General features: G+C 43.2%; 2 protein-coding genes across 3 annotated transcripts; one reads left to right on the forward strand and one right to left on the reverse strand.

Annotated features, from left to right (window-relative positions):
• Positions 1 to 33,480: 33,480 nt before the first annotated feature.
• On the forward strand, positions 33,481 to 34,825 carry LOC100192706 (uncharacterized). 2 transcript variants are annotated; one of them, NM_001137908.1, is made up of 2 exons: positions 33,481 to 33,715; positions 33,792 to 34,821. In NM_001137908.1, the coding sequence occupies exon 2, from the start codon at positions 33,893 to 33,895 to the stop codon at positions 34,697 to 34,699; it is 807 nt and encodes a 268-aa protein (NP_001131380.1). In that variant the 5' UTR covers positions 33,481 to 33,715; positions 33,792 to 33,892; the 3' UTR covers positions 34,700 to 34,821. The 2 variants fall into 2 exon arrangements, with proteins under 2 accessions (NP_001131380.1, NP_001335680.1); NM_001348751.1 differs by having other exon boundaries at positions 33,481 to 34,825.
• A 544-nt stretch (positions 34,826 to 35,369) lies between these two features.
• Positions 35,370 to 39,896, reverse strand: LOC100273617 (Mitochondrial import inner membrane translocase subunit TIM22-2). Its single transcript, NM_001148033.1, has 5 exons — positions 39,614 to 39,896; positions 37,602 to 37,666; positions 37,439 to 37,511; positions 37,275 to 37,328; positions 35,370 to 35,881 (listed from the first exon to the last, which is right to left on the reverse strand). Exons 1-5 carry the CDS (start codon positions 39,876 to 39,878, stop codon positions 35,652 to 35,654), a joined length of 687 nt encoding a protein of 228 aa, NP_001141505.1. The 5' UTR covers positions 39,879 to 39,896; the 3' UTR covers positions 35,370 to 35,651.
• Between the last annotated feature and the right edge of the window lie 32,193 nt (positions 39,897 to 72,089).

A 72,089-nucleotide genomic window follows, 5' to 3' on the forward strand; every position in this document is an offset into this window, starting at 1 on the left:
CAGGGGAATAGTGGCTCAGGGGTAGATTTGAGTGGGTTGATTCAGTTTAAACCCAGGGACCTCGGTGTAAATTGCTTTTCCAGGAAACTCTTAATTAAATCTGTTTTTAAATTGAACAGAGACTTTAAAAATTCATAACTTCTGTTTAACTCATCCAAATTTGGTCAAACCAATTTTGTCAGACCCTAAATAATGTAGCCTACTTAAGAAAAATATAAAACCCCCTATGTACTATAGAAAACTTTAAAGCTCTGATTTAATTATAGTTTTGGCCAAAAGCTCAATAATAGAAAGAAAAATAGTTATATTATTTGACTAGGGTTAGGAAAAATTGGAGAAGTTTGTATCCACCTACTGACCTGTTTAAAAATGTTAAACCCCTCTGTCCACTCCATTAAGTTAGTTTTTACCACTTATTTTACAATATGCTTAAGGTTAAGAAAAATAGAAAATGTAATTTAAATAATGAAACAGAGGGCACCTCTATTTTTATTAGGGTACTTATCCAATGTAGTTCACCAGAAAAATCTATCCTACCCTGGTTTAGTATAAATTAAGTAGGATACCTTTTATTTGAAGAAAATAAGGATAACTTAGAAAAACCCTACAAAAATAACCCCTAGGTGAAAATACCCCAACCCTTGGGATAACTAATGTTTTGTTATTATGAACATAAGAAAAATACAAAATCTGTTGTTTGATATTTTTCAAATGACAAGTTAGTTATAAGCACCTTTTTGACATAAAACTTTAGAAAACCACAACTAAATAATTACCAATTAACTTTCTATGAATTTTGGCACAGAGGTTTATTATTATTGTTAGATCTTAACAAAAATAACCCTTAGGAAGGAACTCATCTCTAATGAGGAGGTGTAGTGTAAAGTGGCCCATTTTACCCCACCCTTGTTATTTTTGTCTAAAGCTTAGCCTTTTTATTTTGGACCTCAATTTCCTAAAATAGGATGACCAATGGCAATCCACTGTAATTTTTACAGAATTTTTGGAAAAGGTTAAACCACTGTAATAATGCAAACCTAAACTAGGAACTATAAGTAGAAAATGAAGAAAAGGGAAAATGAATAGTGGAAAATTAGTGTCATCCTAAAACTCTTTATAACTTGTTCACTGAGATATATAAAGGCAATACCAATTACCTATGCCTACCCCTAGCAAAACCTAGACCTAGAAATGATAAGCATAAACCATTAAAAGCCACATATGACCCGAAAACCCTAAGTTACTCATCAACTTAGTTTTTCTTCGCCTAGCATAATGTTGTTAAATCTTGCATAATCATGACATACATGTTCATTGCATTTCTATAGACTGTAACCTTGCTGACGGAGAGTACGTCCTCGTGCCGGAACAAGGAGCTGCTCAGGAGGTAGCCCCGAATCCACCCCCAGAGTCTGCATCAGAGGATCTGCCTGCCACAGCCTTGGAAGGCAAGCCCCGGTTTTATGCATAACCTGTTATTTATGCTATTTTACTTCACTTAATGATTGTAGGATTGACTGTGCACTTAGGTGTAGGAGTTCATTGAAACCCTAGTTGCATGAACTCAGGATTCCTTTTTGAGATGGATACTAGTATGCTAGGTCGAGTAGCTGCTTTACTAATTAGGGATCTCGGTAGAAGTCGAGTGATTTTTCTAGCACTCGCGCGAGGTTAGGAATTGGCTGTATCCATTTTCTTATCCTATTGATGTTGGTATGTGGGCAACAATCCATGGGGATTGGTTGTCTACGGGAGAAAAATTTGAATAAGGATTAAGGTGTGGTACCGTGAGTCAAGCATTTGAACGTACTAAGCACATGCCGAGAAATATGGTAAATCGGTAAGCCTAGTACCTAAGTGAACCTGGCAGCAGTTTGCACTCCTGACGCGACCTGAGACGTGGTCTCCCATTCCGATTATGGTGGGTACAAGTGCGGTCACTGCACGACGGCCAGTCGGGGTCAGTGGGGCATTGTACGCCAAGGCGGTGAGCCCCTCTCTACTGACGGGGAATCGATGGGGACGGTTGGTGTGTGTGGGGACGGAGTGCCTCGCCACGTCGTGTGTTTAGGTTTGCCTTGCAAGGATAAAACTCGATTCGAATCGTCTGCTTCTCGCAGCTAATGAGACTGCTTGATCCATGCTGCTACATTGAGTAACAAGTGGAAATATGATGAGTTGATATAAGATGTTGATTGCTAATAATGTTTGCTACTATGTATGAGTAGATAGTACACATTTAGCCTTAAGAGAGTCACACTTAAATTTTGACAAAGTTAAAACTTGATTTAGAAGCTCAGCTAGTGCTTTTGGGCAAACTGAACCCCACAGCCAAACAGCTGCATGTCTAGAGGTAGAGGAGTAGACTCCTCACACCGGGTAAGTCTAGCTGAGTATTAGTATACTCAGCCTTGCTTGTGGCATAATTTTGTACAGGTTCTCTGGAGGATATGGTTGCTGGAGTGACTTGGCCGTCCACCTTACCACCGGGTTGGACTGTCGAGTGGGACCCCGCCTCGGCTGAGGAAGAGCATGAGGAGTGATGGGATAGGCTTCCCCATCTCTCTGTTTATTTACCGTTAGTTTATTTCCGCTGCACTTCGAACAATGATGGTTACCTTTGCAAAAACTCCGATGATGATGATGTAATAATCTAATACTCTCACATGCATGGTTTTATGCTTTATTGTATTTGCTCTATGACTCACCATCGAGTGAGATTGTGGTACTTGATCCTGTCAGTGGCCGTGTCGGACTAGATCCGAGGGATTGACGGGTTATTCCCATTTAAGTGTGGTCTAGCCTCTAAGGCAGGGCTTAGGCACTTAAGTTGGAATAATTTGGGCAGTTCCGCCACAGCTGGTATCGGAGCTTGTACCACCACAGAGGAATCAATAAAATATGAATACCATCCCTTTTCAAAATAAAACTTGATAGAAACAATGTTGGATAGATCGTAGGACGAGCAGGATAGACCTAGGACGTGAAGCCTTAGGATGATAGAAGGGTAACTAGGTGGCTAAATAATTAGGCCCTATAGGCCACTTTAAGGGATGGGAGTCCTTCCCTATCCCCTTATGTTGGTGAGGTCGTTCAGGACGAGCATGCATGCATTGCTAAATTAAACAATTGAGTAAAGACTTAAAAACAAGGTAATAACCAACTAAGTCTCCAGTACCTTTTTATTTAACTAAAAGAAAGGTTAAGTTTTGTTTCTCTTGTTCTTTTTATAATTCTTTTTCTTTTACTTACGCTCAACCGTTCACAGATGACTTCCCACGGATCCTCAGAGGACGGAAATGCACTAACCCACACTGACGGGCTTGCACGAGAGGGCTTTCCCCGTATTTTGTGGGAGGTACTCCAGGGAGCCGGGTACCTAACACCCCCTCAGTACACGGTGCACCAGTTCGAGAAGCACCGGGTGCCCCGCTGTAGGGTGAGGATGATCTTGGAGCCTCATCCCCTGCAGCCAGGCTGGCGTTCGCTGGACTCCGAGTCTTTCGGATACCGGGCGGAGGACACGATCGAGGCGATCGCTCTGCACGGGTTGACGACCTTCTGTGGGTTCCATCCCTTGGAGCTCTCTACCCACCCCATTGGTTTGTTCCCCGCGGAAAAGGAGGACGACCCGATGTGGAAGGATCGGGTGGAGCATGCCAAGGACATCTGGGCTCTCTACCCAGGCCACACGGCTCACTTGTCAGTGCGATGCATGAACGCCCTATACCGTCTGCAAGTGATGCGTGGAGAGGCAATGTCTCATCTAATGGCATTATTGGAGGCAACCAAGATCACCCTGGACAATAGGGAGGAGCTCGTGGTTGACTTGTCCCAGGAGCTCGTAGAAAAAGATTTACAAGTGGAGCAGCTGTCTGATGATATCCATGAGTTGGAGGAATTGGTGGGAACGAGGGAGAACACCATCGAGGTTCTCGAAGATCAGCTTCTCAACACCCAGCAGCAGCTCGCAGAGGCTAATGAGCACCTAGATATGCATCATCAGGAGATTCATGATGGGGAGGCTGACGAGGATGTCGACATTGAGGGAGGGGAGGAGCCTGCTTCCAGTGTAGACACTGCTGGCTCAGGGAGACCACCTTCCCCCGAGTCGAGTGTCGCCTCTTTCGCTCACTAGTTGCCAGAGTAGGAATAGAGATCGGTAATGTAGGACTCCTCGCAGCTAGCTTAGCTTTTGCACCTTTGGGGTACTAGGCTAGATAGAGTTGAGTCTTTTTGGGACAAATGATGTAATCGTGTTAAACTCTTTTGGAAGCATGTTGGATGGATGTTGTTATCAGTTTAAATTTGGAAGGAAAAAGTTACTGTTGGGGACTTGTTCTCAACTTCTAGGAATTAAGAACAAGACAACACAAAATGTTAAATGTTAATATCCTTCGCCCTTCGAAGCATTATTTCCCTAAGGATATAATGATTTTTGAACGAAGGTTATAAAGGACATACCTTCATCAGCATGAAATATAATAATGAAGAAGGAGTCATATGAAACATATAAGTTAACATGAACGGTTATGCATTATTGACAACTCATTTCTATTTTATTATGATGGAAGAATAGAAATGATATCAAATTACAAATGTACCTTCAGCTTGTGAGAAGGTAAAAGTACAAGTGTGACGCAAAAGCCAATGCCAAATCCGCGTGACCAGTACAGGAAAACTGTTCACCTATTTATAGGCACGGGTCGCAGCCCATGCAAAATTACATTAATACCCATTACATTTAACAATAACCCTACAGTAATTCTTCGAGGTCTAATTTGGCTTTTCATCTTTAAGTCGGTTTCCCTTTTCTGCCGTTATGCCGAAGCTTTTCTGCACATAGCTTCGTGATCGTCTTATCCTTCGTCGTGATCGCCTTTCGTCCCAGCCAAGCTTCGTTTTTAACCGTGCTTTTGTATACCCGCAATCTAACTTTGAAGGTACTTGTTTACATATTTCTCTTGAAAAACATTGTTAAATCATGTTTTGAGGACCTTCGGAAGCCGAAGGCCCCCAACAGTAGCCCCTCGCAATATTAATTTGTTAGAATAATAAATTCAGATTGCGAAATGGACGAAGGCTATAAGCCGAAGGTCCGAAAAAACACCTTCCTTTTGCTAGAATAGCAACAGTCATTGGCAAATGGGGCCCTCCAGTCTTCGACATAATAGGTTTATAAATACGGGCTCGCCACAATTTATTGGGCACGCTCTCTTGCCATCTGTTTTTCCTGCTCAAACAGTTTTCTGCCTACAAATATTCGGTTGCCTCCCTAGTTTTAAGCTTCGGAAGCGAGAGGCAAGAATTCCGAAGGAATGTCTGAGGAGAAGAAGGTTGCTGCCGAAATGAAGCTGAGCCTTTCTGAAGAGATGCATCTGGGTTTTCTTGAGTCAATGGCGAAGACGAATACGGAGAAGATTACAAGGGAGATTTTAGATGGTTTATCTGAAGATACCGGTGAGAGTGACAGTTACGATGCAGATAGCGGGGGTGAAGATTCCGAAGATCGGCCATGGCGACCAAGCCATTCAGTCTTCGGAAAATCAACTATTGGGCAAAGTCACCTTGAAAACATGAAGGGGAGATACTTTCGGGATATGTCCATTGTGAGAGCAGATGCCGGAGAAAGAACTGTGCCGGGCCCTGAAGATGATGAAGTCGTTATCTTCCGAAGCTTTTTAAAAGCTGGGCTACGATTCCCTTTAAGCAGATTCGTGGTAGAAGTTCTGAAAATATATCAGGTTTACCTTCATCAACTTACCCCTGAAGCAATAATAAGAATGGGAATCTTCGTCTGGGCTGTGAAGAGTCAGGGTCTAGAGCCAAGTGCGAAAAGCTTTTGCAATATACATGAATTGTTATATGAAACGAAACCCTGGGGTAAAGAGCAATATCATAACAACTTTGGTTGCTACAACTTCGGTGCTCGCTCTGGATCAAGCTGTCCCGTGCCCACCTTTCGGAAGAGATGGCCCGGAGAATGGATGAAAGAATGGTTCTATGTAAAAAATGATTTGAAGGTTCGAGAAGATATTAAGGATATCATCATGCGCCCCATCTGGCAGCGCTTCGGACTCCGGAAACCGAAGGTAGAAATGGATGAAGCAGCCGAAGAATGCCAACGGGCCTTCGGCGTAGTCTGCTCTTTTATCAGGACAAGGGATTTGATACAAGAACACAATGCCTTCAGAGTATGGCCTCTTGCAAATAATTGGGAAATGCCGAAAGAGACTGTTAAAGAAACTGACGAAGGTGGGCTAGTCAGGCTGAAGTATACATTCAAGTATGGAGACAAATTCGTTGAACCAGATGACGATTGATTAAAGAGCATTGAAACTGTAAGTGATGAATTGCTTGGGGCATACTCGAAGGCCGAAGATACTACAATGTCAGCAGCCTTCGGAGACCGAAGAAAGAAAAGACTGAACCGAGTTTTTGATGCAATTGGGTTCGTGTACCCCGACTACCATTATCCAGTGCGAGGGCAGAAAAGGAAAGGTACTGCTTCAGCTACTCCTAGCGAGCCAGCACCGAAGAGAAAAAGAGTGAAAGTTCTCACACACCGGCCATGTTACATTGAACTAGCCACAGTGCCTGAATTCGGCGGTGGAACATCTTCAGCCCCCGAAGCTAAGGAACCAACTCCGTTGCCCGGAGCCAAAGAGCTGGCCGAAGTGCCAACAACAAAAGAATTGGAAGAACCAAATACTCTGTTACCAGAAATCGAAGAGCTGGCCGAAGCGCCATCGACAGAAAAGATGGAAGAAGCAAAAGCATCAACTGAGGGAGTGAAAATATCAGAAATTTTGAGTCCTTCAGAAGAAATTAAAGCAGCAAAAATTAAAAAGGGGCCAACAGCAACCCCAAAAAGAAAAAGAATGGTTAATGTGTTAGATGTTTTGGAAACAATCAAACTTCCAAGCACAACCCCAAAGAAGACTGCTGAAACTTCTGAGGCGCTTGCTGAAGTATCCGTTGCTGAGGCTCCGAAGCAACAGACTGAAGTTGGAACTGGGCCTTCAGAACCAACCAAGGTAATACCTTTGGAAGCAGAAGAAGCAAAAATTGCAAGAGCAACTGAAGAAATGAAAATGTCAGAACCTACTTTGGTCGAAGAAATTGATACCGTTGTCCCCGAAGCAACTTCCAAAATATACGATTATATTGTGTGCCATGCTTCGGGGAAAAAGTTATCGGAAGAAGAAGTTTTTGAAGCTAATCACTATGCCAAAGAATTGAAATATCCGAAGGGGGCAGTAGTGTTCAATGGGACTGGCGAAGAGGATTTCCTATACTGCCTCCCAGACAATAAAGAATTATCCGTCTGTCGGGAGATGTCTAGAAGTATGGGGTTTCCGAAGCTTGAGGCTGGATTATGTGCTATGACGAAGGAGGATCTTGCAGATAGTCTTGCGTACAATAGCCTGAAGGTATGGGAATTGGATGTTTACAAATTTTATAATTCGTAACTCATTCTTTTATTCTTATACCAACCTCTCTTTTTTTACATATAGGGTTTAATTTTAAGCAACGCATTGAGAGCACAAAAGAGTGCCGAAGATGAGAGCTATGATATTGCGTTCAACAACCTACGATCAGAAGTTATTAAACTGAGAAATGAAGCTCTGGAAAAGGATAAAATTCTGCTTACATTGGTAGACAAGGTAAAAAAGGACGAAGCTACCTCAAAGGCCCAGGCCGAAGCCCAAAGACGTGAAATTAAAGATCTTCAGAAACAGCTAGCTAGAGCTAAAGAAGAGCGTATACTTGAAGAAACAAAACGCGAACTTAGTGACCAACTGGCCAATCATTTAGAGATGAGTGTTAAAGAGCTTCGTGCGTCCCAGAGGAAATGTTATGTTAAATCCATAGAGTGCGTCAAAAAGATAAAATCTAGCTTCGCCAGCGTTGGCGCATTCTCTAGTGAAGAGAATTTTTCAAGAGGCAATCCTGAAGGTCCAATGGAATGGATTAGTCACGAAGCAGAGGCCTTCGAGGAAATTCTGAGTAGCCGTGGTGACATCTGCGCTTTTTCGGGTGCTAGGGGGATTGCTGCTGTTTTGGAGAGGAAAGGCTGCGAGCATGTAAAATCCTTAGCGCAGACCGAAGCTACCTTGTCCTCTGAAGACATTAAAGACCCCTCACCCGAAGCAAGCATGGTTAGTGGGAAATTCTTCACCGATATCTGGGATAACGGCGGCCAAGAATTGGCGCAAGAAATTATTCAGAGGAGTGAAAAAGGCATCCACGATGCTAGAAAGATAGCGGAAGCTGCCGAAAAAAGTACAGAGCCCGAAGGGCAAATAGGTATTAATTAGTGGTTTTTATCATGCTGTAATTTTTAATTCCAGACTCTGCTCTCGTTTTGTAATAGTAATATAGCCGTATCTTTTCTTCCCTCAGAACCTGCTGAGGCATCTCCGGGCCCCCACCCGAAGGGGGACGACGAAATTAGAAAAATGGCCGAAGCCATTATGGACAAGGTTGTCAACCAACTATTGAACGAAGCTGCGGAGATAGTACTTAAAGAGGATTGAATGCTATTGTAGAAACATTTGAAACGTAAGGATGTGTAATATATTGTAACTTTAAATGCAATATATAATCTATTTATAGTTTAATTCTTTATGATGCATGAAACTTTGCATACATACCGTTTTTTGAGCCTTTGGCGAAAAAAAAACACCTTCCCTTCTTTTCATGCTTCGTGAAGAAAATCCTTTCTATATCACAAGAATTCGCTTACTTCTCCGATGAAAAATGTCCAAGCTTTGTGAAATATTTTTCGAAGCTATAAAAAAGTTTTGTGTTGCGTTCCCGATGTGGCTACACTTCATCTCGATTTGTCTTGTGCCTTAGCACAATTTTCTCTTTTCTAAAATATGTTCCGAAGGTCAACACTGTATCCCTTTCTTGTTCCAGATGCATTATGCTGTATGATGCTTATGTTATGCAGAAATGATGTGATGATGCTATGCAAAATGATATTTGTGCCGCAGATATATATCCCTGTAATAAAGCACACACACTTTTTATATCAGCGTTGACTTTTCGCTGTAAGCCTCCCTTAGGAGCTTCTTCGCCTTTTACTTTCAGCGGAATCAGCGTTTATTTTTCGCTGTAAGCCTCCCTTAGGAGCTTCTTCGCCTTTTACTTTCAGCGGAATCAGCGTTTATTTTTCGCTGTAAGCCTCCCTTAGGATCTTCTTCGCCTTTTACTTTCAGCGGAATCAGCGCTTATTTTTCGCTGTAGGTTTAGAAAACTTACACTGCGCTCCCTTAGGAACGACTTTTTTTACTGTTTCGAACAATTTGTACTGTGTCCGTTAGATCAAATTTTTGATAATTCAAAGGTCCTCCAAATCAGTATAAGTTCGTATGCTTCGGCAACTCAAGCCTATGGAAAAAACATATTTTTATTATGGTAAAAAACGAAAGTATTACAAGGAATTGAAATTCAATAAAAGACACTTAAACTCTTCATAATTGTTTCTTATTGACAAAAGGGTAATAGTGAATGTAGAAAATGCAAAAGAACTGCTGTTGAGGTAGGATATTTGTCAATAAATGTGCTTCGACTCTGGCACAGTGCTGTTGACTGTGCGAGCTTCGGACTCCTCTCTGAAATCCCTCTGAAGATGATTGTGCTGACTCCCTTCTGGTTGTTGTCCTCGCTGGGCCAGCGGTGGCGGTGGAGGTTGCTGCCAAGATGCTTGGGGTTGGCTCGCCGAAGCAACAGAAGCTGCAGGGTGGTTGCCTACATATTCTGGTATATAAGGTGAGTGATACGAAGCAGTATGCATGACCTGCTTCGGCTGACTCTGTTGCGTTGCTGCTTCCGCTATTTCCTTCTGCTTCTGGATGGTAACATGGCACATCCTGGTAGTATGGCCCTTGTCTTCACAACAGAATAGGCAATATATTTTTCTTGGCTGGTCTCCAAACCTTCCCCCGAAGCCCCTGGCGCCTCTGCCCCTTTGCGCTGGCGGCCGAAAAGAACTCTGATGTTGGGCCGAAGCTTGTGAAGAGTGTTGTGGCCTTTGCTGCTGGCTCCCTCGATCATCAGTTTGAGCAGAGTTATGGATTGACCTAACATGCCTCGGGTGAAATCTTCCTCCGAAGCCCCTGGTCATTTCAGAGAACCTGAATGCTTCCTCCCTTCTTTGGCGGAAGTCATTGTCAGCTCGAATGTATTCGTCCATCTTCTGGAGCAGCTTCTCCAACGTTTGTGGTGGCTTCCTGGCAAAGTACTGCGCTGATGGTCCCGGCCGAAGTCCCTTAATCATGGCCTCAATGACAATTTCATTGGGCACTGTTGGCGCCTGTGCCCTCAGGCGCAGAAACCTCCGGACATACGCCTGAAGGTACTCTTCATGGTCCTGGGTACACTGGAAGAGAGCCTGAGCGGTGACTGGCTTCGTCTGAAACCCTTGGAAGCTAGTTATCAGCATATCCTTCAACTTCTGCCAAGAAGTGATTGTCCCTGGCCGAAGAGAAGAGTACCAAGTCTGGGCAACGCTCCTGACGGCCATGACAAAAGATTTTGCCATGACTGCCGTATTGCCACCATACGAAGATATGGTTGCTTCATAGCTCATTAGGAATTGCTTCGGGTCTGTGTGACTGTCATACATGGGGAGCTGGGGTGGCTTGTAAGACTGTGGCCATGGTGTAGCCTGCAATTCTGTTGAGAGAGGAGAAGCATCATCAAAAGCAAAGTTTCCATGATGGAAATCTTCATACCAGTCATCCTCATTGTGGAAGCCTTCCTGATGAAGCTCTCTGCGTGGAAGCCTTCGGCTTTGATCATCTTGAACAAGATGACGAACCTCCTCAGAAGCTTCGTCTATCTGTCTCTGAAGATCAGCTAGACGAGCCATCTTCTCCTTCTTGCGTTGCACCTGTTGCTGAAGGATCTCTAGGTTTTGGATCTCCTGATCCAGGTCATCCTCCGGAGGTGTTGGACTAACAGCCTTCCTCTTTTGGCTTCGGGCCTCTCTGAGAGAAAGGACATCCTGATTGGGATCTAGTGGCTGTAAAGTACCAGCCCCTGTCGCTGAAGCTTTTTTCGGCGGCATGACGAAGGTGATGCTTGCCGAAGTTGTTCAAAACTCAAGAAATGGAAGTGAGTTCACCGGAGGTGGGCGCCAATGTTGGGGACTTGTTCTCAACTTCTAGGAATTAAGAACAAGACAACACAAAATGTTAAATGTTAATATCCTTCGCCCTTCGAAGCATTATTTCCCTAAGGATATAATGATTTTTGAACGAAGGTTATAAAGGACATACCTTCATCAGCATAAAATATAATAATGAAGAAGGAGTCATATGAAATATATAAGTTAACATGAACAGTTATGCATTATTGACAACTCATTTCTATTTTATTATGATGGAAGAATAGAAATGATATCAAATTACAAATGTACCTTCAGCTGTGAGAAGGTAAAAGTACAAGTGTGACGCAAAAGCCAATGCCAAATCCGCGTGACCAGTACAGGAAAACTGTTCACCTATTTATAGGCACGGGTCGCAGCCCATGCAAAATTACATTAATACCCATTACATTTAACAATAACCCTACAGTAATTCTTCGAGGTCTAATTTGGCTTTTCATCTTTAAGTCGGTTTCCCTTTTCTGCCGTTATGCCGAAGCTTTTCTACACATAGCCTCGTGATCGTCTTATCCTTCGTCGTGATCGCCTTTCGTCCCAGCCAAGCTTCGTCTTTAACCGTGCTTTTGTATACCCGCAATCTAACTTCGAAGGTACCTATTTACATATTTCTCTTGAAAAACATTGTTAAATCATGTTTTGAGGACCTTCGGAAGCCGAAGGCCCCCAACAGTTACGCCTTTATAAATCCTTTTGTTGAAGTTGGAGTCTATCATTTTACTGTTGACTCTTTTCGCCGCGATTAAATCTTGAATTGGAGATATGGTGTTAAGTATTTATGTGGTTTTTCAGATGGCCGGGAGGCAGCGTCGTGGCCAGAATGAGCGTGTTCCTCCACCACCATCACCACCCCCCACTCTGCAGGAGCTGATGGCTCAGCAGAACGAGATTCTGAGGCAGCTAGCTCAGCGTCAGCCACCACCTCAGCACTATGGTGGTGGAGACCATCAGCGTCACCCCGTGGCAGCGTCCTACCAGGAGTTCCTCAGTACCCAGCCCCCATTGTTCACAAGGGCAGAGGATCCACTCGATGCAGATGTGTGGTTGCGAGTAGTGGAATCCAAATTCCCGCTACTCCATGGAGCTTGCTCAGAAGTCACTAAGGTCCGGTTCGCTACTCAGCAGCTTCGCGGACCCGCGCGGACATGGTGGGACCACTATATTGCTATGCAACCGGCTGACCATGAAGTGGAATGGAGGGAGTTTAAGGCAGCTTTCAGGGGACATCACATACCCGCAGGCATCATGGACCGAAAGCTCAACGAGTTTCTGGCACTCACTCAGGGCAACAGGACAGTGTTGCAGTATGCCCAAGCTTTTAATGACTTGTGCCAATATGCTGGATACCATGCAGACACGGACGAGAAGAAGAGGGACAGGTTCAGACGGGGGCTCAGCACTAAGCTCCGTGATCGTCTCAACAAGGTCAGGGCCAACAGCTACAATGAGTTGGTCAACATGGCTATCTCCCAAGAGGACTGCATTACAGCTCGACAGGCAGAGAAGAAGAGGAAGACCCCTGTGGCAGGACCCTCAGCTCAGCCACAGCGCTTTAGGATTGTGTCTGACACTCAGAACAGGGGGCCACAGCAGCAGCAGCAAGGGAGATGGGTGATCCGACCACCGCAGCAGCAGCAGCAGGCACCCAACCGCACCCAGTTTCCAGCTCAGAGGAGCAATCAGCAGCAGCAGTACCGCCAGGCAAATGACAACAGGTGTTTCACGTGTGGCAGCACCGGACATTATGCCAAGAATTGCCCCAGGAACCAGTAGAGGCAGGGGCAGAATGTCAATCAAAACAAGGGCAAGAGGCAGAAAGTGCAAGTGAGGCAGGGCAAGCTGAACTTTACCACCATGGCTGATATTCCAGAGGGAGCACCCGTCATGACTGGTATCTTTACCGTTTTGAATTGTCCTGCTATTATTCTTTTTGATTCTGGTGCATCACATAGCTTTATTAGTGCCAAGTTTAGTGCCAAGTGCCAGTTGCCTTTTCACCACACCAACGGGGGTATCACAATTTCAACACCAGGAGGCAGGATTGCCACCAACCAAATCAGCAGGCAAGTGCCTATAAAATTTGGTAGTCTTGTGATTAGAACCACCCTTCTCATCTTAGGATTGGATAGCGTGGATATTATATTGGGAGCTGACTGGTTGACTAGGCATCGAGCAGTGTTGGATATTGCAGCCCGGGCCATTGAAATCCATTCCCCTGCTTATGGCGAGACTGTTTTATATTTGCCCGACCAAGGTTGTACCCGTTCCTGTGCATTCGCTATGATAAAATTCCCAGTGGAAAACATCCCTGTGGTCTGTGACTACCCGGATGTGTTTCCGGATGAGTTGCCAGGGATGCCACCTGACCGAGACATCGAGTTCGCAATCGAGTTGCAACCCGGGACTACTCCTATCTCCAAGAGACCCTATAGGATGCCTCCTGCGGAATTGGCAGAACTAAAGAAGCAACTGCAAGAACTGTTGGACAAGGGGTTTATTCGCCCAAGTACTTCACCTTGGGGATGTCCTGCTTTATTTGTGAAGAAAAAGGATGAGAGTTTGAGAATGTGTGTTGATTACCGCCCTCTCAATGCGGTGACTATCAAGAACAAATACCCACTGCCCCGCATTGATGTATTGTTTGATCAATTGGTAGGAGCCAAGGTATTCTCCAAGATAGATCTTCGCTTAGGTTACCATCAAATCAAGATTCGTGCCAGTGATATTCCAAAGACTGCCTTCTCTACTAGATATGGGCTTTATGAGTTTTTGGTGATGTCTTTTGGGCTGACCAATGCCCCGGCTTATTTCATGTACTTGATGAACTCAGTATTCATGCCAGAGCTAGACAAGTTCGTGGTCGTTTTCATTGATGATATTCTGGTCTATTCCAAGAATGAAGACGAGCATGCTGAGCATCTGCATATCGTGCTTCAGCGACTGCGCGATCATCGTCTTTATGCTAAATTGTCTAAATGTGAATTCTGGCTGAAGGAAATAAAATTCTTGGGTCACACAATTTCTCAGGATGGGATATCAGTTGATCCTGAGAAAGTACAAGAAGTGATGGACTGGAAACCTCCAACTACAGTGAGGCAGATTAGGAGTTTTCTGGGATTGGCAGGGTATTACCGACGATTTATTCCGGATTTCTCCAGAATTGCCAAGCCAATGACTGAGTTATTGAAGAAGGGAGCCAAGTTTACTTGGAGCCAAAAGTGCGAAGATGCTTTTCATACACTGAGGCAACATTTGACAACAGCCCCAGTGCTGGCTCAACCCAATAGCACCAAGCCCTTTGAAGTTTATTGTGATGCCTCTGGTACAGGATTGGGATGTGTCTTGATGCAAGAGAACAGAGTGATTGCTTATGCTTCCCGAGCACTTAGACCTCATGAGCAGAACTACCCTACACATGACCTGGAATTGGCAGTCGTGGTTCATGCTCTTAAGATATGGAGGCACTACTTGATGGGAGCTCACTGTAACATTTACACTGATCACAAGAGTCTCAAGTATATTTTCACTCAGGCAGACCTTAACATGAGGCAGAGGAGATGGTTAGAGCTAATCAAGGACTATGATTTGGAGGTGCATTACCACCCTGGCAAGGCCAATGTCGTGGCAGATGCTTTGAGTAGAAAGGCCCAGTGCAATTGTATGAACATGGATGCAAGAGTCACCACCCTGTGCGATGAGTTGTGTAAGCTGAACCTGGAAGTTGTTCCATCCGGTGAATTAAGTTATATCTCGGTAGAGCCCACATTGCAAGAACAAATAATCCAGGCACAGATTGGGGATAAGGGTGTATAGGTTATCAAAGACATGCTCAAGCAGAAAGCGGAAAAGTACAAGTGTTTCCGTCAGGACAGTAAGGGAATTTTGTGGTTTGGAGATCGACTGGTTGTTCCCAAGGACCCTGAGCTCAGAAAGAAGATACTGGATGAAGCTCACCTTTCCAAATTCTCCATGCACCCTGGTAGCAACAAGATGTACCATGATCTCCGATCTCTATACTGGTGGACCAGGATGAAGAGAGAAATTGCCAAGTACATATCCGAGTGTGACACCTGCCAGAGAATCAAAGCTAGTCATTTGAAGGCAGCAGACCCTTTGCAACCTCTTTCCATACCATCTTGGAAATGGGAGGACATTTGTATGGACTTTATCGTAGGATTGCCCAATACCTCTAGGCACCATGATTCCATTTGGGTTATTGTGGACAGGCTGACCAAGTCAGCTCATTTCTTACCAGTACATACCACCCACAGGACGGATAAGTATGCGGAAATCTACATTGACCAGATAGTTCGTTTGCATGGGGTACCCAGGACTATAGTGTCAGACAGAGGAGCACCGTTTGTGGCACATTTTTTGGAACAATTGCAGGAATCACTTGGGACCCAAGTAATACGAAGCTCAGCATACCATCCTCAAACAGATGGCCAGACAGAAAGGGTGAATCAGATCTTGTAAGACATGTTTCGGGCATGTGCACTACACTACGGGAAGGATTGGTATAAGTGTCTTTCTTTGGCAGAGTTTTCTTACAATAACAGCTATCAGTCCAGTCTGAAGATGGCACCTTTTGAGGCGTTGTATGGGAGAAGGTGTAGGACCCCACTGAATTGGTCTCAAGCAGGAGAAAGGGAAATATTTGGACCAGATTTGGTACTTGATGCAGAAGAAAAGGTTAGAGTCATCAAAAAGAACTTGGAAGCTGCTCAGGCCAGGCAAAAGAGCTATCATGATAAGAGGCGGAAACCTCTACAGTTTGCAGTGGGAGACCATGTTTACCTTAAGGTGTCACCCACCAAGGGTGTCCAGAGATTCGGAATCAAGGGCAAGTTAGCTCCTCGTTACATTGGACCCTACGAGATCAAGGAGACTTGTGGACCTGTAGCATATCAATTGAAGTTGCCACCCAGCATGTCAGCTATTCATGATGTATTCCATGTATCTCAGCTGCGAAAATGTGTCTGTCTACCCACTGAAGTGCTACCGGAACCAGAGGTTGAGATAGAACCAGACTTGTCCTATCAAGAGTACCCCGTCAAGGTACTGGATCAGAAAGAAAGGTCAACACGGGCAAGATCAATTAGAATGTATAAAGTTCAGTGGAGTCACCATTCAGCAGAGGAAGCTACGTGGGAGACTGAGGATTTTCTACGCTCCCGCTTCCCCGACTTTCTGCCCAAAGGAGTCGGTACGTAACCCCGAAAACCCCACCCCACCTGCCCTTTGAAAATAATTTCAAGAAAAACTTAGATAGCAAGGATAGTCTAAGTTGTGGAGTTAACTTAAAAAGGACTTCCTTCTGAAGTTGCAAAGAGAATGACATTCGAAGAGCAGTAATAAGGGAAACTTGAGTATAAAGAGAGAGTAGCACCAGCACACCTTCGAGCACCCCTCCAAGGGACTCTACCGAAAATCTCGGGACGAGATTCCTTTAAGGGGGGAGGGCTGTAACACCCTAGGTGTTACTTAGGGTGTCCACCCAGGGCTACCCCTGTTAACCTATTATCACATGAAGATTGATTTGGGCAAAGTACCTCAAACTTGGAATTCAAGGTCCTAAGCAAGTGCAAACTATCTTGGATATCATGCCCTAGCTTGTCATGTACATCTAAGTGGGGATTTTCCCAAAACCCTAAAGCAAACCCCTCTTGGGCAATAGGAACCCTAATTGAGGCTAGGATCAAAAGGTCATGAAAACCTTATGATCATGGCTTGGGCCAAATATAAAAGTTGTAATATACTTCATAACCTACCATTGATAGTAAGGAAGTACCCCCAAAAAGTTTTCAGAAAAGTCCTAAAAGTTCACCTAAGGTTCAGCACAAGGGAGAATTCAGATTTTGCCTAAGTATAAAAAACTAACCCTTGAACAAAGATTCCACATGTTCACCTTAATCCAAATTTCAAAACCCTTCGACCCAATTGACAAAGTGGCGCCAAATTAACCCTAGAATACCCTGGAAAGAGATGACACTTACCCTAGGACGCTAGACACGACTTGACACCATTTTTGTCTCGGCTTGGACCTAGCTAACACAACCAACTTCTCCCCCCTCTATCTCTCTAACCCGACCACATCAATTCTTGGAACTCACATGAACTAGGTAGCTCTAGGTGCAGGGAAGAGATCTCCCACAGGCGATAGGGTAAGATTCGTAAGTTTTGGCCGCTCAGCAGAGGGAAGAACACGGGCAGAAGCAACGAGCCATGTGTTCGACGCGCTCTGAGCTCGCCAGAGCACGCCCGCGCGCGCCCCCGCGTGCTCCACGTCGCGCCAACGGCCAGCCGACGCCCTGTCCCACGCCCGCGCCTATAAAGCCCACCCAGGCGTCGACTACACTCTTCCGCACACCCTCAAGCCTCCCGGAGCTCAGTTCACCGCCGTTTGCCCGTGCGCGGAGTGTCCGCGGCCACCCGAGCCACTACCGCCGTAGACCGGCCAGTCCAACCTTCCCCAGCCCCATCCAACCCTCGGAGACGAGTGTGCACACCTCAGTGAAGCTCCCCGAGCGAGGAATCGAAGCCTGCCTCGCCGGAAAGGCCCGTCCACGGTCGCCGGAGCTCACAACCTCGCCGGAGTACGTGGACCGGGTAAATCACTGAGCCATTTCTCGATTCACTGCACTGATAGCCTATACGTCACCCCCGGAAGCTCACCGTACCCTTGGATTGAGCCAGATCGTCGTGGTTTGGCCGGTACACTCGCCGCCGACGTGAACACCCGCCTGCGCACGTGGACCGAGCGATTCCGGCCATCCCCGCCGTCGAGCCGCACCTCGCCGTGACCGCCAGAGCCTCCCCGAGCCAACCCTGCCCTTCGCCGGACCTATCTCGCCGCCGGTAAGCCGCGCCACCCTTTTCTTTCCCACGGATACTGTTTACATTAGGGGAAGGACTGCGGGTGAGAGGAAGAGAAAGTCAGGGGGCTTTTTGAACTGTCAGTGACTCAGGGGAATAGTGGCTCAGGGGTAGATTTGAGTGGGTTGATTCAGTTTAAACCCAGGGACCTCGGTGTAAATTGCTTTTCCAGGAAACTCTTAATTAAATCTGTTTTTAAATTGAACAGAGACTTTAAAAATTCATAACTTCTGTTTAACTCATCCAAATTTGGTCAAACCAATTTTGTCAGACCCTAAATAATGTAGCCTACTTAAGAAAAATATAAAACTCCCTATGTACTATAGAAAACTTTAAAGCTCTGATTTAATTATAGTTTTGGCCAAAAGCTCAATAATAGAAAGAAAAATAGTTATATTATTTGACTAGGGTTAGGAAAAATTGGAGAAGTTTGTATCTACCTACTGACCTGTTTAAAAATGTTAAACCCCTCTGTCCACTCCATTAAGTTAGTTTTTACCACTTATTTTACAATATGCTTAAGGTTAAGAAAAATAGAAAATGTAATTTAAATAATGAAACAGAGGGCACCTCTATTTTTATTAGGGTACTTATCCAATGTAGTTCACCAGAAAAATCTATCCTACCCTGGTTTAGTATAAATTAAGTAGGATACCTTTTATTTGAAGAAAATAAGGATAACTTAGAAAAACCCTACAGAAATAACCCCTAGGTGAAAATACCCCAACCCTTGGGATAACTAATGCTTTGTTATTATGAACATAAGAAAAATACAAAATCTGTTGTTTGATATTTTTCAAATGACAAGTTAGTTATAAGCACCTTTTTGACATAAAACTTTAGAAAACCACAACTAAATAATTACCAATTAACTTTCTGTGAATTTTGGCACAGAGGTTTATTATTATTGTTAGATCTTAACAAAAATAACCCTTAGGAAGGAACTCATCTCTAATGAGGAGGTGTAGTGTAAAGTGGCCCATTTTACCCCACCCTTGTTATTTTTGTCTAAAGCTTACCTTTTTATTTTGAACCTCAATTTCCTAAAATAGGCTATAATGACCAATGGCAATCCACTGTAATTTTTACAGAATTTTTGGAAAAGGTTAAACCACTGTAATAATGCAAACCTACACTAGAAACTATAAGTAGAAAATGAAGAAAAGGGAAAAATGAATAGTGGAAAATTAGTGTCATCCTAAAACTCTTTATAACTTGTTCACTGAGATATATAAAGGCAATACCAATTACCTATGCCTACCCCTAGCAAAACCTAGACCTAGAAATGATAAGCATAAACCATTAAAAGCCACATATGACCCGAAAACCCTAAGTTACTCATCAACTTAGTTTTTCTTCGCCTAGCATAATGTTGTTAAATCTTGCATAATCATGACATACATGTTCATTGCATTTCGATAGACTGTAACCTTGCTGACGGAGAGTACGTCCTCGTGCCGGAACAAGGAGCTGCTCAGGAGGTAGCCCCGGATCCAGCCCCAGAGTCTGCATCAGAGGATCTGCCTGCCACAGCCTTGGAAGGCAAGCCCCGGTTTTATGCATAACCTGTTATTTATGCTATTTTACTTCACTTAATGATTGTAGGATTGACTGTGCACTTAGGTGTAGGAGTTGATTGAAACCCTAGTTGCATGAACTCAGGATTCCTTTTTGAGATGGATACTAGTATGCTAGGTCGAGTAGCTGCTTTACTAATTAGGGATCTCGGTAGAAGTCGAGTGATTTTTCTAGCACTCGCGCGAGGTTAGGAATTGGCTGTATCCATTTTCTTATCCTATTGATGTTGGTATGTGGGCAACAATCCATGGGGATTGGTTGTCTACGGGAGAAAATTTTGAATAAGGATTAAGGTGTGGTACCGTGAGTCAAGCGTTTGAACGTACTAAGCACATGCCGAGAAATATGGTAAATCGGTAAGCCTAGTACCTGAGTGAACCTGGCAGTAGTTTGCCCTCCTCACGCGACCTGAGACATGGTCTCCCATTCCGGTTATGGTGGGTACAAGTGCGGTCACTGCACGACGACCAGTCGGGGTGAGTGGGGCATTGTACGCCAAGGCGGTGAGCCCCTCTCTGCTGACGGGGAATCGATGGGGACGGTTGGTGTGTGTGGGGACGGAGTGCCTCGCCACGTCGTGTGTTTAGGTTTGCCTTGCAAGGATAAAACTTGATTCGAATCGTCTGCTTCTCGCAGCTAATGAGACTGCTTGATCCATGCTGCTACATTGAGTAACAAGTGGAAATATGATGAGTTGATATAAGATGTTGATTGCTAATAATGTTTGCTACTATGTATGAGTAGATAGTACACATTTAGCCTTAAGATAGTCACACTTAAATTTTGACAAAGTTAAAACTTGATTTAGAAGCTCAGCTAGTGCTTTTGGGCAAACTGAACCCCACAGCCAAACAGCTGCATGTCTAGAGGTAGAGGAGTAGACTCCTCACACCGGGTAAGTCTAGCTGAGTATTAGTATACTCAGCCTTGCTTGTGGCATAATTTTGTACAGGTTCTCTGGAGGATATGGTTGCTGGAGTGACTTGGCCGTCCACCTTACCACCGGGTTGGACTGTCGAGTGGGACCCCGCCTCGGCTGAGGAAGAGCATGAGGAGTGATGGGATAGGCTTCCCCATCTCTCTGTTTATTTACCGTTAGTTTATTTCCGCTGCACTTCGAACAATGATGGTTACCTTTGCAAAAACTCCGATGATGATGATGTAATAATCTAATACTCTCACATGCATGGTTTTATGCTTTATTGTATTTGCTCTGTGACTCACCATCGAGTGAGATTGTGGTACTTGATCCTGTTAGTGGCCGTGTCGGACTAGATCCGAGGGATTGACGGGTTATTCCCATTTAAGTGTGGTCTAGCCTCTAAGGCAGGGCTTAGGCACTTAAGTTGGAATAATTCGGGCAGTTCCGCCACATGATGCACCTGAAGATCTTTTTCAGTCTATTGTATAATGGGAAACCCCATTCAGAGTACCTGACAGAGCACTTTGCAGAGCTTTGATCTCCGATTTCTATATGGCAACTTGTTAATCCTTCTGTAACAAAGTTGTTGTCCTATACTCCCACCTTAACTTTGTTATAGCATCCACAATCAAATAATCACTAGATCATACTCAAATCTGATCCCAAAATTTAGCTGACTTCACTGTTAGTCAATATTCAGTTCCTGGGTTGTCTGACAGCCAGACTTCAGATCCATTTATCTCCAAATTTTGTATGTCACCAATGCTTAACCCCTTAAACAAAGTTGTACTCCTATCATAGCTCTACAAATTTGATGTGTTGACCTAGGGCAAAATCCTAAAGAATTTAGAGATATAGAGCTCCAAAGTTGACCTCATTCCACTGAAATTCAGACTTAACCATATAGTGTTCATGGGGTACTTTTTGCAAATAAGTCCAAACTTCATCATACAACTTGGAAATTCTCCAATGTGAAAGTTACTTAGTTTGTGGTGTTCTATCACTTGGTTATTTGCACTTTGGTCCAAAAGTACATAGATTTTGCATTTACCCCCTGAGGGTTCCAATTAGGCTTTTCTAGGGTTTGGGCACATTAGGGTTTTGTGCCACTAAAGTTCATCATATTTGATACCTTGTGAACATTTCTCATGGCTTATGAGATTTTTGATCATATTGGCCTCACTTTAATCCATAGGCCCTAATTCCAGGGTTAAGTATCCTACCCTAGGGTTAATCACACATCAAGTCCTATCATCACAACTTGTTTGAAAATTTTACCTAGTGTACGCATTCTAGGTTTAACAACCACATGAAATGTCAATGCACATGATGTTATGCTCAAGTTTTAGTGCCAGTAACACCAGGGGTGTTACATCCTTCCCCCCATAAAAGAATCTTGTCCCGAGATTTAAAATCCTAGGGTAAGTAATGGAAAAGGAAACGCGTCCCTTCTTTATTTCCTTACTTGTCTTACAGAGTAGGGGGTGGTAAGGGGTTTATTCCAACTTTACAAACAAAGGTACATATCTTACAAGTTACATGAAGCTAAAAACCTAGGAAAATTCTTTTCCAAGAAGTCTTGAGTCTCCTAGGTAGCTTCATCTTCAGTATGCTGGTTCCATTGTACCTTATAGAATTTAAGAGTCCCTTTGCGGGTGATCTTGTCCTTCCGATCCAAAACTCGAATGGGATGTTCAGAATAAGTCAAATCTGGTTCTAAAACAACATCCACCACATCGATGGTTCGATCAGGAACCCGAAGGCACTTCTTCATTTGAGATACATGGAACACATTATGCACTGCAGATAATGTTTTTGGCAGTTGGAGTCGGTAGGCCACTGGTCAGTATCGTTCAAGAATAAGAAACATGCCAATATACCGGGGTGCCAGTTTCCCTTTTACTCCGAAACGGTTCACACCCTTCATTGGTGATACCTTCATGTATACATGATCATTAACTTGAAAGACCAAAGGCTGACGCCGCTTATCCGTATAATTCTTTTGCCGAGCTTGTGCCTCTTTCAAGTTGTGTATGATCTGTTGGACTTTTTCTTCCATCTCTTTAACCAAGTTGGGCCAGAAAAACCACCTTTCTCCGGGTTCAGACCAATTTAAAGGTGTCCAGCACCATCGCCCATACAGTGCTTCAAATGGTGCCATCTTAATGCTTTCTTGATAATTATTGTTATATGAAAACACTGCCAATGGCAGACATTCATCCCATTTTTGTGGAAATTCCAGGACACATGCTCGCAACATGTCTTCAAGTATTTGATTTACTCTCTCAGTTTGTCCACTTGTTTGAGGATGATAGGCCGAACTGTGGAGCAATTTAGTACCCAAGGACTTGTGTAGCTCTTCCCAAAACTTAGATACAAATTGTGGTCCACGGTCTGACAATATCGTTTTCGGAATCCCGTGCAAACTGAGAATACGAGCAATATATATCTAGGCATAAGTAATGACCGGGTAATATGTCTTGACTGGTAGAAAATGGGCTATTTTTGTAAGCCGATCAATTATAACCCAGATAGAGTCAAAACCTTTGCTCGTCTTGGGCAATCCCACAATGAAGTCCATACTAATATCCTCACATTTCCAAGTTGGGATGGGCAAGGATTGCAGTAGTCCAGCGGTCTTCATATGTACTGCTTTGACATGTCTGTAGGTGTCACATCTTGCCACATAACGTGCAATCTCAATCTTCATTTTTGTCCACCAATAATATTGCTTTAAGTCTTGATACATCTTAGTACTTCCAGGATGAATGGAATATCGACTAAGATGAGCTTCATCCAAGATCTGTTGGCGGACTTCAGCATCTTAAGGCACACATCTACAATCATTGAACCATAGTATTCCTTGGTTATCTTTTTTGAAGCAGTTAGCTTTGCCGGCTTCTATTTTCTCATGAATGTGTTTCATACCCTGGTAAGTTCTTTGGGCATCAATAATTCTCTGTAGAAGAATTGACTCAAGCTTCAATTGTGTCAAAGTTCTGTGTTGTTTCATACCCAGGTTTAACTTTTCCATTTCTTGACATAGTGTGGTGTCAGGGGTCCTCACTGTAAGACAATGACAGGAAGCTTTGCGACTCAATGCATCTGCCACCACATTAGCTTTTCATGGGTGATAGTGGATTTCTAAATCATAATCTTTAATTAGCTCAAGCCATCTTCTTTGTCTCATGTTCTGTTCTGACTAGGTAAAGATATATTTTAGACTTTTATGATCTGTATATAAATGGCAAGTATTTCCCAGTAGATAATGACGCCATATCTTGAGGGCATGAACAACTGCAGCTAATTCCAAATCATGAGTTGGATAGTGCTCCTCATGCCGGCGTAGTTGTCTTGAAGCATAAGCTATGACTCGACCCTCTTGCATTAGGACACAACCGAGTCCACTACCTGATGTGTCACAATACACATCAAAAGGTTTTTCAAGGTTCGGTTGAGCCAATATCAGAAAAGTGGTTAATAACACCTTCAGTTGCTCGAAGGCTTCATCGCATTTTGAGGACCAGTCAAACTTTGTATCATTCTTTTATAAACCTGTAATAGGTTTAACAATCTTGGAGAAATCCGGAATAAACCTGTGGTAATATCCAGCTAGTCCAAGGAAGCTTCAAACTTGATGTACTGTAGTTGGCGATTTCCATTGTAAAATATCCTTGACTTTGCTGGGATCGACCGCAATTCCTTTTGCAGATAACACATGCCCCAAAAATTGGATTTCCTCCAACCAAAACGCGCATTTGCTGAATTTAGCATACAATTGGTGCTCCCTCAAGTGCGTTAGCACAATCCGTAAGTGCTTGGCATGCTCCTCTTCATTTTTGGAATAGATAAGAATGTCATCAATGAAGACCACCACAAATTTATCTAACTCGGGCATAAACACCGAGTTCATTAAGTATGTGAAGTGGGCTGGAGCATTTGTCAATCCGAAGGATATAACCAAATATTCAAATAATCCATACCGCGTGGCGAATGCGGTCTTGTGTATATCTTCTGGTCGAATACGGATCTGATGATGACCTGACCTGAGGTCAATCTTGGAGAATACCAGAGCTCCAGTAAGTTGATCGAATAAGATATCGATCCGGGGAATAGGGTACTTGTTCTTGATAGTGACCTCATTAAGGGGTCTGTAGTCCACGCACATTCGAAGTGTCTGATCCTTCTTCTTAACGAAAATTGCTAGATATCCCCATGGTGATGAACTAGGCCTAATGAATCCCTTCTCAAGAAAGTCTTGGAGTTGAGTCTTGAGTTCTGCCAATTCATTAGGTGGCATTCGGTACGACCTTCTAGAAATAGGAGCCATACCGGGCTTTAGTTCAATCACAAACTCTACATCCCTTTCTGAAGGCAACCCAGACAAATCTTCAGGAAAGACATCCGGGAATTCACATATCACCGGAATATCTTGAATTCCTTGTATGATAGCTTCATAGACTCGTCCTGATGGTTTGACTGGGACAGCTATAGGGATGGACAATTGAATCTCTTCATGACCATAGCTCAATTTGATGGTCCTTAAGTCTGTATTGATGATGGCTTTATGCTGGGCTAACCAATTCATGCCTAGGATTACATCTATGTCTTGTCCCTTTAAAACAATCATATTGGTAGGAAATTCCCATCCGGCCAACGTTACTGGTATGTGGAAGGCTACTTCCTTAGTAAATATCCATCCCCCAGGTGAATGGATAATAAATCTTTCCCATGATTCAGTGCAAGGAATGCAATGCTTTTCCACAAAATTCTTGCTTATGAAGGTGTGTGATGCACCAGAATCAAAGAGAATAACTGCTGGGTAATTGGCAACAAGGAACGTACCCATCATTACCGGCTCGCCCTCCGGTGTTGTAGCCACTTGGGTATAATAAATTCGTCCAGTTTTCTTAAAGTTCTTGCCCATTGAAGTATTAGCCGTATTCCCCTTTCCTTGGTTGGAGTTCCTAGAGTTCTGTTGGAAATTGTTTTTATTTTGCTTCGGGTATGGGCAGTCATTAATAAAGTGTCCGGACTTCCCATAATTGAAGCAACTAGTGGAAGAACTGGGGAGAGCAGGGAAACGAGTACCAGGGGCACTCGGCTGATTGGTAGGAGCGGGGGCAGTAGTGGGACGAATAAAAACAGGTTGCTTGAATGGATATGAAGGTGGGCGAGGCGAAGAATGATTTTGATTAAAGGGTCGGATCACCAACCTGGTTCTCTTCACAGACCCTTGATTTGACCTTTCACCTCTAAACCCCTTTGATTTTCTATGTCCTGCAGTTTTAACTTCCACTGTCAGTGCTGTACTGACAGCCCTACTGTAGGTAAGGTCCAAGAACGTTGCCATTTTCCGCTAAAGCCTGTCAATGAGTCCCCTCATAAAACAATTCTTTTTCTTCATATCTGTATTCACTTGGTCGATGGCATACTGGGAAAGATGGTTGAATTTATTGAGATAATGCATTATAGTATCTCCCCCTTGCTGTAACCGGATGAACTCTTCTTGTTTCATATGGAGCACTTCATCTGGAACATAATGCTCTTGGAATGCTAGCTTAAATTCCTCCCAGGTGATCTGATGTCTAGCCAATTGAATTGCTACATAATTTGCCCACCAAGTACTGGCAGGTCCTCTTAGCTGTTGTGCAGCAAACAATGGCTTCTGCGTCTCTGTGCAGCGAATCAACCCAAACTTCTGTTCCATAACTCTTACCCACTCATCAGCTTCTAGAGGTTCTTCTGCTTTAATAAAGAGTGGGGTCGAGTCTCAGAAAATTCCGAATATGTGGTATCACGCAGTCCTTGGGGAGGAGCTCTGCCTCCGTGCTGTTGGAACTGATTGCCCGCCATCTCACGCAAGAAACGTGTATTATCCGCAGTGGCATTGACCAGGGCAGTGATAGCCTCGGTCAAAGTCGGTGGTACTGGTGGCGGGTTGGGAGTATCCTCCCGACCGCGGGAAGTCCCCGCACCATCATGTGCGTGAGTCCATGATGGCATCTGAGGCAAAGAAACATTTGGAAAATATAACATGCCAGCATACGCCATCATATTACATTACCAAAATGTAATAATTATACAGACTCCACGGTACAACTCGACTTCATTTCTTATTTTACATAAGTATAACATCTAAACTATACTATTCTAGTCTTCGTCATCCTTGGTTGCTTCATTTCCTGCTGCAGGAGACCGTTTGTCAGCAAGGTTCATGGAAGGAGGGGGCCTAAAATGGTCCAATTCCCCATCAGGTCCTTCATTTGATGTTCCTAATGGTCCGGCTCCCATTGCATCAGCGTCGGAAGGCACGTCCGGGTGCAGTCAAGCATACAGTACATGTACTTCTTCATGTAAAGTATTACAGTACACTTGCAGGCTATCGAGGGCCGCACTAAGCTCTGCCACACGAGCTCGAGCTTTTGCTTCGCGGTCCCAAGCGATCTAACGCGAGTTGACGGCCCAATCCATGGCTGAATCCAGTTCTGAAATGTCATATTGCAAGCGGCTGACGTCAGCTGACAATTTAGCTATACGCTAGCTGTCCTGTGCCCATGCCCTATTCCGGTGACGTAGCTCTGACCGAAGTTGTTCCACCTTGGCTTCCAGGTCTCCAATTGGGTCATTGCTGCCACTACTACTCCCTTCATGTCTGGGGGCTAGCTGATGGCGAGGCACGCCAAAAGGTCCAGTAGATTTGCGTGCTGTTTTCCTTGTACGCGCCATGTCTCCATAAGAGGAGAAGATTTATTAGTATATTTTTAAACATGTTGCATGCATATTCTAATAATTATGGAATCAACCTTCGTTGATCCCCAACTTCCTATATATTGCACACTGTTACCCAATTTTACAAGATAAGGGACTACCAGAAAGTGGTAAGGTTAGAATGAAAGAATATTTCTAGATGAGTATTTGAATTTTTTTGAAGTTCTGCGTAATATCTGAAGAGATGGGCTTCGCTCCGATACCAGCTGTGACGAAACCTCCCAAGGTATTAGGCCCACCTACAGTTGTCCTTGTCCTAAGGACCTTGGACAACCCTGTAGATGCACATAATCACTCGACAAGTTCGGTAACCGTATCCTCATGCAAATATTACATCACATCGGAGAAAGAATATGCGGAAGCAAATTACAATAACTTAATTTACATTCTTCAATATAGAGAGAGTATTATTGTTATTACAATATCAGGGTACTATGAGTGCATAAAGTACTATTATTACAGACCCGGGAGGCAAAACACCCTCCCGCACACAAACTTTATTGTTTTCAAAGTGGGAGGCCAACATCCTCCCGCGACTTCACTGCTGGGGCTCTTCCTTGGGTACCACCTTTGAACAGAAACAACAAAAGTCTGTTGTTTCTTCACCTACAACAACATGGGTTCGAAAACCCTGAGTACGGAGTGTACTTTCGCAAGTCTTACCCGACAAAAGAAAAGACTCTCAAGGATATGCTAGCTTGAAGGAGTCAAGGTAAGGTTATTCAAGAATCAAAGACTCTGTTTGCAGAAATGATTACTGACAGTGGATCCTTAAAAATCCAGTTTTATTATCAAGTTAAGTCATTACCTGCAGCTAGAGTTCTTTCTACCCTAGTTCAAGCACTTGGCCTATACTAGTCGTCTTTTATCAACCCTTTCAGTTCACTCAAATGCTACGTGTAAGTTAGTGACCAAGTCTTCATGTCCAAGAAGTAACGACGATCCGAATCGATTAATACCCAACTGGGGATCTCCATCCACATGACATATGTAGCACTTAATTCTTGCATATGTCAACTCGCCACCGGGTTTCTTAAGACCAGATCGGGTTCACGCCAACCGAGAGCACAGATACACCACCGTCCAGCCTCTTGCCACGGAGGGTACATGCTACTCTCGCCATCTCTCCACTCCTATTGTGTGTTGGCCTTTCTGGTATTAGTCTGCCCGAGGCAAAGCTTACCCATGACGAGGCATGTGGCTAGTTAAAAGGTCCTCGATCATCAAGCCTACATCGGTACGGTCCTTAATCGACTCAGACGGAGACACTACACCAAGACTCTCTTCTCGTGCAAGTCACCCGCCCGGTCTCAGCTTTATTAATTAAGACCCCAAAGTGTGGTACCTGTCAGAGGTACATCTTTCTCAAATGTTGAACCCATCACGGCCATGATGGATCCACCATCAAGTTTTATTTTTGAAAACATCCCATTCCATCTGAAGCATCATCTTTTGTAAAAAACAAAACATTTTTGTTTTCTAAAGCAAGACTAAGCATCAGAAAACCTTTTAATAAAACAGGTAATCAAGGAATGGTAGTCAATTTCAAGGAAGGAAATGCAGCAATTGTTTAGCACTCAACTCCTACCACCTAATGCATCATTTCAAGTGATAAAGAGTTTAAAACAACAAGGAAGTGGTAAATGCACTGGGGCTTGCCTTGTGTTGTAGGGGAGTCGGGATCTGTTCCACAGATATCAAAGTAAAAACAATTCCTGGCAGATGGAGTTTCAGTTGGTGGTGCAGTCTCTTCTTCTTCGTTTTCTATACATAACCATATATAAACATGAGTGCTCATGTGATGCTATGAATATACAGTTATATTAGTGATACATCAAGTTGTATCTTGAATACAACTTTCCTTCATGGTACACCAGGGAAACTAGGGTCTTCTAGGTTAACACCCTAGTAGGGTGAGGTAATTTTATTCTAAGAAACTAGGGTTTTGGGGTTTTTGGGATCAAACAATGTCCAAAACATGTCAAACTTTACCCAAGAGTTCTAATTATCAAATTAGGCTTACCCAAAAAGTTTTATGATTTTTGGAGCTAGTCAGTAATTTCTAAAATTCCAAAAGACTAGGCTTAGGCCTTCTTAAATACAAAATAATTAATGGTTGGGGCTAAAAATCTTGGAACTATTTTTATTAAATACTAGAGGAATTTAGGAGTCTAGTAAAATTGGTCTCATGATTTTATCATTTTTCTATAATTTTCTATAAATTCCCTAAGTTTGGTAGAAAAAGAAAAGGAAAAAGGAGGAACAGTGATGGGCTCAAACCAGCCCGAACTGGCCCACGTCCAGGCGAAACGCGCCCGCGCGCGCCCGATCTGGCATCTTTACACAGAGGACCATGTCTGTTTGAATAACCCGTAAAGAGTCCTTAGCACTATTCTTCTGTGTTTGAAATTCGCACAGAGACCCCTCCCTTTTTGTTTCTTCGCAAGATGAGGTCTCTGACCACCGACGGCGGTGAACACACCCTCTGGCGAGCCTGTACCGGCCAGAATACGCAAAGTCTAAGCTTCTTACTTGGTCGACACCAAATTCTACCTCGGGCGACCTTAATCCCTCAACTAATTGCACTAATCCGGGCCAGAATCTCTCTGTCCACGACGACGATGAAAACCAGAGACAAACCAACATGTTCTAGGCGATTCAAGGTGGTCTAATTCAATCGAACGGGTCTGTGAGCAACAGGGGACATGAGGGAGGCTAGATCATCACATAGAAGAGCATGAACTAACCCGTAGACGTCTCCCCACGGCGAGATGTCTCACGGCGGCGTTATGACCGATTTGGGGGAAGTGAGAAATTGGGAGGCTCCGGTGGACGATCGGAGGCAAGAGCTGGTGCTTTGGATGCGTAATAACCTAGCGGAGCTCACTGGGGTAGCAATTTATAGACTCCATCGGCCGTGGCGTCTAATTTGAAGGAAGTGTGCTGGCGGCCGGAGAGAGGGACTGAGTCACTGCGGCGTTCTACCGTGGCATTCACTGGCTGAGGAGCTACGGCGGTCACTAGTGAACTATTACGACTGGCAACGACGTGGTGAAAGGGTCATGACATGGCATGATCACGGCGAACGACGTACACCTCGACGACGGCCGCTCGGCCACGTCACCGGCAAGTGGATGAGGCGATAGAGCGGCCACAATGTTCCAACTCCATCCACGGCCAGATCTTTTCACCAGGAGTCGTTATCCGTGCGTTACTGGGCACGAATCACAGCACTGGCACGAATCTGAGCGCGCGGGTCACCGGCGGCGAGGGGTGATGCACCTGAAGATCTTTTTCAGTCTACTGTACAATGGGAAACCCCATTCAGAGTACCTGACAGAGCACTTTGCAGAGCTTTGATCTCTGATTTCTATATGGCAACTTATTAATCCTTCTATAACAAAGTTGTTGTCCTATACTCCCACTTTAACTTTTTTATAGCATCCACAATCAAATAATCATTGAATCATACTCAAATCTGATCCCAAAGTTCAGCTGACTTCACTGTTAGTCAATATTCAGTTTCTGGGTTGTCTGACAGCCAGACTTCAGATCCATATCTCCAAATTTTGTATGTCACCAATGCTTAACCCCTTAAACAAAGTTGTACTCCTATCATAGCTCTACAAATTTGATGTGTTGACCTAGGGCAAAATCTTGAAGAATTTAGAGATATAGAGCTCCAAAGTTGACCTCATTCCACTGAAATTTAGACTTCACCATATATTGTTCATGGGGTACTTTTTGCAAATAAGTCCAAACTTCATCATACAACTTGGAAATTCTCCAATGTGAAAGTTACTTAGTTTGTGCTGTTCTATCACTTGGTTATTTGCACTTTGGTCCAAAAGTACATAGATTTTGCATTTACCCCCTGAGGGTTCCAATTAGGCTTTTCTAGGGTTTGTTTTTAGGGTTTGGGCACATTAGGGTTTTGTACCACTAAAGTTCATCATATTTGATACCTTGTGAACATTTCTCATGGCTTATGAGATTTTTGCTCATTTTGGCCTCACTTTAATCCATAGGCCCTAATTCCAGGGTTAAGTATCCTACCCTAGGGTTAATCACACATCAAATCTTATCATCACAACTTGTTTGAAAATTTTACCTAGTGAATGCATTCTAGGTGTAACAACCACATGAAATGTCAATGCACATGATGTTATGCTCAAGTTTTAGTGCCAGTAACACTAGGGGTGTTACAGTAAGGCACCTTTTTCCACCATACAGTTGCAAAAAAAGTTTGAAAATTAATAATTTAAAATAATATATCACCTTTTAAATCATAATTGATGTTTCTCTGATGTCGAGGGCATTCTATTCGCACGAGAAGGTATTTTAATACTGGTGGAGGATGAAAATTTACAGTGTATGCTAGAAAAATTGTGATGTCAAGTCCCAAATAATCACCTATATTGAAGGTATACATATACAATATTTGTGTCAAGTCGTATAGAACAGCGCACAACATTAGGCTATTCCTTGCGAAAAAATGAAGTCCTTGGAAAATTTAGCGAAAATATATGGAAGCGCTCTCCAATGTTTGTTAGAGATCGTAAGGCACATGTTTGTTATGATATATTCGGAAAAAAGTTGTACAACAAAGAATTTAAAACAATAGATCACTTTAAAACTAAAAATAGTGTTTTTATGATATTGAGGGCATTGTATTGGCACAAGAGGATATTAGAGTACAACTAGTGGATGGAAACATTATTGGACAAGCAAATGACCTTTTGTGGTACCAAATTTCCAATAATTCTCACTATTCAAGGCATACCTAGACGATGTTTATGTCCTCTAAAGTAAAATGCCACACATCATTATGTCACATCGTTTCTTAAAAATAAAGACCATGGAAAATTTAACCAAATTATGTGAGAGAACTATCAAAGCATAAGGTAAGGTTGTAATTTATCTTTTTGCCACCATACGATTGCAAAACAAAGTTCGAATATACAGAATTCCAAACAATATATCACCTTTTAAACCACAAATGACGTTTCTCCGATGTCGAGTGCATGTTATTCGTACGAGAGGGTGTTATTACTGGTGGAGGATGAAAAAGTTACAGGGTATGCTAAAGATTTTTTGTGATATCAAGTCACAAATAATCCTATGCTGAAGGTATACATATACAATGTTTATGTCAAGTCGGGTAGAACAGTGCACAATGTTTTGTCATCCCTTGCAAAAAAAATGAATCCCTTGCAAAATTTATCATAAATGTATGGATGAACTCTGCAATGTTTGTTAAAGATCGTAAGGCAAATGTTTATCATGATATATTTGGAAAAAAAAATTGTACAACAAAGAATCTAAAACTAAAAATAGTATTTCTTTGACATTGAGGGCATTGTATTCGCACGAGAGAAATTATAGTATAACTATTTGATGGATACATTATTGGGCGAGCTAATGACCTTTTGTGATAAGTTTTTAATAATTCTCTCAATTCAAGACGTATCTAGACTATGTTTGTATCTATTCAAGTAAAACAACAAAAATCATTATGCCACATTGTTTAAAAAAATAAAGACAATAAAAATTTTAGTCAAATTGCATGAGAGAACTATCCAAAGATATATTAAATTTGTAAGATACCTTTTTGCAACCGTACAGTTAAAAAGTTAAAATGTAAAATAATAATAATAATAAATTATTTAAATGATAAATGATGCTTATCTAATGTTAAGAGTATTTTATTCGTATGAGAGAGTAATGCACGTCACCTGTTATGCCTCCTACGCTGGACCCGGCTTAGGCCCTGTTTGGTTTGGTATGACTAAAGTTTAGTGACTAAAGTTTGGTTATTTTTAGTCCATAAAGAATCAAACATGATGACTAAAATTAATGACTAAACTTTAGTTCTTTAGTCACCAAGGGATAACTAAAAGGGACTAAAGTAGTATTTTTACCTTATTTGCCCTCTTTACTTTCTTCTTATAGCAAACATTCATTAATTAATAATGGTAAAACAGTCATTATTCACAGCAATTAATGCTCTTTAGTCCGGTTTAGTCATTGAAAACAAACGGAACACTTTAGCGACTAAACTTTAGTCACTAAAATTTATAGTCTAATGACTAAAGGAACCAAACAGAACAGGTCATTAGTCCGAGGCTCCAAGCTGTGCCGACAAAGTGATGAATCACCCAAACAACCACACTGACATCTCATCTTGATCCATCCAGCTTTGCCTCGATCGCCGGCCGGTAGCCATGTCCCCCACGGAAGAAGCCGCTGGTGGTGGTGGCGACGACTATGACCGCTTGAGCGAGCTGAAGGCGTTCGACGACAGCAAGGCCGGCGTCAAGGGCCTCGTGGACGCTGGCGTCACGACCATCCCTGCCATCTTCCGCGGCCATCTCCTTCAGGAAGGGCCGAAGGTATCGTCCTCTAGCAGTAGCAGCAGTACTAGTCTTAGCATTATCCCGGTCATCGACCTCTCGGCGGCGGACGCAGTCGCACGGGAGGAGGTGGTCGCCCAGTTGAAGGCTGCAGCCGAGACGGTGGGGTTCTTCCAGCTGGTGAACCACGGCGTTCCCAGCGAGCTCCTGTGCGAGATGCTGCCGTCGGTGAGGCGGTTCAACGAGGAGCCCCACGAGGTGAAGCGGCCCTACTACACGCGGGACGCACGTCGCAAGGTGCGGTTCAACTCCAACTTCGATCTGTTCCAGTCGCCGGCGGCCAACTGGCGCGACACGCTCTTCTGCGAGGCAGCGCCGGAGCCGCCGCGGGCGGAGGAGCTGCCGGTCGCCGTCAGGCACGTGATGCTGGAGTACGGCGGCGCGGTGCGGGAGGTGGCGGCGCGCGTGCTGGGGCTGCTCTCGGAGGCCCTGGGGCTGAGCCCCGGGCACCTCGCAGGGATGGGGTGCGCGGAGGGCCTCAGCCTGGTGTGCAACTACTACCCGCCGTGCCCGGAACCGGACCTCACCCTGGGCTGCAGCAGGCACTCGGACCCCAGCTTCCTGACCGTGCTGCTGCAGGACTCGCATGCGCAGGGCGGCCTGCAGGCGCTCCTCGCATCCAGGTGGCTGGACGTGCCTCCGGTGGCCGGCGCGCTCCTGGTGAACGTCGGAGACCTTCTCCAGCTGGTCAGCAACGGGCGGTTCAAGAGCGTGGAGCACCGGGTGGTGGCTAACCGGAGCAGGGACACGGCGAGAGTGTCAGTGGCGTGCTTCTGCAACGCGGACATCGCGAGATCCACGAGGCTGTATGGACCCATCGCGGAGCTCATCGCCGCGGACGACAGCGACGGCGCGGGAAGGGCGCTGTACAGGAACGTGACGGTCCCGGAGTTCCTAGCGCACTACGACAAGAAAGGCCTCGACGGTCGCCCGGCGCTCCACCGCTTCCAGCTGCTTCAATAATTTTACATCACATCAGTCCTGACTCTGGTGATATCATGTCAGTATGTCACTGTGGGCTACTCCGGTACTCTAATACAGTTATGGATGGATCAGATCAATACTAATCTCTGGTAATTTTTTTTAAGGATCTAGAGGAGTCGAAGCCCCTATAGCTTAAATTAAGAACTTAAAGAAAGAGTTAAGGTCTTAAGGATATACAGATTCAAGAAACAAAAAAAAAAGCTCCAGGCAGTAAACTAGAACAGATTGTTTTTAGTCATAAATCAAAAGAGGTTGAAAGCCTTGGCTTCATAGTCCACCCGGTGGATTGAGAGAGATTAAATCTCTTTCTATTTAATTTTAAATAGAAAGGGATTTAATCCTCTTAATCCCCTCTAACCAAACAAACAAGCACGGAGCAGCAGTATCTCTTTGAAGAGCGATTTACAGTCCCAGTTCAGCTGCCTCCTTTGAAGATTGAATCATTTCTTGTTGTCTAGATCGCTCAACACATAAGAACTAGTGTATTCAGACTGAAACTGGTCCCTCAGAGCTGCAGTGACCAATGCGAAAGTAACTTGCACTGAGGCGTCTAAGTTCAACAAACTCCAGCAAGATCTTGCAAAAGAGCAGTTAAGAAACAGATGTTCTGAAGATTCCCCTATGGCAAGATGACAAAGGACACACTCGTAAGAATCAAGGTGCATGTTCTTCCTTCTTACGGGGCACGGTCTGTGGGTAAAACTCCGAAGATCCAATCAGTTGAACAAAGGACAAGCTGCTCGCCTTATTTACAAATTGTGTTCGATATGTCAAGGTAGAATCATCAACACTACCAAAACACTACCTTGGAATTTGGAAACATACATTGGCGAAGAATAAACAAGGGGAAAAAAAACTCAGATTGACCATTGACGCATTTACAAGGACACGTTCCAGAGTAGATAACTAGGCGTCACTCCACCAGGATAACTCAGTTTCCCCGAAATTTGGATGACAAAAAGTTTTGGAACTTAGAAAATTCGTCCATGGTATCCAGAGGAGGAAGTGTGAAGGAAGGAAGAACGCTTTGTCCAGCCTTCGGATCCATCACACCTGTCGCAGGCAGGAGCGCCAGCGCAGGTTGCTGCTTGTTTAGCTTCTCAATGATGTAAGAGAAAGTCCCAAAGGTCAAGCAGCTCTGAATCAGAGTTTGTGGTGCACCTGAAACCCAGTACAAAAATGTGATATTGATTTCAACAATTACTGCACCAGGGCATCATTCTAATAAATAAAAACAAGTCAGCATAACAAATTAACTTGAACAGAATGCAAACAGTCAACGTATGACATGGACATCAACAGAATACGAGTAATTGGAATCTAAACATTGATACTCCATAATGCATAAGAAACAAACCACAATCGATTATGGAGGCATCCTAAGGACATCAAAATGCAGAATTGTTAAGCATAATAACCATACAACTTTCTACCCGTGACAGTCAGTCAGGCACTAAGGACATCACATAAGTATGCATGTTTCTCATAAAAGGAACAAGTCTATAAAACCTCCTAACATTGGGTGGTATACTTTACCTCACCTTTAAAACCAGTTGTTTAGCCACTCAACTTTACAAAACCATACAAATAACCCTAGACAGTTTTAGTTGGCGGTTTTCATGACGTGACACTAATTTAAGTGGCATCGGTTTTGTCTTTTTTAATTGTCTTTTATTAGTGTCCAAATTTTATATAATTTTACACAAAAATCAATAATTAGCTATTATATTTTCCGTAATTTTCCTGTAATTTTAGAAGTGTCAGCTTACTAAATAACAAAAACTACATAAAAAGAGTTTAATATTTTTGTCACTGATTCATTTCTTATTTTCTGAGACAATTTTACTAGAGCTAAATAATACTATTGTAAACTACTAAATTTTTTGTTAATTTATTAAACAAGTTAAGTGTTTTTTCTTCTAATTGCAAACTAAATTATTTTTATATTTGTTTTTAAGAACAGTTAGCAAACAGTAATAAACTAATCCCAATTTTTACACAGAACTTTTTTAGCTAAACTGCCAGGGGATTATTTGTCTAGTTTTGTAAAGCTGAAGGGGTTAAACAACCGATTTTGAAGATGAGGGGGTGAAATAGATCACCCTCTAAAGGTCATGGGGGTTATGTTGAGTTGTTGACTTATTCCTTTCTCAAAACCATTCAACCTAAAGAAATTGGGAATTTGGGATGCCATCAACTAACAAGTTTACAACCAGCTTCCTCTAGTCCCTAGCATATGAAGGTTTCTATGTTTTGCTCTAGAGGTCAACCAGATCAAGGGTTGCAAGCAAAGGTACAGTCCAAGAACCACACTTATGAGCAAGTTATCATCAAGTATAAACACAAACATCGTGTTTTCAATTTCCAACATTGTCAGAATTGCAAAGAGCAAATATATAAAAAAAGAGTAATTGCCTCAGGGCCAAATAAATAATATGGCTATTATTTATGTAATCTTAGTCCTCACCAGAGCATTAAGGAACAGACTGTTCAGCAATTGTAAAATAAAACAGTTCAAGGCTATTGATTGATTGCACATTTTCTGAAACTTTACCTGGAAAGCTCAGAGCAAGGCCAGTGCAACAGCCTGCGACTCCTGCATTGATTCCTAGAAATAAAATAACTGACATGTTAATGCATCCATGCAATTTTCTTAGCAATTTATTAATTAAGAGGAATAGAAAAAAAGAAATGAACAGAACACAGACAAATACACACCATCATCTTTTCCACGTAGTTTTCTCAAAGAGCAGGCTACTAAACTTTGAACACCAGCAAGAACAGCAAATATCTAGATCAGGAAGGCAAGATTTGCACCATGAGATATTGTTAAACAATTGGCACAAAGTGGTATCCACATTTGGAAAGCATATTGTTATACCTTAGCAGATGACGCAGCATCAGCAAATGATCCTTTAATCCCCTTCATCATAACCAAACCTTTACCTGAAACATTAAAGAAAATAGAAAAGTGGAGCTATCCGATTATACATGTAGGCTTCACAGCAAAAGACCAAAAAAGGATAACAGAAACACAATCTGGTGGTAGACAGCACCAGGAGCCCACTTAGCCCTTTTTTAGAACACTGTGTCAGTTAAAATATAGGATCTTGTGCTCCCTAATCCAGGAAGTGATACAGGGGATCCCTACCGACTAGGCGATTGAATAGTTGTTAACCCTCTATGAAAGAGCATTAAATACAGCTACAGCAAAGAATATATGGTTCTGATCCACTACAAGTGCCAACATAAATAAAAGCAAAATCATTTTCTAGAAAGCGCTTCATGGTGGCAATTTCATTCAATATGGTGATGCCTGTAATATCAGAGAAAAAGGATTAAGATCTTCATATCTCAGTCTTGGTTTTTTTTTCTTCTTCACAAATCAATGTAGAAGTTGTTTGGCAGTGTGCTCCCGGCCTGCAAGTCCCATGACAAATCTTTTTCTTTTATATGTGAGGACTCAGATTAGGTGTGCAATGCTCATGTTGAACCATATATGCATTTGAAGGGCTAGATCAGGTTTTGGGATATAACTTCATGGATAATTTATGTATTACTCAAGTGAATTGTAACTTCGGTAATATCAGTAGTATTTCCTATTTGGTACAAGCACCTCTGGTTTCCTATCCTGTTCTTCTATATAAAATAGCTATCTTTCAATTTCTACTTGTAGCAGTGACTCCAGTAAAATACAGCCTCAACCCAAACTGGTTTGAACAAGAGAAGATACAAGTCAGTGTTCTGTTTGGTCAGCTGTGTGTGATGCAGGAATGCAGGATGAACTAAGAATACAAGATGCCGTCTGGTTTCCATGATGTGTGCTTTACAAGGTTATGACATTAGAATTTAACCTGCATTAATCCACCTACTTAACCTTAATTTCACTTTTGCAGCTCACCTTTGTCCAATTTAATCACTAATGTAGACCCCCACTTGCATAGGGTTGTAAGAGACCCAATTTTGCGAATCAAACTAATCCTCACCCATGAAAGGCAGGTAATTGTCCCAAACACACCACCATACCTTCTCTTTCATTAAAAAAACAGATATGCTACAAGCCAAATACTCCAGAACCATCCAAATCACCAACTAACTAATCAACTATGGGCATACATAAATTTGAAAACAGATTAAAGATATATTAGCTATAAAGATAACACAAATACCCATGCAAGTGAAGCTTTTTCAGGCTTAGAGTCTCAGCCCAATACAGCAGATTAGCAGTCTGACTGTAGGAATCAAGGTTTAGTCATGTTTAGTACTAAACCTCTGTGTGGTTACATGGTCAGAAATCAGGAGTCAGGAGCCAGTGCCAAAATAAAGTGAATATATCAGAGAAATTTTCACCCCCACATTTCAAATCCAGACATTTATTGAAACCAAATAGTCCCGTTCCCATGGTTAAAATAGAGCTGAAAACACACATGCATGTAACTTAAAATATCCCACCCGAATCAGATCTTCTGCACAATCTGTAGAAACTTAGATAACATAGCATTAATCTAACAAAAGAAAGCTCTAAATGGTGCAATTATAGACCAAAAAATGTAAGCAGTTCCTAAGAGTAGACCCAGAACTGTACAATAAAGATTAAAGACTACAAATTAGACCAGGCACAAATAATTGGCTACCCCCAGGGTGAACAACAGAACAATGTCCATAGCAAAACAATACTTATCAAACAAATTGTGACGCTAGAATCGGGGGAACATAACCTAAGCCGCACGGAGTCCAGCCCCATCATCCCAAGTCCGCACCTGAGGTCCTCGAAATGGCGCCACAGCCACACGTTGCCTCGCCATCGGTGAGCCATAAACCCTAGCACGAGGTTGAGGTTCCATTCGAACGGAGAGGCAAGGGATAGCGGAAACACGGGCGGCGTGGGTTTACCGTAGCCAACGACGGCGCCGACGAGGGAGCCCGCGGCGGACTCCCAGGCGAAGCGGAGGAGGCAGACCCCTGGGGCCGCGGTGGCCGCGGCCAGCGGGCTCGAGTTCCGCGACACCGCGAGGCGTGTCAGGATCGGGTTGGAGGTGGAGCCGGGACCGCGGGCCCCCACCCCACGCGGAGAGGACTCGTCCGAGTCGGTTTCGGTGGTGCCGCCGTCGGAGAAGGGATCATCCTCCCGACTCCGATCGCCGCCGCCTCTCGCCATGGCCGCCGCGGCCTCGTGTCCCTGTTCGTGTTCGCGCGCGTGTGTGTCTAGCGCGCTGCTTGTCACGGGACCAGAAGGAATGGGTGCACCGCCACGCGCAGACTGCAGTGCGCTGCGGACTGACCGTGTCGTGTGCACAGCCTGCGCCTGCCGGTGGCGCCACACGCGACGCGAGTAGGATCCTCCCGTCTTTTTTACATTTTATTCTTTTTTGGTTTTATTTTCACGAATACGTACTTTTTAGTTTATTTTAAAAAATAGACCCTCAGCTCGGCGCTATCACTATTGGCGCCGAGCTACAACTTATCGGTGCCAATTAGTTTGGCGTGTACATATAAGAGTCGACGTCTACGTGGATCTAACGTGGCAGTACCTCGGCGCCGACCTCCGTGTATATAAATATCCCACTCTGTCCGTCGATTTTTTGATTTTTGGATGATAGCAGTCATTTTATCAATGATTCTTCTTCATACTTAGTTTATTTGGTGCCTATCTCACTAGACCACAAATTCAGCTGGACTAGTCCTGCAAGGATGTGTAAATAACTCAGCTCAAATGTGCAATTCATTATCCATTGATCCCAAAACTTCCTTTTATAATATACAAGGGAATCATGCACCAATTAAGTAATGGACTGCAATAGCCCTACAACTAAAAGTTAACACAGAAACAGAAATAGTTTAACTAAGCTCATAATTCCTTGCAAACCTTGGTTTGTAATAGACAGTGAACATACTACCAGTGTTCACTGCATGCCTTGTACAAGACGCTTGACGCTCACAAAAACACTCCAACCACTTTGTAGGAGATGTCTCCGTGGCTGACCTATCAAATGCTAAGTTGTAAATTTAAACAGGTATAAGATCATCAACTATCCAAGTTACAGTTTAGGTCACAACAACAGAACACAAATTCATAAACCAAATAAACTAAGTATGAAAAAGAATCATTGATAAAATGACTGCTATCATTCAAAAATCAAAAAACTGACGGCCGGAGTGGGATATTTATATACACGGAGGTCGGCACCGAGATCCATGGCGCCGAGGTCAGCGCCGAGATCCATGGCACCGACCTCGGCGCCGAGATCCACGGCGCCAAGGTACTGCCACGTCAGATCCACGTAGACGTTGACTCTTATATGTACACGCCAAACTAATTGGCGTCGACACGTAGCTCGACGCCAATAGTGATGGCGCCGAGCTGAGGGTCCATTTTTTAAATGAAACTTAAAAGGACGTATTTGTGAAAATAAAACCTAAAAAGGGCTAAAATGCAAAAAAGACGGTAGGATCCTCTACGTGGGCCGCTGTTCGGTTAGGTATGGATTGGAGAGGTAGACTGCGGCTACAGATGTTTGGCTCTTTTTTACTGTAGCATTGAGTACAAGCAGCCGGTCGTAGCCCGCTGCAGCGAACGAGAAAAGCTGTTGTGGGGTGTGAGTTGTGGAAAAAAACTAATATGGGTTGTGAGCTGTTAAGAAGCTAAAAACCGTTTGGTGAAAACCACTAAAAGCCGTTAAAAATTACTCGATATATGTTTTCACAGTTCCATCCAAAAGCTACTAAAAGCAGGTCCAAGGGTGCGTTGAGTTTTGCATTGCGAGAAAGTCAGTTTTTAGAAAAAGATGCTTCCTGGATCCAGCCCTTGGTTTGGTTTTTGGCTTTTAGGGAGTAAAAGTCAAAGCCAAAAGCCAAACCAAACACACCCTAAATTTTCGTCTAAGGGCTAGTTTAGCAACTCGATTTTTGCAAAAAAAAATCTAATTTTTCCAATAAAAATTGAACTAATTTTCTCAAAGAAAATTGAACTAATTTCCCTTGGGAAACGAAAATTCCTTAGAAAAATAGGTTGTCAAACTAGACTTAACTGAATAAGAGGGGATTTAGTCCCTTTGTTGAGTACCAAAAGTATCATCAGACGATTAGGTCCTCAAGCCGGACGGTTCTCAGTTTGGACGGTCTGTCGTAGCGGCACGGACGGTCCGCGTGTGAATATAATCAGTTAGAATTCCTGATTTCTTGTGGGATTTGTTAGCAAACTGCACAGGATTTGTTTAGGAGCCGACTTGTAACAGGTTCAGACCCCCTATATAAATGAAGGGGTACGACCGATTGACCCTCCAACAATCGGTCCAATGAAAACCTATTTACTATATTTATCTGTTTTGCATTGTTCTTTCCATGTATTCGGAGTAGGAGTAACCTAGCCTTAGTATTAGTCTTCCTCGGTCTGGATCTTCACCTCTCTTCGATTTGACATCATCTAGAAGCGTCTTGGGTGGCCTGTTGACCCCAACGTAACTCTAGGATCTCACCTCCTCGACGGGGTCCCTCCAGGGAGACAAGATTCGGGGTTCTGTGAAGAAGACCTGCCATCATGGGCCATCTGGAAGCACGCAAAGGAGTCACTCCCGCAGCGATGTCACGGACTGTCTGCACTCCCACAGAGAGCACTGCTAGGTGATTCATTCTAGTGTTTGGTACCAAATCGGTGCCAACATACTTCTTGGCGACTCCGCTGGGACATTAGGGTGTTTAGAACTACTAAAAATCGGCCTCTGATCCAAATGTCGGTTCTAAAGAGCATGCCGACGTCTCTGCCACCAACATCATCAAGCCGACCATGGAAGCGCTCCCGGCTGATGATCAGCAGCACTGTCAGGACCTCATGAGGCGCGAAGAGAAAGTAGTGTTGTGACAACTCGTCAAACGATGCGAGAAGGCGAAGGAAAAGTACCTATCACACTCCATAGTGGATCGCCACTAGAAGATCATCCGTAAAGGCAAGATCGTAGCATCTCTCCTACCTTCGCATTGGGCTCCCACTGTAGGTAATCCAAATCAATCTTTTAAGGCTTTCATAGAACAGCGAGCGGTCAGCTAAAACAATATAAAGGATGAGCGTGTTCATATGAAAAATCTACTACCCCTAGTTTTCCCTCGCATGAACCTAATACGGAGCCACCCGCATCTAACACATTGGCTACAAATGGGTCATCTTGGACCCAGGCATTGTATGGTATGCCGATGAATATGTTCATAGCATCACCGCAGCAGCAGCCGCCTGGCATGCAATCAGCTTTGAACATAATTAGACCATCTGGCTACCTCACGGATCGTCTGACATCCTTTATCGAACCGTCCGACCCTACACAAGCCACGCGCAGACCACCCAGGAAGTGCCATATATGGCCGAACTATCTGGGTATAACCCCGTACCGCTCGGCCTAGTCGCGGACCGTCCGACCTCTTACTCTGGACCGTCCGGGTATGCATACGCAAAACACGGAGTGCACAATATGCATAACCTTTGCACCCATCATAGTAGCACTATGCAACCCTACCGGCAGTATATTATAACCATGTCATGCCACCTCATATAGCACAGGATCGAATATTCTTCGGCCACCTGATAGCTTGAGAGATATGGGGCAGGAGGGGGTAGCACTAATAGGACACCTAACACGCATTTTGGACATCCCTGGGAAGAAAGCCGACACAATAATGCATAGTAACCTGAGGTTTTCATCCCTAAACTTAATGGATGGTCACTAGATGTGGTGGAAAAACTAGGGACAAAGTAGCTAGGTTGTTCAGAGACAAACTCGATGTTGGTGTGTCAGGCATAGGGCAGTCATATCAGAAGCCTTATAATCACTGATTTGACACCGTGTCATATCCGTAGAGAACTAGGATACCATATTTCTCTAAGTTTTACGGTGAAGGCGACAAAAGCATGCATGAGCATATAAGCGAGTTCTTAGCACACCTAGGATAATTGGATGATAGGGAAGCCTAGGAGAATTGGATGATAGGGAAGCCTACTGCATTCGTTTACTCTCACTATCCCTAACTGGTATTGCATTCGCATGGTAAGCAGCCCTGCCACCTAACTCTATTAACTCTTGGGGGAATTAGAGCAAAAATTTCATAAACACTTTTTCTCAGGAAAATATGAGTTAGAATTAACTGATTTAGCTTCAGTCCAACAAGGGCACGAAAAATCGAACAATGATTATATCTGAAGGTTCTAGGACACTAGATACCGATGCTTCCAAATCCATGTCGCGGACAAACAACTAGCAGGGTTGGCTTTTAATGGGTTGTGATCTTACTTAAAAGAGAAATTAGATGGCACTCAGTTCTTTTTATTAGTACAACTGCAACATCGAGCTTTGGCTTGTGAAAGTCGAAGTAAAGAAGCATTAAAATTGGTTGGTCATAATGTGCATCTAGTGAAGCACGATCCAAGTAGTTCAGATGATGACTCCACAAGTGTATATACTAATAAACTTGTTTGACCAACGAAGGCCAAACCTTTGGCATGCTCTTCTTTACAGCTAGTTCAAAATAATTGACAAGAAGAAGTTAAATTTACTTTTAATGTTGCCAAGTGTGACAAAATACTTGACGGGCTATTAAGAAGTGGCAACATTAAAGTGACTCATATTATTCCTCCTCTAGATGAACTAAAAAGACGTGCTTATTGCAAGTGGCATAATTCTTTTTCTTATGCCACCAATGATTGTAATGTTTTTCGTCGGCAAATACAATCGTCCATAAATGAGGGTCGGTTGAGTTTCTAGGAGATGCCAGACAGATAAGTCTTGGTTTGGCTGGATGCAGCCGATAAAGACAAAGACAAAAATATCATCGTTGGTAGTCCTCACACGCAAAGAGTAATTACTTAGAAGGCTGCAGACAAAAGGACTAATAAGGCCGGTGTTGGGGGTCTTCTTCCCCACCGAAGGTCCTCAAGGCAAAAACACCTTCGGCAATATAATACAAAGGCATACGCGACATGATGACACGGATGGAAGCCGAAGCTATGACTGAAGAAGCTTCGACTTAGTATTATCACGAAGCCGAAGGTCGTCACCGACTCAAGGGGAAAAGATTGTTTAGTCCTTGATCACTCGCATTATGATTGCATGTAAATGTCGGGGACATAAATGTAATTGTGTCCGGGCTGCGTCCCGCGCCTATAAATAGATAAACAGTACCCCCGTACTGTTCACGCTGGATTGTAATCTCTCTCTCGCGTCATCTTTGCATTCCCACCTTCTGGCGAACCGAAGGTACCATTGTATTATAAATATCACTAATGTTAATTCTTATATGTGGATATGAATATAAATAAATTGTGAGGATCTGATCATTATCTTCCATTCTTTAATGTTCTTTCACGTTCTTATTTATATCTCTACTACTACATAAGTGACTATTGTAGGCGTTCACAGCCAGTGGTGCACGTTCTGCCATGGGGCACCCCACCCCGCATCCCGCCCGCCTTGCCCTCCCCCGTGGCAATCTCGGCGCTCGCCCTAGCGATAATCTCGGTGTCCCCCGCGGCAAGCTCGCCCTCCCGCGCGTAATATCGTGCCCCATCCCCCAGATCGGCGTCTGTGCCCCTGTCCCGCTCTCCTACCTCCATGCCCCCACCCACTACACCCGCCTCCTGATGCCCCGCCACGGGTTCCCCTCCCCCACAAGCACATAGCCCCCGCCCCTGTCTCGCCCGAACCAAGGCGCCGCCGAGCTCCTCCCTTGCCGCGCGCGCGCCGTGATGCTTTCGAGGCATGGGGAGGAAGACCGTGACGATGCAGTGAGAAGTCTGGATCAGGCACTGACCAGCACCCCCTATGCCCCCACCAGTCCTCGGGTGCCCCTGCCTCACCGCCGTTCCTCGTCACCCGTCGGCGCGACATCGGTCCGCTGCATGGAGAAAGGAGCAGGCATCGACAACATCCGTCCGCCGTGCGAGGTAAGGTCATGCCCATCCCACCGTGCGTGTTTGCAGAGGAGATCCTCTACCGTCTCATGGCCCTGATCGGACACTACTCGACCCTATTCGGTTCAGACCTAGCTGCCCCCACTGCCCGTCCGTCCTTCCGCACATGACTGCTCTCAAACCCTAACCCTCGCCGCCGGTCCTTGTCACCCCGTCGTTGTGCCCATTGGCAGGCCTCGGCGACCTCCGTCCACCGCACGTGGTAAGGCCCTCAGTGATCATGATATGCAAGGTACACATCTTGCTAACCCCATTGGTCACTGTCATCGAACTCTTTTGTGTTTAAATATCATCAATTTTGTTAGTTAAAGGTCCTATTTGGGCACATTTGGAGTATTCAGTCACATTGGAGGGATTGACCTGATAGAAAGGTTTTCCTGCTGTCTTTGATAAAAATGAAATGTTGGCAAGTCTTTTCTGGACAAGAGAAGTAATTAGATCCTTACAATGTAGTGTCCTGAAATAGCCGCATAATTCGGTGATCTCTTGCTGTGGCTTGGAGGAAATAGTTTTTTAGGGTCAGGTGAACTCAAGTGTTATACAATATAGTGGCAAGATTACACAAAATTAGAGTTTTAGTTTTTGTTTCTCAGCTTCAGTGATGGGGGAGTGGACTACATGTTCCACCTTTTGATATCATTGTAGTGCTTTTGTCATTTTTGGTTAAACTTGTAGGCTGAACTTGCATAGTGAAGTACTTCGGTAAAACTCAAAGTGCTTCATAAATCAAAATATCGAGAGAAAAACTGATATTTAAGTTTTACGTGATTTTGGTTCTTGGAAAAGTATGTAAGTACTTATCATGGCAGAAATATGTTGCTCTTTTGAATTCCTTGGTATATGTACACTGGCAAGTATGTGAGATTAGCATCTTTTCAATAGTTGCATTTTGATCATCATCCTCAGTTGTACTTTTTTAGGTCAGATCTGTTAAAGCATCAACATTAAATTTACAAACTTTTTTCTTTAGTTGTTTCGGGGCATAAGGAACTCATCATATTATTGTACCCCCTGTCTGTGTTGTGCAATTAAGTTAAGATCCATCGCTGCAGTTGATGTTTGAGTTATTAGACAATGTTACTCGTAAGATTTTTAATATTCTTGTAAGTATCCATATCTATTGGTGGTATCACATTTATATTTTTTTCAATTGAATTTAATACACGCCCACATTGATGTTTACAAAAAATGATGCTTGAGTTGTGTGTACGGCACGAGCAAATATTTATGTTGTTCTACCTCATATGCTTAATGTGTAATTCAATAAATATCCATTAATACAGACCATAATGGAATTACTAGAAACTTATGTCCTCATGTTGTACTATATTTATATTGATGTTTTCGATGGTTATTACACTTTTTATAGAAACTTTGGGTAGAGGAGCTCATTTTCCACTGTTCCCTAATATGCAGAGTAAACTGTCGGGAGCCATTTGAGCTAATTTTTAGTCAACCATCTGTTCGAGTTAGCTTTTTCTTCAACATGTCAAGGCATGTTGCTTGCATAGTATTGAGAACTGAAAATTGATACAATGACACCGCAAATATAGTACAATATATTGTGTTTTATGCTATCACTGTTTCAATTATGTCAACGCATGGAGTTGTATTTGATACTTCTTGTTGTATGAATTTCCACGCCCACAACATTGCTATGATTCATCCTTGAGAAAATTAAATATCTTTTCTGCAGTGGGTGCTCTCAATGCTATTTTGGAGAAACAGAAGCTCTACAGCCAAATAGGTTACGTTTGGTGGTTTTATCGTACATCTCCTATAATTGTCCTTTCTACTCTCAAGCGAAACTAAACTGGTGTTGCGGATATTTCGTAGGTACACCTTTGGTTTGTTGACTACGTTCCTTGGCCTCCTGCTGCTTCTTAACAGATCCGCATTGTTGAATATTATAATATGCTAATGCTAATTCTTTCATTAAATGGTTTGAATTTACAGATCCTAAACTGGTTGTCACATTATCCAACTGATGTGAAAAACTATATTAGGCCTGGTTGTGTTATTCTAACTATTTACCTACAATGTGTGCATCATTCCTCCAACCTCTAGACGCCTACCCTCACCTACACGATGCTCACTCCTCCGCCATCAATCATAGATAGCAGGAAGGTGACCGAGGATCTCCGCCACACCCTCCTCATCTGGTGCCGCTGCTCTGTTCCTCAGTCTGCCCCCATTTACCTCGCTTGACCTCGCATGGATTCTTGCTTGCTTCTCCCCAACTCCACGCGCCGATCCTCTAACCTCCAGGAGAGCGCGACGCGATCCAATTGAGGTCTAGGAGGTGGGGGTGCCTGCGCGCTGTCCGTGTGTTCCCCCTTGTTTCCAATCCAAGCCTTGCCGCGCCGCCGCTGGAAGTAATTACCTGTAGCATGACTGAACACTAACTCATGAGTTGATACACTATATACCACTATCTTTCTTTCCTGCCTTTTACCATGTCCATGTTCAGTCATTTGCTTTCTATTCGTTATGCATATCTTTGAGTTCATTTTTTTCTGCTCCAAAGGTGGCTGAGCGGTGTAACTCTGTCGATCCTCCAATTCTCAGAAAACTAAGATCTTGTACCAATTAACACTGTTGTTACTTGCCTTGGGTAATTTGAGTGTCCTAAAATTCAGTTGCCTCTTATATGCGTGAACTGTGCCATTGAATTGGTTTCTCACAACCTCCTAATGCTGCAGAGCATGTTCTTCCATCATCACAAATTGAAAACATGCTCTGTCAAGTTTAAATAGAGTCAAAGCAATCTCAGGATCCTCTTATCACATTGTTCCAATAGATATATGCCTGATATGGTTACATGCTAGGTGACTTGTTTTTTCTCGTGTTCTATCTAGGTTCATGGTTTTAGAGTTTTGATTGCATGTTTTGTTTTGTTTTGTTTTTCTTAAATCTTCTTTAAGTTCTTTCATTTAGATCTTACTTCCTTTCATCCTTTGTATTGTGGTGCTTTGTTATCATGTAATGTTAAAATTGTACCATGCTGATTGCAGATCCCTTTATGTTTTCAATCATCTTAAAAAGTAGAACCTCATTTGCTTGGCTAAACAATCAGTAGAGCCTAAGCACACAAGAGAGAAAAAACTGTGAGTGGTTCACCCTTTTACTGATGTGGGTGCAGGAATAAGGAGCACATGCTATTGTGCACTTCAGAGATTTGCAACGCTGAAGAAATCTGTGAGTGGGTCTAGAGCTTAGAAGCTTCAAATACAACTCATATTCTTCTCAAACTTGGTGGTAACAAAAGTATAGAATAATAAGCAGTGTTTTTGTATATCAATGTATTTTATCATATTGGATTCCGTAGCAACGCACGGACATATACCTCTGAAACAAGCTATTTTATTTTTGCGGAACTTCTAAGGATAATCCACCTATCACTTTTGTTGTTGCTGCCTGCGAAACTTAGGATGTGAATGTGACAGTCTTGCAAGTGTTTGGTCTTTCTGGAGAAAACCATGTTTTCGCAAAAGAAATGTGGAATACCATGCTACAGGTAATTACTTCTAGCTTGGGTTGGAAACACTTGCAAGCGTCGTCACTGGAAGTAATTACTTCTAGCTATAAATATGTGTTTAACTTATGATGAAGGTTTGCAGACTGTTGGGGGTATGCTTCGTAGCCGAAGATCCTAAAGAAATAAACACCTTCGGCAGATCCTCTCCAAAGCAGCGCCGAAGCTATCGACTATAAAGCTTCGGCACAGTGACATGTCTCAAGACGAAGGGGTGAACCAACTTAAAGATGAAATGACTTAAAGACCCATGATATTCTGTGTCATTATTGTAGTTCATTGTAAAGGGCATAAATGTAATTATACACAGGCTGTGCCCTGTGCCTATAAATAGGTGAACAGTAGCCCTGTACTGTTCACGCTCTCCTGTAATCACACATTGGGCATTTGCTTTTGCTTCACGCTGGTATTTTTGCTTTTCTTCAAGTCGAAGGTACATTTGTAATTTGTTATCATTTCTATAATAATGAAATAGAAATGAGTTAATAATAATAATGTGTTTATATTATTTTTTCATATTTTACAAACCCTTCTTCATTATTTGTTGTGATTATGAAGGTATGTCCTTCATAACCTTTGTCCGGAATCCATTATATCCCAAGGGAAATAATGCTTCGGAGGACGAAGGACTATAACATTTAACAATTTCTGTGTTGCCTTGTTCGCAATTTATAGCAGTTAAGAACAAGTCCCCAACAATGGCGCCCACCTCCGGTGAACTCACATCCACTTGCTGAGCTGATGGCTTCGTTCAAAGCTAGAGTTGCTTCGGCCCCAAAGCTTGTGCTCCCGATAACAGGCGGTTCATGCTCAGAGCCAGCTAACAAGAAACAGAAGAAGGAGGCACAGAGAAGAGTACAACATGTAGGGGTATAAGGACCCTTCATCAAGTCAAGATGGTCTCACATCCCGATTACCTTCTCTCAAGAGGATCTTCAGCTCAAGGATTACCCACACAATGATGCTATGGTTATCTCTTGTGTGATCAAAGGATTTTTGGTCCACAATGTTTTGGTTGATACAGGCAGTGCAGCTGATATTATATTTTCCAAGGCCTTCAGACAGATGCAAGAGCCCGAAGACAGGATCCATGATGCCACACATCCCCTTTATGGCTTCGGAGGAAGGCAGATTATAGCACTTGACAAGATCACAATGCCAGTTACCTTCGGATTTATCAACAACACAAGGACTGAACAAGTTGCGTTTGATATTGTTGACATGGAATACCCTTACAATGCAATCATTGGTCGTGGTACTCTCAATGCTTTTGAAGCAATTCTTCATCTAGCATATCTTTGCATGAAGATACCTTCGGACCAAGGGCCCATTGCTATTCATGGAAGTCAGGAAGCTGCCAGAAGGACCGAAGGAAACTGGACAGACTCAAAAGCAATCCATAACATAGATGGAGCTGAGGCTTGTGAGCAATACAAGTACAGAAGGGAGAAAGCTGCTTCGGCCGATCAGCCGAAGCCCATGCTCTTATGCGATGACATAGCAGAGCAGAAGGTGCTATTGGGATCTCAACTGTCCGAAGAACAGGAGAAAACCTTGATAAGGTTTCTGTTCAACAACAAAGATGTTTTTGCATGGTCAGCTAATGATCTTTGCGGAGTCAACATGGATGTTATTGAATACTCGCTCAATGTTGATCCATCCTTCAGACCCAGAAAGCAGAGGCTTTGGAAGATGTCTGATGACAAGGCCGAAGGTGCTCGGAATGAAGTAAAAAGACTCCTCAACACCGGAGTCATCAGAGAAGTAAAATACCCAGAATGGCTAGCCAACACTGTTATGGTAAAAAAGGCCAATGGCAAATGGAGGATGTGTATTGATTTTACTGATCTCAACAAGGCTTGTCCGAAAGATGAGTTTCCATTACCAAGGATAGATTCCCTAGTTGATGCAGCAGCTTCATCAGAGCTTATGAGTCTGCTGGATTGTTATTCAGGCTATCATCAAATTTGGATGAAGGAGGAGGATGAGCCAAAAACCAGCTTCATAACCCCTAGCGGAACATATTGTTACCTTCGGATGCCTGAGGGGCTCAAGAATGCTGGAGGAAGCTTCAGCAGAATGACAGCGAAGGTTCTTCATTCTCAGATAGGCAGAAATGTGCTAACTTATGTTGATGATATCATTGTAAAAAGCACGAAGCAAGAAAATCACATTGCTGATCTGTAGGAGACTTTCGCTAATTTTAGACAGGCCGGTCTAAAGCTGAATCCAGAAAAGTGTGTCTTCGGAGTAAAGAAGGGGAAATTCCTTGGTTGCCTAGTTTCAACAAAAGGGATTGAGGCTAATCCAAATAAAATCGAAGATATTCTTCGAATGGAACCACCTAGCACAAAGAAAGGGGCTCAACGACTGACGGGAAGACTTGCATCTCTAAACCGATTCATATCTAGATCGGCAGAGAGAAATCTACCATTTTTTGAAGTGTTGAAGTCAGCCAAAGTTTTTCAATGGGGGCCAGTTCAGCAGAAAGCCTTCGACGACCTGAAGCAGTATTTGATAGACTTAACGACATTAACTCCACCAACGCCAGAGGCTCCTCTGTTGTTATATGTGGCAGCTTCACACTCAGCGGTAAGTGCGGCACTTGTCCAAGAGAAGCTTGAGGGGCAAGTCAAAAAGCAAGCCCCAATATACTTCATCTCCGAAGTCCTTAGTTTATCAAAGAAAAATTATACAGAATTAGAGAAGGTGGTGTATGCTGTTTTGATGGCCTCAAGGAAGCTTCGGCACTATTTTCAAGCATACAATATAATTGTCCCTTCTTCACAACCATTGAAGGATATTATGAGAAATAGAGAAGCTAATGGAAGGGTTGGAAAATGGGCTGCGAAACTCAATGAGTTTTGCATTGATTATGTGCATACATCTTCGATTCAGTCCCAGGAGTTAGCAGACTTCATTGCTGACTGGACGCCAGGGGCTCAGGAAGAAGAAGAAGCGAGTAAAGTTGCCGAAGCTTGGACAGTATTTTGCGATGGTTCTTGGGGAACCTTCGGGGCAGGAGCAGCCGCTGTGTTAGTTGCACCCTCCAAAGTTAAAACTTGCTACGCAGCAAGACTTGATTTTAGCTGCACAAATAACATTGCTGAGTACGAAGCTTTGCTTTTGGGTCTTCGGAAGTTAAAGGCAATGGGAATTAGAAGGGCGGTTCTTAAAACTGATTCCCAGGTTATTTCTGGTCATATTGGCAAGAGTTGTAAAGCAAGACCCGAAGCTTGAGAAATATTTAGACATGGTCCGAAGAATTGAAGCTTCCTTTGAAGGGTTTTCTGTCAAAAATATTCCTCGAGGAGAAAATGAACATGCTGATTTGCTAGCCAAGTCAGCAGCACAGGGGCTGCCCTTACCTTCGGAAGTATTTTTCGAAACAATAAAAGCGCCTTCGGTTGAACTTCTTGAGAGAGCAGTCCTCAATATATCTCCAGTTTATAGTGAAGACTAGAGAACTGAAATCATCTCTTTCCTTCAGGGTAATTTTCTTTCAGATGACGAAGCTTATAACAAGAGAATAGAGGCAAGAGCTCGACCATATGTTATAATAGAAGGGGAGCTGTACAAGCATGGAGTCTGTTCTCCACTACTCAAATGTTTATCCAGAACCGAAGGTATAAAATTGATGAAGGAAATACACGCAGGCCTGTGTGGATCTCACATTGGTTCTAGGCCTTTGCTGGGAAAAGTTTTTCTTCAAGGATTTTATTGGCCAAAAGCAGCTTCGGATGCAGCGGAATTAGTCCAAAAATGCGAAGGATGTCAGAAATGTGCAAGAGATCAAAAACAACCTTCATCTTTAACTCAGTTAATACAACCCACTTGGCCATTGCAAAGGTGGGGCCTTGATTTGTTAGGTCCGCTACCACCAGCACAAGGGAACTTAAGATATGTTGTAGTGGCAGTGGAATATTTTTCTAAATGGATCAAGGCAAAGCCTTTAGCCACAATAACTTCGGTTACTGTTCAAAAGTTTTTCTGGCAAAATATTGTCTGTCGCTTCGGAGTGCCGAAGGCCATTACTGTGGACAATGGAACACAGTTTGATTCCGAAACTTTCAAAGAATTTTGTGAACAAATTGGCACGAAGATCCATTTTGCATCAGTTCGGCATCCGGAGTCAAATGGACTTGTTGAAAAGGCTAATGGCATCATAATGACAGGAATAATGAAGTTAATCTTTAACCAGCCCAGGGGGAAGTGGCCGGATGAATTAATTAAAGTGGTGTGGAGCCACAACACAACAATATCAAGATCAACAGGTTTTACACCATTCAAACTACTGTTTGGTGACGAAGCAATAACCCTAGAAGAAGCTAAAGCGGGATCAATAAGAACAATGGCTTCGGCAGAAGACGAAGCTGATTATTCTGTGGCAAAAGATGCTATATAAGGGATCAGGCTTCAAGCTGTAGAGAATATCAACAAATATCAAGCCGAAACAATAAAATGGCGTGACAGAAAGGTTTGGCTAAAAAATATTAAGCCAGGACACTTGGTACTTTGGAGAGTCGCCAACCCAGACACAGTAGGCAAGCTATAGCTAAAGTGGGAAGGATCTTTTCTGGTAGTATCTTCGTCAAGACCCGGTTCTTACAGATTAAAGGATATGGACAACAACGACATTCCTAGATCATGGAATGCGGATGAGCTTCGACGATATTATGTCTAGCTTGATGTATTTTTTTATATTCTTTTTCATGGCACCCTTTTCCTTTCCAAAGGGGGAGAAAGGTTTTTAATGGGGCCATAGCATGTAATTTCTCTTTTTCTTATTTCAGCTCTATAAGAGCAAAATCCCCCAAAGATGTAAATGTAAAAGCTGAGAACGCACCATCAAGTGCAAAGAAAAAAGAAAAGGAAACAGGGAGAAGCTCAAAAGTCGTTCCCAAGGGAATGCAGAGCTTACAACGAAAAGTCAACGCTGATTCCGCCGAAGTAAAAGGCGAAGAAGCTCCTAAGGGAGGCTTACAGCGAAAAGTCAACGCTGATTCCGCCGAAGTAAAAGGCGAAGAAGCTCCTAAGGGAGGCTTACAGCGAAAAGTCAGCGCTGATACACCAAAAAATAAACGGTGAAGCCGAAAAATAAGCGGCAAAGAAGATTTGAGTCATTCCCAAGGGAATATGGCTTCGAATATGTATTTGAACATTCGTTTGCACGATACATTACATCATGACATTTGCATTCATAAACATTCACTTAGACATACATAGGATCATCATCAGCATAACATACAAACATGCTTCGGTCCCGAAAGGAAGGCACTTTTATGCTTCGCTGTGTACGCAAAGAAGGGAAGGTGTTTTTCGCCTACGGCTCAAAAGTATTAATTTCGTCCACACCAAAGCATTTCATACATGGACGGAAAAGTAAGATTATATTACAAAGTAAAACTTAGATTACATCATACTTTATACAAGTTATTACAGGAGTTTTTTGAGCTACTTTTACAGATTATTCAAGCTTCGATACTATCTCTGGAGCTTCGTTCTTCTACTCTGCAGCTGCAGCTTCGACTTGGTCAATCTGCACGAAAGTATTATAAGCCAAATTCAAAAATCCAAAGGAAAAGGTAAGCATAAGGTATGATTTTGTTACCAGCTTGAGGTGGCTCCGAGCTTCGTCACCAGCTTTGCTCCGACCACCCTTTGTCCATACTAACTTTATAAATCTATTTGCAATACTCCGGGCCAGATTGGGAACATTGTCTAGGTCTGCTGGTGACAGGCTGAAGTTGGGTCTATTAACAAGCTTGCCGTGTTCACAGCCAGACTTCAAAAAAGCAACAACTGTGCCCCGAGAAGCTGCCAGGGCACAGAAGTCGCTATGCCCAGCTATAACTTCGTCAAGATCATTAATTTCACCTTCAATGTGCTCGAAGGCACCAGGCAGGTCTTCAGCCGAAGGAGTATACTCTTCACTACTGGCTCCAACAAAATGGAACACTTGCTTTAACTGATGAATGCATCGAGTGCTGAACTCCATTCTGAAGATTTTTCAAAGATTCTTTAAGTTCCGAGTTTCTTTGAGCTTCGGCTTCAAGCTTTGCATCAAGCTTTAGCTTTTCTTGTTCAAAATTTTCTGATTGGGAAAGAAGCTTCGAATTTAATTCTGTTATTTTTGCTTCAGCATCCACTAATAAACCTTCGGTTGTTTATAGCTCGAGGTCTTTCTTCTCGATGGTAGCAGATTGCTCCTTTATTTTGTTTTCTAAATTTTCAATTATAACTTCTTGCCTTTTATCCTCTAAGTCTTGCTGCATTTTTAATGCATTGCTCAAAAGTATACTCTGTGGACAAATAGCCTTCGTTAGAAAATATTTTTGTTACCACAAATAATAAGAGTTAGACACAAAAATGTTTACCTTAAAATTAGAATAGAACAAACTGCCGACAATATGTTGTCGACGGTAGCGGCTGATATCCGCTTCAAGCTTCGGGAAGCCGATACTCTTTGATAAAGTACCAACAACCTTCGCACCAGTTTGGTCTCGTATGCAGCCTAACCCTTCATCATCAATACCACCAAAGAGAAGCGCCCCCAGCCGATACCCACAAGATATATCATACTCTTTTAATTCCTCTTTTTCAGCCTCTGTCAGCTTCTGGCCAACTAAGTTTCGGAAGTCAAAAGTTTCATCTTCCGAAGTATCTTCGGTTATTCCTTCTTTCTCAGGTTTGGCGGCCGTGGTCTCTTCGGTGGCTGCAGCAGTTTCTTCAGCGGCCATGTTTAGCAGCATTTTATCTATATCAGCGGCTATGCTCTCTAAATTAATACCTTCAGAGTTGGCATCTTCGGCTCTGGCTTCTTCTGCGGCAGCTTCCGAAGGTACAACTTCAGTAGCTGTCATGCTTTCAATTGCCTGCACCTTCGGAGCTGGAGCTCTTGGTGGTGTTGTTTCAATCACTTCTGTCACGGTAACAATCCTTTGCCTTTTTGGCCTAGATGCCTTTGTCTTTGTGGGCTCCTTTTCATTATGAAAAAGCTTCGTCAGATGAAGCCCCAATGGACTTAGTTTGACAGGCAGAGTTTCAGTCATTACCTTTAGAATTTCCTCTATTTCAGCATCAGAAGATGTCGCAAAAGTCTTCTCTTCTTCATCAATTGATTTTTGTTCTGGGATTGAGTCCTTTCTTTTCTTCGAAGTTAATACTTTCGATTAAAACTTTTGTTTCTTCTTCTTTGATTGATCTTCGTTGTCTTTGTTCAAAGTGCTAGCTATTATTTTTCTTTTCTGCCCTTCGGCACCCTTGTCGAGTCGCTCATAATCAGGATATTCAAAGCCTATAGCATCCAGTACCCTGTTTAACCTTCGTTTTGGCCGGGTGCCGAAGGCTGCTGTCATCAATTGATCTTCTTTTTTAGAATAATTCCCAAGAATTTTGGTGCACATTACTTCGATTGTTTCGAGCCATTCTTGGCAGGGTGCTTTGAAATATTTCTTGAACTTGTAGTGGTAGGGCAGTCGGACAAGTTCTCCCTCTTTCTTCTCTCCTTCAAGCTTCGGTATAGCCCATTCCTTCATAGTTGGAAATATTTTGAAAGCCAGAAACTCCTGCACTAAATCTCTAGTACCAATGTGCTCTGCGATAATCCTGAATTCAGCCAGCGCAGTTTGGGTTGGACCTTCTGGTGTCATATTGCATTGGGGTCTGGTCTCTCCGAAGATCAGTTCAAGCGGACTCTGGACCAGCTTCTCCTTGTCATCGTCAACTTTGACGTAGAACCATTCCGATTTCCAGCCTGCCGGCCACTTGCTTCGATAGCTGATCACAGGAAATTTTGTAGTTTTCCGGTAAGCAAAATTGTAACAACCAAAATTTTCATGTAACCCATCCTTTCTGGCCTTGGTTTGGTAATGTAGCCCGTGCACCCGGGAGAAACCTTCGGCAAACGGTTCCACCCCTGGCTTCGGAGAGCCCAAATATAAACACTAAGCCTAACGATAGCGTTAGGAGTTAATTGATGAAAGTGGATCCCAAACTTATTTAGCACATCGACAATCATCCTATTTAAAGGGAATCTCAAACCAGCTTTGAGGAAACTCTTGAAAACTACTATTTCATCTTTTTCTGGCTTCGGAGTAGTTTCTTCTCCACCGAAGCGAATCAACTCTTTCTTATCTTCGCTAAAATAGCCCAACTTCACCATCTTAGGAAAATCAGCTTCAGAAATGGTGGACTTTTCGAAGTCTAGGTGGCTAGGCTTGCTCGGCACTGCGATGTTGTAATCATCTTCAGAATCGGTCTCTTCAATACCAGCTTGCTCTGCTTCAGCAGCAGGGACGTCTTCCGGTGTTACCAACCCAGATCGCTTCATTGCTTCCGAAATAGGAGCAGATTCACAAGCAAGGTTTCGTCTGAGCAAGATGATCAAGCTTCGGCTATGACTAAAAATTTGGCAGCAAAACAGTACAATAGCAATGAATGTTGTGGTAACTTCACACCTACCCGTCTGTTTATATAGTGCTGCAGGTGGGAAGGTGAATCAGCAAGGTCTCCAGCACCGAACAAACAGTCACCCGCACTCACTGAACGGTGGGCCACATAGTTCGAGAAGATGAATCGCTGGCGAGCGCGTAATTGGTGCAAGATGGGTCGCGCGTGCGACGATTATTTTAATCGTTTCTCGCCAACGAGCTCAGGGAAGGTGTGTTTTGGATCTTCGGCATCCCGAAGCCTAGAAGATTTTTCACGGATCAAGCTCGTTACGAAAAACGATCTAGCACCGCGAAGGGGCTACTGTTGGGGGTATGCTTCGTAGCCGAAGATCCTAAAGAAATAAACACCTTTGGTAGATCCTCTCCAAAGCAGCGCCAAAGCTATCGACTATAAAGCTTCGGCACAGTGACATGTCTCAAGACGAAGGGGTGAACCAACTTAAAGATGAACTGACTTAAAGACCCATGATATTCTGTGTCATTATTGTAGTTCATTGTAAAGGGCATAAATGTAATTATACACAGGCTGTGCCCTGTGCCTATAAATAGGTGAACAGTACCCCTGTACTGTTCACGCTCTCCTGTAATCACACATTGGGCATTTGCTTTTGCTTCACGCTGGTATTTTTGCTTTTCTTCAAGTCGAAGGTACATTTGTAATTTGTTATCATTTCTATAATAATGAAATAGAAATGAGTTAATAATAATAGTAATGTGTTTATATTATTTTTTCATATTTTACAAACCCTTCTTCATTATTTGTTGCGATTATGAAGGTATGTCCTTCATAACCTTCATCCGGAATCCATTATACCCAAGGGAAATAATGCTTCGGAGGACGAAGGACTATAACATTTAACAATTTCTGTGTTGCCTTGTTCGTAATTTATAGCAGTTAAGAACAAGTCCTCAACACAGACGGACACAACGTCTTGGTGAGGTGGTCAAAGCAGCAGCGGCCGTCGCAGCTCGATAGGTGCACACTGCTCTAGAGTATTCTTTTACTTATTCATAATCTACAAATCTCCAGTATTTTATAGTGACTGATTTTCTCCCTATTTGTGTATCAGCAAATCTCACAATAGTTTATAGTGACTGATTTTAATTTATTCATAATTTGCAAACCTTCATCATAAGTTAAACACATATTTTCTTCCGATTTCATGTTTGTGCTAACCTGATATAAACTGTTTGTGTTAACATGGTTAGACAGAACATGATTGTCTGGGTTTAAATTAATGCGTTAATCAAGGTTTAGTTTTGTTACTTCAGTGTCTTCTTCTGCACTTTTTAGTTTTGTTACTTCAGTGTCTTCTTCTGCACTTTTCTGTCTAGTGGCTTATTCTGGGGTTGTGGGCTGAGATTCTGTTTTTCATGCCCTAGCTTGGCAAGAAAACTGAAGTTTTCTTTCAGTATGTCATTATTTGGACAAAGTTACTTGACTTAGGCAATGTTAGGGACTTGTTCTCAAATGCTATGAGTCAAGAGCAAGGCGACACAGAGAATATTAAACGTTAAAGTCCTTCGTCCTTCGAAGCATTATTTCCCTTAGGATATAATGATTTTCGAACGAAGGTTATGAAGGTCATACCTTCGTAAGTAACTACATATAATAATGAAGAAAGAATCATGCAGAAAATAAAAGATAATATAAACAGTCATGCATTATCATTATCTCATTTCTATTTTATTACTAAGGAAAAATAGAAATGATATCAAATTACAAGTGTACCTTCAGCTTGAAAGAAGGTAAGAGTACAAGCATGACGCAAAGGCAAATGCCAAGTTAGCGTGAACAGTACGGGAGCACTGTTCATCTATTTATAGGCACGAGACGCAGCCCATGTAAAATTACACCCATGCCCGTTACATCCACAAATAACTCTATAGTAATCCATCGAGGTCTAAATGGCCTTTTCATCTTTAAGTCGGTTTCCTTTTCTGCTATCATGCCGAAGCTCTCCTGCTCACAGCTTCGGCGCTGCATCAACCTTCGTATTCTTTGTGCTTCTCCCACTGTGGTACTGATTCGAATCCGAAGATACCTGTCCACGCATTATACTCCAGAAACATTGTTAAATCATGTTTTTGAGGACCTTCGGAAGCCGAATGCCCCCAACAGTAGCCCCTCGCAATATTAATTTGTTAGAATGATAAATTCAGATTGCGACTTGGACGAAGGCCCTAAGCCGAAGGTCCGAAAAAACACCTTCCCTTTGCTAGAATAGCAACAGTCACTGACAAGTGGGGCCTTCCAATTTTCGACGCACTAGGCGTATAAATAAGAGCGCACCACGAGCTCATTGGGCATTCTTTTTTGCCATCTGCCCTTGCTTACTCAACTTTTAGCTCTTTGCGCACCAACACTTGCTTGGCTTTTAAAGTTTTTTAAGCTTCGGCTTTGAGAGCAGTTTTTTAGCATTTTCGAAGATGTCTGAAGATAAAAAAGTTTTTGCTGAAACGAAGCTGAGCCTTTCTGAGGAGAAGAATCTTGGCTTTCTGGAGTCAATAGCAAAGACGAATACGGAGAAGATTACTAGGGAGATTTTAGAAGGTTTATCTGAAGATACTGGTGATAGTGACAATTATGATGTGGAAAGCGGTGGGGAAGACTCCGAATATCGACCATGGTGACCAAGCCATGCAGTTTTTGGAAAATCAATTATTAAACAGAGCCATCTTGACAATATGAGGGGGAGATATTTTCGGGATATGTCTATTGTGAGAGCTGACAACGGAGACAAGACTTGTCCTACCCCCGAAGAAAATGAAGTCATGGTCTTCCGAAGCTTCTTCAAGGCTGGACTTCGGTTCCCTCTAAGCAGTTTCGTGGTTGAGGTTTTGAAGATATTCCAGATTTTTCTTCACCAGATTACTCCCGAAGCCATTATAAGGATGGGAGTCTTCATATGGGCTGTGAGGAGTCAGGGCTTAGAGCCAAATGCTAAAAGTTTTTGTAGCATGCACGAACTTTTATATGAGACGAAGCCCTCGGGTAAAGGAGCAGTATCACAACAACTTTGGCTGTTATAGCTTCGTTGCCCGCTCTGGGTCAAGCTGCCCTGTGCCGACATTCCGGAAGCGATGGCCCGGGGATTGGATGAAGGAATGGTTCTATGTGAAAAATGATTTAAAGGCACGAGAGGATATTAAGGAGATTATCATGCGCCCTATCTGGCAACGCTTCGGCCTCCGGAAGCCGAAGGTGGAAATTGATGAAACAGCCGAAGAATGCCGAAAGGCCTTCGGCATAGTCTGCTCCTTCATCGGGACAAGGGACTTAGTTCAAGAGCATGTGGCCTACAGGATATGGCCATTGGTACGAAGGTGATTTGGTTCGACTAAAATACACCTTCAGATTTGGAGACCAGTTTGACGAGCCAGACGATGATTGGCTAAAGAGTGTCGAAGCTACAAGCGATGAACTGCTTGGGCCGTACTCCAAAACAGAAGATAATGCACTATCAGCGGCCTTCGGAAGCCGGAAAAAGAAGACACTCAACAGAGTTTTTGATGCTATTGGGTTCATGTACCCTGACTACCGCTACCCGTTACAGGGGCAAAAAAGAAAAGGTGCAACTTCTAGGAAAGATGATGCTTCAGCTGCTCCAGGCGAGCCTGCGCCGAAGAGGAAAAAGGTGAAGGTTCTTACTCACCGACCGCGCTTGCTTGAGCCGACCATAGTGCCCGAGTTTGTCGATGAGACCTCTTCGGCTACTGAAGCCAAAGAACCTGCGCTTGCGCAGAAAACTGAAGAGCTGACTGCAATGCCAAAGGTTGAAAAAATTGAAGAGCCGAGAGCTGAAGGGACAAGAACATCAGAAATTTTAAGTCCTTCGGCAGGAGTTGAAGTGCCAAAAACCCAGAAAGGTCTAGCAGTGACACCCAAAAGAAAAAGGATGGTTAATGTTCTAGATGTACTGGAGACAATGAAGTCTTCAAGCTCTACTCCGAGGAAAATTGCCGAAGCTCCAAAAACGCAAATTGAGACAACAGCATCTGAAGCCGAAGCTACAAAGCGCCAGGCTGAGACCGAAGCTGGGCCTTCAGAGCCCGCCAAGGAGAAATCCTTGGAAACCAGAGGAAAAGAAACAGAAGCGGCAGAGCAAATTTTGGCTGAAAAAACTGCCACTGCCACCCCCGAAGCATTTTCCGAAGCTCTCAATTATATTTTATGATATGCTTCGGGGAAAAAGTTGACTGAAAAAGAAAAGCGAGAAGCTCAGTTCTATGCCCAAAAATTGAAATATCCAAAGGGGGCATTGATTTTCAACGGCAGCGGAGAAGAAGACTTCTTGTATTGTCTCCCAGGCAGCAAGGAGATTTCTGTCTGCCGGGAGATGAGCAAAAGCTTCAGATTCCCGACACTAGAGGACGGGCTCTCGGTGCTATCAAAAGATGAATTGGCCGACAGCTTAGCATACAATAGCTTAAAGGTGAGAAAATGAATTTTACTGAAAAGCAAAATTTTTCCATTTGCTTATACTTAATACCGTATTCCTTTTTAAGGGCCTTATTCTTAGCAACGCCCTCAGGGCGCAAAAAAGTGCTGAAGACGAAGGATGTACTATAGCTTTGAACAACCTTCGTTCCGAAGTAATTGAACTAAGGAACGAAGGTCTTGAAAAAGATAAAATATTAAACTCATTGGTAGACAAAATAAAAGAAGACGAAGCTACCTTCAAAGCCCAAGCTGAAGCCCAGAAATGCGAAATTGAAGACCTTCGGAAACAGCTAGCAGAAGCAAAATTAAAGTGTGCAATTGCCGAAGCTGACCGAGACGCCAATAACTATTGGAAAAATTATTGGGAGAAGACAGTTGTAGAACTTCGGTCTTCAAAAGAGAAATGCTACAAAAAATCCATAGAATGTGTGCAAAAAATAAAATCTAGCTTCGCCAATGTTGGCGCATTCTCTAGCGAGGACAACTTCGTAAGGGGCGATCCTGAAGGCCCAATTGATTGGATCAGCAACGAAGCTGAAGCCTTTAAAGAAGTTTTGAGTGGTCGCGGGGATGTCTGCGCCTTCTCAGGTGCCAGAGGAATCGCGGCTATTTTGGAGAAATCAGGCTGTGATCACGTGAAAGCTTTGGCTCAAACCGAAGCTACCTTATCTATTGAAGATACAAAAGACCCCTCGGCCGAAGCAAGCTTAGTTGGCGGGAAATTCTTTACTGGCATCTGGGAGAATGGTGGCCGAGAGATGGCGCACGAGATAATAAAAAAGAGTAAAAAAGATTCTCATGATCCAAAAGAAGCGACGAAGGCAACTGAGAAGGCTGCGAAACTTGAAAGGCGGATAGGTATTGCTTAATAACTTTTAACTTTATGTTTTATTTTTGTGACTTCGGACTTATTTACATTTTCTATCGCAGCTGAGCTATCTCCTTCCCCAGAGCCCTTCGAGCCAACGGCCGACCCAGAAGCAAAGAGAGAGGAAGAAATCACTAAAATGGTCGAAGCTATTTTGGATGAAGCTATTTCTCGACTGTTAAACAAAGCTGCGGAAGCAGTTTTAAAAGAAGAATAGCTGTTATTGTAAAAACATTTGGAATGTAATATTTGCTGAACAAAGTGTGTAGTATTTTTTATATTTTTGAATGTAATATATAAGCTGCTTGTAACTCAATTCTTTACGATGCATGAAACTTTATGTACATACCGTTCTTGAGCCTTCGGCGAAAAACACCTTCCCTTCTTTTCATGCTTCGTGAAGAATATCCATATTTCGTAAAAACATCCAATCTCTGTAAAAACCTTATGCTTCGTAAGCAATAGATCTCCTTTTCATATTAGAGTTGACGAAGCTGTACTTCTTCAAAACTTATTTTGTGCCTTGGCACTGCTTCTTCGAAACAATCTCCGAAGATCAACATTGTATCCCCTTCTTGTGCCATTGATGCAATATGATGTATGATGTTATGCTATGCAAATGATGTGATGATGTTATGCTATGCAAAATGATATTTGTGCCGAAGATACACACACATTCCCACAGTAGAGCACACGATTTTTTTGCCGTTTATTTTTCAGCTTCATCGCTTATTTTTCGGTGTATCAGCGCTGACTTTTCGCTGTAAGCCTCCCTTAGGAGCTTCTTCGCCTTTTACTTCGGTGGTATTTGCGTTGACTTTTCGCGCTTTGCCTTATACTTTGGCGGAATCAGCGTTTATTTTTCGTTGTAAGCTCTGCATTCCCTTTGGAACGACTTTTGAGCAGAAAACTTACGCTGCGCTCCCTTAGGAACGACTTTTGTAACTTCGGCAAACTTACGCTGCGTTCCGTAGAACGACTTTTTTGTAGCTTCGGAGATACTTTCTGTAGCCACGAGCTCTTAAGAACGAGTTTTCATGCTTCGGCAACTTTTTGGATTCTGTGAGTCTGTGGAGAAGATATATTTTCACTATGGCAAAAACGAAGTTGTTACAAGAAATTGAAAACGACAAGAAAGACTTAGGCTTTCAATGATTGTTCCTTATTAAAAAAGAAAAATGATAACGAATGCAAGAACTATTTCAGCAGTAGGATATCTTCTAGTAAATGTGCTTCGACTCTGGCACAGTACTGTTGACTGTGCGAGCTTCGAACTCCTCTCTGAAGTCTCGTTGCTGATGAGTGTGCTGGCTCCCTTCTGGCTGCTGGCCTCGTTGTATTGGTGGTGGAGGTGGAAGCTGTTGCCAAGATGCCTAAGGTTGGCTTGCCGAAGCAACAGAAGCTGCAGGATGGTTACCCACATACTCTGGAATGTACGGTGAGTGGTACGAAGCAGTATGCATAACTTGCTTCGGCTGGCTCTGTTGGGCTGCAGCTTCTGCTATCTCTTTCTGTTTCTGGATGGTGACATGGCACATCCTGGTAGTATGGCCCTTGTCCTCATAGCAGAATAGGCAATAAATTTTCCTGGGCTGATCCCAAACCTTCCTCTGAAGCTCTGGTGCCTCTGCCCCTTGGAGCTGGGGGCCAAGGATAGCTCTGTTGCTGCCCCAAAGCCTGGGAGGAATATTGCGGCCTCTATTACTGACTTCCCCTGTCGTCATTCTGAGTGGAATGAATTGATCTGACGTGTCTAGGGTGGACTCTCCCTCCGAAGCCCCTGGTCATTTCGGAGAACCTGTAAGCTTCCTCCCTTCTTTGTCAAAAGTCATTATCAGCACGGATGTATTCATCCATCTTCTGAAGCAGTTTCTCCAGAGTCTGAGGGGGTTTCCTGGCGAAGTATTGGGCTGTAGGTCCTGGCCGAAGCCCCTTAATCATGGCCTCAATGACAATTTCATTGGGCACAGTTGGCGCCTATGCCCTCAGTCATAAGAACCTTTGAACATACGCCTAAAGGTATTCTTCGTGATCCTGGGTGCACTGGAACAAAGCTTGAGCAGTGACCGGCTTCGTCTGAAACCCTTGGAAACTGGTGATAAGCATGTCCTTCAGCTTTTGCCATGATGTGATTGTTCCTGGCCGAAGAGAGGAGTACCAGGTTTGCGCAACATTTTTGACTGCCATGACGAAGGATTTCGCCATGACTGCAGTATTGCCACCATATGAAGATATGGTTGCTTCGTAGCTCATCAGAAATTGCTTCGGATCTGAGTGTCCGTCATACATGGGGAGCTGAGGTGGTTTGTAAGACGAAGGCCAATGTGTAGCCTGCAGTTCTGCTGACAGAGGAGAAGCATCATCAAAGGCAAAATTTCCATGATGGAAATCCTCATACCAGTCGTCCTCGTTGACGAAGCCCTCTTGGTGAAGCTCTCTATGCCGAGGACTTCGGTTTTGCTCATCTTGAGCAAGATGACGAACTTCTTCAGAGGCTTCGTCTATCTGCCTTTGCAGGTCAGCTAGCTGAGCCATCTTTTCCTTCTTCCTTTGCACTTGCTGATGAAGCATCTCCATATTCCTGATCTCTTGGTCCAAGTCGTCCTCCTGAGGCGTTGGACTGGTGGCCTTCCTCTTCTGGCTTCGGGCCTCCCGAAGAGAAAGGGTCTCCTGGTTCGGGTCCAGCGGCTGCAGAGGGGCAGCCCCTGTTGCTGAAGCTTTCTTTGGCGGCATGACGAAGGTCGATGCTTGCCGAAGGTGGTCGAAAAGGGTTCACCGGAGGTGGGCACCAATGTTGGGGACTTGTTCTCAAATGCTATGAGTCAAGAGCAAGGCAACACAGAGAATATTAAACGTTAAAGTCCTTCGTCCTTCGAAGCATTATTTCCCTTAGGATATAATGATTTTCGGACGAAGGTTATGAAGGTCATACCTTCGTAATTAATGACATATAATAATGAAGAAAGAATCATGCAGAAAAAAATATAATATAAACAGTCATGCATTATCATTATCTCATTTGTATTTTATTACTAAGGAAAAATAAAAATGATATCAAATTACAAGTGTACCTTCGGCTTGAAAGAAGGTAAGAGTACAAGCGTGACGCAAAGGCAAATGCCAAGTCAACGTGAATAGTACAGGAGCACTGTTCATCTATTTATAGGCACGGGACGCAGCCCATGTAAAATTACACCCATGCCCTTTACATCCACAAATAACTCTATAGTAATCCATCGAGGTATAAATGGCCTTTTCATCTTTAAGTTGGTTTCCTTTTCTGCTATCATGTCAAAGCTCTCCTGCTCACAGCTTCGGCGCTGCATCAACCTTCGTATTCTTTGTGCTTCTCCCACTGTGGTACTGATTCGAATCCGAAGATACCTATCCACGCATTATACTCCAGAAACATTGTTAAATCATGTTTTTGAGGACCTTCGGAAGCCGAAGGCCCCCAACAGGCAATATCTTTTTGTTCATACTAATTTATTGTTTCAAGTGGATTGTCAGTCCACAAAATAGCCTCTGAACTTATTGTATTGGCAGCTGTGATGAATATTCGTGGCAAAGAGCTAGAGACTTGCTTGTGCAAGTGGCTACACATGGAGAAAATACTGGCAATTCAGTATCGATCCAATCATATATGCAGGTTAATTAGTTGCTTTGGGGACAACTGTTATGGTCGCTAGATCGGTGAGAGGTTGGAGAGGGGTATCGATGGGCAGGAACGTTGGCCGGGGGCCTCTGCCCACGGCCGAGCAAGAGGAGGGTTTCTCCCTTCTAATTCTTACCTGCTTTATTTCTCATCCGTTGATTACATAAATAGGCCGGTTGGCCGCCCCTATCTAGCTAGAGATCCTTATCTCCTAAAAACTCTCAACAAACTACTAACTGATAACCTTTCTAGATAATCTCAACTAATCTCCTAAATAATCTCAACTAATCTTCTAATCTTATCTCTAACTATCCTTATCTAATCCCCTTTGAGGGCCTATGGCTGCTGCTGCCGCAGCCCCTCCGTGGGCCTCCTTAGGCCCTGACACTACACCCCTCCTGGACAAGCAGCTCGCCCTCGAGTTGCCGCATAACGGGTGCTCAAAGATCGAGTCTACTTGACCCAAAACCAAACACCTAGAAGAAAAACCTTTTACATCTCGGCTTATCTTATTATTCCGAATCTGATTTTTTTACCCCATAAGATAAGGCGGACACGCATGTATGCAACCACCTGGATCCCATGGATGTCATCTGCACGAAAGGGAAGCACATGGATGTGCACCTGGAATAGGTCGCAACAATAACCAGCGGAGGTGCCCTCGTGGCGGTCGGTAGCCGAATGTGGTGGCGCTAAATAGTGCGCCCTTATTGATGACGAGGTGAGTGCCTTCCCTACCGCCGTTGTCATAGAGTTGAAGTTCGTCGACCGCGATACACATACCATGCTCGCACTTGGAGATAGCGGCCCGGTGCCACTGCTGATGGCCGTCCGACAGGGTGAGGTCGCGCCCCCGTGTGCCGAGGTCAACCGTCAGCAAGGTTGTCTCGAGCATCTGCCGGCGCATCTCCCGCACTCTCTGTCGTGCAAGGAAGCCACGAGCAGCAGCTTGTATGCCCACAGCCGCCGACGTCCAGAGCCGTGCGAACAACGCCAGCTGGTGTTGCTCATGTTGCACTGCTGCCTTGATTTGCAGCAACCCTTGCTCAACCTTCTGGAGCATGGCTTGCATCTTTGTGAGATCAGCCCTTATGTTGGTCCACAAATCCCCCATCGATGGAGCTGGTGATTGCTGAGTCGTGGCTGCCCCTAGTGGCGTCGCGCATGGGGATGGAGACGCTGTCAACGAAGATGATGTGATGAAATTTGGCGTTGTCCATGGGGATGGGCACACCGGCGTCCAGAATGTGGTGACAAAATTGGCAGGCGATGCTGCCCATGGAGATAGGATGCCGGTTGCCAGGATGGCGTGACGAAGGTGGCATGCGGCGCAGCCCATGGAGATGGGGACGTCGGTTGCCAGGACGGCGTGACGAAGGTAACATGCGGCGCTGTCCATGGAGATGGGGACGCCGATTGCCAGGATGACGCCGCGAAATTGGCAGCAGAAGCCATGGGATCAGATCGAAACCCAAGCTAGCCGATACCAGATGTTATGGTCGCTAGATCGGTGAGGGGTTGGAGAGGGGTATCGATGGGCAGGAACGTCGGCCGGGGGCCTCTACCCACGGCCGAGCAAGAGGAGGGTTTCTCCCTTCTAATTCTTGCCTGCTTTATTTCTCATCTGTTGATTACATAAATAGGCCGGTTGGCCGCCCCTATCTAGCTAGAGATCCTTATCTCCTAAAAACTCTCAACAAACTACTAACTGATAACCTTCCTAGATAATCTCAACTAATCTCCTAAATAATCTCAACTAATCTTCTAATCTTATCTCTAACTATCCTTATCTAATCCCCTTTGAGGGCCTATGGATGCTGCTGCCGCAGCCCCTCCGTGGGCCTCCTTAGGCCCTGACAACAACACTCTCGGTTACCTGGCTTTTATTTCTCCAAGCCATTATAGAAAGTACCACAAATAGGTGACAATGCCAAATTAGTAACCACGACGATAAAATCAACCGATCACCATATTATTTGTAAACACAAATACTACGTAACATATTCATGGAGTGTATGTATATCATAAAATATCCTATTTTTTGGTTTAGTCAGGTTACAACACAAACTTACGGAGCAAACAGAGAACTGAATGCATATTGCAAGAATACAAACTAAGGGTGTATGCTATGTCATAGGCTCATGGTTTTTCTTCCCTTTCAGGTGACAATATTGTCATCTGGAGTCGTCGATCTTCTGGCAGAGACGACCCAACAACTTTCTCAACAACTTTCTCTTCGTCTCGCCCTAATCTTCTGAAGCAGTTTGAGCTTCGAGCTGTTCAATAAGATTCTTCAAATTTCTTGACTGATGCTTCTCTTGCACTAAATTCACCTGCAGGGAGTCAAGTTCTCTTTCGCACTCTACAATGAGAACAACCTTCCACACCTTCTATTTTCTGGAACACTTCGCCTTGGGCACACGGTCCAACCGTCATCATCGCTCTTGATGTAGAGAAGTTCTCTTTTTATTTTTTTGATTGCAATATATAGAGAGCGACGCTGCACTGATCATGGTATTGCAGATCCATCTAACTGAACCCGAAGGAGATATCCTATTGTTCCTGACTGGCCAGGAAGAGATCGATCATGCTTGTGAGCCTCTCCATGAGAGGATGAAGCCATTCGTGGGGACATACTAGAGCTGATAATTTATCATGTGTATAGTGCTCTTCCTAATGAAGTTCAGTCAAAGATAATTGAACCGGCTCCTGTTAAGAGGAAGGTGGTCGTGGCCACCAACATAGCAGTTAGCTAATGAACTTCATGAAATTTCAAAGCTCAGCATTTTGTGAAAACATTAGTGATCTCCACTTGATAAGTTAGCTACTTTGAAAACTCAATTGCAGTCCGCATATCTTGCGTTTTGATTTTAACTAAATTGCTTGTTAAACCTAAATGCATTTTGGATGGGTAACTTATGCTATTGCCCCTCTATACAGAAACAAGATTAGAAGACAGTGTTGAGAAAATACAGGAAATCCATGCGGCTTTAGATCTTTGCTGGGAAGAAAGAAGACATTGATGAAGGTATTTTTTTACTTTTTCTCGCTGTTTAGTTTGTTTATTCTACAGTTTGTTAATTAAATATCAGCACACATTTTACTTTTAGTCCTGACGCGGACTTTCTATTTATGCTCAGAGAGGAACACTGCTCTGCGAAAAACTGAGTCAATTATATTCACAAGCTCTGTAAGTTCTGTTTTAGCCTCTTGTTCATGCATAAGTTTCTGATTATGTAGTATAACTTTTTGCAAGGTTCTATTTTCAGCACCATTAGTGTTTCCTCAATTGTACCTATGGTTGAGCCATTCGTTAAATGTGCAAACATTAATATGTATTCTTAGTATACATATGCTACCGAGTAACAACCGCGAGTGTGCACAAATGTACGCCTCCATCCTTCAAAAATATGTGTCAAACAGAATGTTCAATCATTTTATCAGCATACAAGTGTCATATGCCATTGAACGAACTTGTTTGTCTCCTAATGGGTTAGAGTAAAATCCAGCACAATAGATATGATAAAAGAACCTATGGGGGAAATAAGGTGACATTGTACTTTGTAAACTATCACAACATAGTGGTAAACTAAAAGATATGATTCATTGAAGTAGTTATTGAGGTACATTAGCATTATATGATTATAAGAAAGTACTAAAGATTAATCCAGATGCTAGTTTGAACTAAATAATCATTGCTTTATATATCTAAAATGTAGAGTTTCATCTCTTGCCCCTCAAACACTATAGGTATGCCCTGCAATCATTGTAAACCAGTATAGAGCATATGACACTTATGGCTTAATTAATTCCTTCTTTTGATAATACTTGTCTTTACTCCTGCTTCACGACAATCCAGTTGAGAATTACAAATGGCTAACAAGATTTTTAATGTGGTTTCTCAACCAGTATGTTGCTGCTCACATTTCCAACTTTGGAAATACACTTCAATTATTGTTGTTTACTTAATGTTTATTTATCCAGGATCATGTTTGGGATTTTTCAGGGTAGGCAAACCTGATATTAATGAATGAATGGAATGGACTACATGACTGCTTCCATGCAGATCAAGCGGTAGCATTAGCTGCCATATCCGATCCATCTATATGCCATCTTAGAAGTTTTAAAACTCCTTGTTTGCTTGTAATTCGAATTTTACTATTAGCCATTGTTCCTGAATAGCCCTTGATTTTATTTCTTGAATGTACACCTGATTCGTCTAATGGAATCATGGACCATAGGTTGTGCAGCTGTTTTGGTTAAGAGTTACAATGATCCTAAGGCGTCTGTTTTGTATGTTGCCTATTAATTTTGACTACTTTGTACCATTCATTTTGCATCTGTATAGTTGTTTGTTGATTACAAAATGAAAAATATCTGATACCAACCATTAATAATTTGGTACTCACTGAGCAAAGCCAAAGATAAGTGTTTGAACAAATATCGATCTATGTGATATGTGTAAACTGTAACAAAGTACGGGCACCAATGTGATCACTATGCACTAACATTTATCGAATAATATGTATGTCGTTGCAACGGGGACACATAATACACATATTTTATATGTAAGTTACCCTGGTATTATATGTCCCCGTTGCAACGCACGGGCACTCACCTAGTTTATATTTATATTCATACTTATATACTAAGATGATGAAGGTACGTCCTTCATGACCTTCGTCCGAATATCTTATATCCGAAAGGAAATAATGCTTCGGAGGACGAAGGTCTTTAACCATTAACAATTGTGTTGCCTTGTTCTTGATTTATAGCATTTGAGAACAAGTAACCAACATTGACGCCCACCTCCGTTGAACTCACTTCCACGACTGTGATGATGGCTTTGCAAAGCAACCAACCTTCGGCTACGAAGCTAGTGCTCCCAATCACAGGCGGTTCAACTTTTGAACTAGCTAACAAGAGGTAGAAGAAAGAAGCACAGAGAAGGGTACAACATGTTGGGGTGCAAGGGCCCTTCATTAAGTCAAAGTGGTCTCATATTCCAATCACCTTCTCTCAAGAAGACCTTCAGCTTAAGGATTATCCTCACAACGATGCAATGGTCATATCTTGTGTTGTCAAGGGATTTCTGGTCCACATTGTCCTGGTAGACATAGGCAGTGCAGCTGATGTCATCTTTGCAAAGGCTTTTAGGCAAATGCAAGAGCCAGATGACAATATACATGATGCAACGTACCCTCTATGTGGCTTCGGAGGGAGACAGATAGTGGCACTTGGCAAGATAACAATGCCAGTCACCTTCAGTTACATTCACAACACAAGGACAGAACAAGTTGTCTTCGATATTATTGATATGGAGTATCCATACAATGCAATCATTGGTCGAGGGATGCTCAATGACTTCGAAGCTATCCTCCACCCAGCATACCTTTGCATGAATGTGTGCATGACACATTTTAGATCTTGGCCTAACACAAAGGAATAAAATAATTAATATAA

The sequence above is a fragment of the Zea mays genome, chromosome 10 (assembly GCF_902167145.1).
Source record: "Zea mays cultivar B73 chromosome 10, Zm-B73-REFERENCE-NAM-5.0, whole genome shotgun sequence".
In the NCBI taxonomy this organism is placed as follows: Eukaryota; Viridiplantae; Streptophyta; class Magnoliopsida; order Poales; family Poaceae; genus Zea; species Zea mays.

Coding starts and splice junctions, on each gene's coding strand:
- LOC100192706 (NM_001348751.1), top strand. CDS start 33,548: ATGTCCCCCACGGAAGAAGCCGCTGGTGGTGGTGGCGACGACTATGAC.
- LOC100273617 (NM_001148033.1), bottom strand. CDS start 39,878: ATGGCGAGAGGCGGCGGCGATCGGAGTCGGGAGGATGATCCCTTCTCC. Junction 37,512..37,601: donor ATGCTGCGTCATCTGCTAAG/GTATAACAATAT, acceptor TTCCTGATCTAG/ATATTTGCTGTTCTTGCTGG. Junction 35,882..37,274: donor CCTTGCTCTGAGCTTTCCAG/GTAAAGTTTCAG, acceptor ACTGGGTTTCAG/GTGCACCACAAACTCTGATT.